This window comes from Mustelus asterias, unplaced genomic scaffold (assembly GCF_964213995.1).
Source record: "Mustelus asterias unplaced genomic scaffold, sMusAst1.hap1.1 HAP1_SCAFFOLD_134, whole genome shotgun sequence".
NCBI lineage: Eukaryota > Metazoa > Chordata > Chondrichthyes > Carcharhiniformes > Triakidae > Mustelus > Mustelus asterias.
In genome coordinates this window covers 287,968-356,775 of record NW_027590165.1, presented here as the reverse complement: position 1 = coordinate 356,775, position 68,808 = coordinate 287,968, and the positions used below count along the sequence as shown (strand labels likewise).

Sequence of the window (68,808 nt, the reverse complement as noted above, 5' to 3'; positions counted from 1 at the left end):
CACAAGATGCAATCAACAGTGTGGAGTGCGTTTTAAATGTGGTCAGTTTTTATACAGAGGTACAGAGTGAGGCAGAGTGAGGCTGGGACAGTGAAATCCCGGGACCCTCAGAATTAAATGGAGACCCTGTTCCCCCATTTAGGCCCCCCACACCTCACTCGAAGCTTTCACCGCTCCCTCTGCCTCTAACACACAACATCCAGCCGTTTCTATCTCTCTCCCTGATTCTTTTTCTTTGTCTTTCCCTCTCTCCCTTTCTCTGTTTCTGCAACATTACTGTCATGTAGAAAGCCACACACTTGTCCTCTTCACAGAACAGAATCGCAGAAACGGGAACATGCTGACAGCTAAAAACCCCCCTCGGTCCAGGAGATACCCTGAAATGAGAAATTAACAACCTCCCTTTCCGCAGTTGTCAAGTTTAGGAACTGTTTAAATCAATACATTCAGGAGAGACTTTGTACCTGATCTCTTTATTCTGGGTTAGGTCAAGTTCACCTCTTGTCCTTCGCGGCTTCTCCTCACCTTGTCTGACCTCCTTGTAGAAGTAGAGCTCTGGTTCTTCCGCTCTCTCTCTCCCTGCGCCGCGCACATCCCTCCAATGCAGTTCATTCCTGCAGACACTTTACGTCACCTCCTCCCCAGTTTCATCTTGCTCTTCTTGAGCTGGATATCTGTCATATCTCTGCTCACAGGACCACCATGTTCCTGTTCCTATGGATTTTATTTTAACTGTTGTTTCAATCAATGTACTGAGCAATCGATACAAACGGATATTTCAGCATTTTCTTTAACTCTGTTCTGAATTTGGGCTGAGCGGCCACATAAATAAAGGTGTTTGTGCAGCAGCTTAAACTCTGCAGCATATAGGCGACTGACTCAAAGATACCAAAACCACTGTAATCTAAAAAGAGTTCTGGCACATCAAGCCTATATAAAACATAGAATAACCACAGAATTATGAAGTTGCTGGATATGGCAAAGAGTAAAATAATAGACTTCTTTCTACTCTCCATCTCTGGGTCACTCTGTTTGTCTCCCTTGCTCTGACCCTTCAGTGACTTGCGAGCTCGGCTGGCCATTAAAATGCGTCGGAAAATCAGAGCGTTCAGGATCAGAATTACTGCGAATGGGATCATTGGAGTTAATGCTGTTGAAAAGTTAGTGAACCCCTGCCACCTAGGATCAGTGTAAAAGATTCTCTTATTTTTACAGTACCAAGATACATTGTTGATTATTTTCCTGGATTCATATCTAAAGTAACGAGGCACATTTTTTAGACAGAGTAGAATGGTTGTTGTTGCAAGAACCACAGCCGCAGTTTTTTCGGTGCAATATTTAACTTTCAGCTTCTGGGAACCAATGGCGATAAATCGATCAAAGGTGAACATGACGGTGAACCAGACAGAACAGTCTATTGCTGCACGGCGAAGGACACTGACTACACTGCACACGGGTGTCAAGTCCAGGAAACACCGTGGGTAATAATAGAAGGTGAACCGCCGCAGTATGATCTCAAAGATAATAACCATCAGATCCCCGGCTGCCATGGCGACCAGGTAGCGAGTGGTGCAGCTGGAGAGGTCACACTTCCCCCGGAGCAGGACCACAATCGCCACTAAATTAACTGTAGACAGAGAAGGGAACAGAACATGGAAATGACACAGCAACTCTGATTAACATATTATTTCATGGCGTAGGACCGCCTCTGAGAAGGCCAACACTTTGTGTGAAAGCCCATGTTGCCTTTGAGAAGGTGATCGGCCTTCTTGAACTGACAGTGAGGTGGGTGATGGAGGAGGGGAAGAGTTACAGATAAGAATTCAAACTGAGGATGCATGCGTCCCATAGGTGGATTGCTTGGTTGGTATTGGGTACTTGAGACTTGCAGTCTCCCCTCTTAAAAGTGAATGTTAACTCTTCATTTGATGGTAACTATGACCTCTATCGCCAATCATAAATCATCCACCGCCCCCCCCCACCCCACCATTCGTCCCAATCGTCCTCTTACTATCTGTTATTCAAACTAAAACTGTGATATTCTCTTACAGCAAGAAGCCATTATTTTATCCTGCTCTCTCTTTGCTTCTCTTATTTGAGTTGTTTGTAAGTTCTCTTCCCTTTCTACAGTTAATCTGGTCCTTCGTCATGTTAACATCCTCGATCTTTTCTTACTTTTTCTTATTGAACTTAATCCCTGTCTTTTTCGGGATACAGTGAGCTCTGTAACTGTTCTCTCTGCCTCTCCCTTTGCTGAGAATGAACGTTGACTGTGGCCGAATTATCCCTGAGATGATGATGGCCCATTCCAGAGGTGCTGCTTCTGCTGTTCACTGTTCATTGCAGTTGATCACTTGAACACTGCTGATAGTAAACATAATTATTCAATATACAATTTTCAATGTCATTATTCCTTTCTACTTTAATAAAAGCAACTGTTTCAACAAACCATATCATCATTAATAAACCACAACACTTACAAATATTGATACATTCTAAAAATATTAATCAACCTCATCAACATTGAAACATATTGCCAAATAAGTAGCCTGCCTTCTTGCATTAATAGTGTTGGAAATATGAAGAATTAACTTCCCTATTGTAATTCGTTTTAGGAGGATTAATAAAACTTTAAATAACACGAAAGTCTCACCATCTGTTCTGGCCCTATCTCTAAGTAAACTCCATCACCAACCATTTAACTTCGAACTTTCGTGCGATGACAGGAATTGTTTTAATTTCAAACTCCCCAAAATTTCTCTGGATCCCTTTTCCTGCTCTTTCCTGGTAAGCGAGTGGCCCTGAACCAGGGTCTGGATCAATATTGTCCCTGATAGATCCTCGCGTGGCTCTTGTTCCCGCTTCCATTCCTCACTCTCCACAAGTCGTGGAAAACCTCATTCTTGAATCTGCTTTTCTCTTCTCCCCGGTAGGTCTCCTGTTGTGCTGAGCAAACTCATCTCATTCCACTCCCACAAACAATGGGATAATGTGCCATCGCTGCCAGACTGGTTGAGATGTTTCCACATTTGCTGTTTCAATGCCTGTTTTTCAGCACCAGCGGTATTTTACTTTAATGTTTTTGAGATCTTGAGGGCTCTTGAAAGGATGGGTACCAAGTGGGAGTCTCCTCTTGGAAGGGAGATTACAAATGGAGGTCTCAAGTCAAAAGAAGAGTCCTCTCTTAGTTTTGGGATGTTTAGAGATTATTTCTATCAATCACAGAAAGTGAGTTGTCTGTCGACTCTGTTCCTCAGAAAGCCGTAGCTGTTGTGACATTCAATATATTCAATGCTGATTTTAGTAGATTTATTTGATAAATAAACGACTAAAGTGTTAGTGCCAGACGGGAGGAAATTCGAATTGAGAAAAAGTCATGTCATTCGTGATCTTATTGAATAGTGGGGAAGGTACTAATGCAATACTCCTGTTCCATTCTCACATGCTCTGATAGTCACAATCAGCACAATTTCCCTGTGACTCAGAGCCCAAATTTTGCATGGTCAGTGTCCCCTCGAGTTAGTGCCAATCTAACACACAATCACAGATACCTGTATTATAACTTTCCCTCAGAAACTTTCCGTGGTCTGATATCTAGTTCAACAGTCCCACTGTGGGACTCAAGAAATAATCGCTTTACAGTTGGTCGGAATTGTGGCCACAGATTGATTTTCCGTGCAGGAACCAGAATTAAATCATGCAAGCGATTGGGAAACTATCACAGATATCTGCACAATGGTCAGCATCAGATCAGCGTATAACACATTAAACAGCATATGGCACATTGAACAGATTAAAAGCAGGCACAGACTCACGCATAGATTCACACAATTTTAAAGCATTTGTGACTTACCAGGAACACCAACGACAGCAATGACCGTATAGAATATTTTCTTGACCCACTCTATTGGACGATGCATTGTATTCCGTGTAGCGGTCTATCTCTCTGTATACTGGTGGAAATCTGCCTCAGATAAACTTTGAGTTGTTTTCAGAAAGTCTTTAATTTATACTCTGCGGAATGTCCACAGGGTTTAGAAATTACATAATTATTCAGTGTTTTTTTGAAGTTTTGAACAAACAGATGACGGCACCTGTGTTAAGTCCCTGTTGTTCTGACCTATTTTTGCTCTGTTTTTAAGTTGGAAAGAAAGTTCCACGTCATTTCTCATGAGTGCTAAGTTGAAGCTGCATTCACTCAAAGATGGCCATTTTCCAATGAGCAACATGAGGCACATCTGTTGTTGTTTGGGGTGAATTCTCGCAGCCACCATATCCAATTCAGCAGACACTGGTCATCCTGCACCACATCAGAGTGTGTTTATCCCCCTTACTGATCTTTCCTCGATTAACATTTGTTATTCGTCATCATTGGTAAATTGACATTCGGACTCTATACTTTTATCCACACAGAATCTGAAGTTTTCTCATGTTATTTTGGAACGGTTTCCCGTCATTCTTGGTTGTCCCATGAATGACAATATCCGATGACATTGAAAGGGTCAGAATATGACATGTGTCTGTAAGATTCGCTCTCTTTCCTCTAAACTCCCATTGGTATGGGCGCAAATTATTCAGTTTATTCTCAGACGACAACTCCGTCATTCCTGGAAACAGCCGAGTAAATTCTATGAACTGTCTGCGATGCAAGTTTATTACTAGATAAATGTGAGAAATTGTCCGCAGCAACTCTGGATGCGGCCTCACCAATGCACTGGCCTGTTGTAGCAGGAGTTCCCGAGATGTGAGCTGCAGTCCTATTGGAGTAAAGGCCAACATTCCATTTTTTGCTGTATATGTAAGATGACATTTCCTGATCCATGAATGAAAAAAACAAGCTCTTCTCCACTGCAATCTTCTGTAGTCCCTCTGCATTTAAACAACAGCCCGTGTTTCTGTTCTTCTGACAGAGTGTATGTCCTACAATTGTCCCAGTTTGTACTCAATATGACATTTCCTGCACATTCCCTGACACTTTTAATATCCCATCTGCCCCCCTCACATTTCGCTTACTCACTTTGTGAGTGTGAGCACAACTGTGTGCAATGCACGCGGCCTCATCATCTAAAACATTGGTCATATATCGACCTTCTGAATACTTAAGGAACCTTTATTTGATCACAGCGGCAAAACAATAGTTTTATCGTCCTAATTGGAGAGCAGTTATCCGGATTTCCCGTTTCCTGGTAGATGTTTTATCCTCTCTCGCTGCTAATGTATCACCACCAGTGCTGTGAGCAAACAGCTGGCATGTTTTTTAATGGCATGGGTTTATGAACTATGTACAATAGTTGAGTGATTCTCCTTTAGTCCACGTTGATTCTTACAGCCTCTGTGAGCATCAAGACATTTCTCAATCCTATTTTCCGCATCACAAAGTGATGCTGCCTCTGTTACCTTTTTTCGTAAGTATCCTGTTCGTCCTTATATTATAATGGAAACATTCAGTTTTTCAATCGCATGATTGATTCCAGCATTCTGTCCGAGGTCTGTGCTGGCACGTTACATTTTTCCATCTTATATGGATGATTGAATTGAGGACAGTGAAGATAGGAGGTCGAGATTCGCACTTAACACAAAGGTATGGAAGATAACATATCGTGAGGGGGGCATGAGGAGATTGAATATAGATCTAGAAGAGTTGTGTGTGTGCACAATCTGGAGGTGGAGAGTGAGGTAGGAAAGTGTGAAGTTCTTCTCTCTGGAAGGAAAAATCAAAAAGGGAATATTACTTAGACCAAGAACAGCTGCAGAATCCCAAGTTGTAGAGGGATTTGGGTCTTCCAGTGCATAAGTTGCAAGACGTTAGCACACAGGCTCAGAAAGTGGGTTAAAAGGCTGATGGAGAGATATGTTTAATTATCAGAGGAACTTAACATCGAATAAGGATGTTATGCCTTAATTATACAGTGATTGGTGAGACCTCATCCCTAATATTGTCGGTCTTACAGCATCAGGGTCCCAGTTTCGAATATGGGGTTGGGTGGCTGTGGGGAATTTGTAAGTGTGGGTTTCCTGCAGCTTTCCCCCAGAGTCCAAATATGAGCAGGTTCGGTGAACTGGCCATTCTATATTGTCCCTTAGTGTCTGTTCCAAGGTGTGTGTATTACAGAGATATCGGGGTAAATACGTGAGTGTAAAGGGGATAGGGCCTCGGCGGATTCTCTGCTGGAACAGATTTATGTTTTACCTGCGCATGTGAATCACCGAGTATCACTTTGCAAAATTGCAACCTCACATTGCTCAGGATCACGGGTCAGGTCTGATTGTTGAAATAATTACCCAGAGGCCGCTGTCCCTTCACCAGATTCCCTTTATTTACAATCTTAGTTCCACTCTTAAAAGTGTTTCATGTACAAAGTCAGAATCCAGATCGTCAGTAGCCCTGACACTCCTCAACATATATACAGGCAAGGCTCCCTGATTGAGCAGACAATCATCAACTCAATCAGGGAGTTAATACACCAAGAGACAAACCTCATGTGCCTCCTTAAGGTCATTATACCCCTCCCACCTTAAGTCCAAAGAACCTCAGTGCTTCACGCCCCGCATGCCTCCCTTGTCGTGTTTCGGCACCGGTCTGGTTCCGCCGACAGAGTGTCTGACATGAGTGGCGCACATCGAACAGTCACTCCTCTCTGATGAAGCGACTGCCAGAGTGTTGGTTCACTCCATTCCTCAGGAGGCAAAGGAGCATCCGTGGCTTCATGTGTCCTGTTCATTTCCGGCTGCAAAATCCTAAATACGAATGATGGAGAGCCCGGTCCGGGGTGGTGGCCGGCTGGCCATAGCTGGCTTCGGCATGAACTGGGCTTTGGAAGCCTACACCTGGTCCAGACGATTTTTACTGGATGGCCTCACCCACGCATATTTTATTGGATGCCGGACCCCCTCAGACACAACTGTACCCTGCGGGAACCTTGGCGTAATTTTTCAGCCAGTACTTTTTCACCTGCCTCCAATTGTCTCCCATGGCTGCTGGTGCCATGGCCTCCGCTTTGAGCTTCTTGCTGCGTTTCCATTCTTCTACCACCAGTTTCAGGAAGGTCAAAGGTGGAGTCGTCTGCCCGTGAGCAATTCCGCAGGCACTATTCCCATCATGGTATGAGGGTTTTCTCCGATATCAAGTAACATTTGGGAGAGTTTGTTGTCTATTAAGGCTGCGGGAAGCTTTCTTTACAGCAACTTTTAAAGTCTGGACCGCTCTCTCCACTCGGCTGTTCGACAATGGATGGTGTGGTGCCATTCTGATATGTTGAATCTCATTCAACTTCATGAACCTGGTGAAGCCCTGGCTGGAAAAGTGATGTCCCGTTGTCAGAGATCAGCACCTCCGGGATCCTATGCTTGGAAAAGGTGTGAAGTTTCTCTCCAGTTACCGCTGTGCTCGCCGGGTGCACGCTATGGATGTCCACCCACTTGGGATCGGTCGCCAATATTAATAGAGACATCGAACCGCTGAATGGGCTGCATGATCCATGCAGAGCAGAGTCCAAAGCCAAACCATTTGCACGGGTGCAGGCGAGCTGCTGGTGGCAACACTTGCCCCAGCTGGCATTGTTGGCAACAACACACAAGCGCCACAATGTCCGTGTCCACTCCCAGCCACTCAGCATAGCTCCTGGCCAGCATCTTCATTCTGGACACTCCTGTGATTTATTTCAGCCAGTATGGAACAGCGGTCCTGACACGGAGAAACCCATCGTGCCACACAGAGCAGTATTCCATCTTCGACAGTGAGCTACTCGCTTCTGCTCCGATCAGGGTGGAATTGGTGTTGTACTGGTCTTTCCATTTCTCCCATCAGCACTAACTGTTTCACTTTTGAGAGGACCCAGGCTTTTGCATCCAAGGTTCTATGTCATGTGCAGCCACAGGACGGATATCCAGAGAATTCATGGTCATTACCGTATCTTCTACTTGTGGCACCATCAGTGGTGTGTCTGCTAAAGCAGGCTACTCATGGCCTAAGCGTTTGCTACGTGGCCTCCCAGCCGGTGTTCCAACTGATAGTTGTCGTTGGACAATAATATATCCCTCGCTGTACACGGGCTCATGCCACCGGTAGCACCGCTTTGTTCTCTCTGAATCGTCGCAATATCGGCTCGTGATTGTTGACAATCACAAATGTCCACCAATAAATGTGTTGATGGATTTTATTTTGTTCCAAATATCACCGCCAACCCTTCTTTATCAATATGGGCGTGCGTTCTTTCTGCTCTGGCGAAGGTCCTGGAGGCATTTTTAATTGGATGTTCCTTTCCACTGAGCTATCTATGTGCTATTACCACCCCAATGCCATACAGAGATGTTTCACAGGTTAGCCCAAACTCTTTTCTAGGATTGGAGTGTTGCATGACACTCGACGATGACACCTGTTGCTTTATTTTTTTAAAAGCCAGGTCCTGACGGGGTGATCATTCCCAAGCTTGACTCCTTTTTAACAGGTGATATTGTCGAGCAAAGATAGATTTTCACAGCATCTCAGTAGCCCTGACACTCCAATCTCTCTCTCACTCTCTCGATCATTACCGTTGTGATTTCCCTGGGAACAAGGCAGCAACACTTTGCCACCTGTATTGTCAACATGGAGGAATGACCAGTAATGTTGTTTGGAACAATTGCCAGTTATATTGAAGTAGTAAGTGTCGATTAGTGTCACCATGAGTAAATTTAGATTGGAAGCAAGGCCAATAATGATTTCATCATTTATACTTTTAGGGTTGGGTCTGTGATCTCTGGTCGATTATTTCCAGGTGGACTCTTCAGGTACACTGAAGATGAAAGTCCAACCGCGTCTGATAAGCAAATGTAACTCATATGGAATGCTGTGTAGGCTGATTTTCTCATCATGGCATCTCTTATCCCATATCCAGAAAGGACTTACACATCAAAGATCCGGAGCTTTATTCTGTATAACCCCGTGCTGTACCTGTCTGGGAGTGATTAATGGGACATTGTAGAGCGAGCCATACCCTCTATCTTACCCCGTGCTGTACCAGTATTGGGGATGTTTGTTAGGGACTGAGGTAACTGCAGTTCTTAAGACAAGCAGCAGATTTTCATATTCAGCGCAGCACGAAGTGGACAATTCTACTTTATTGCTGACGGATCACACAATTTTGGACCTCCTGGATGTGTAAATTCAAAGCTTCAGCTTTTCAGCCTGCTGTAAGGATTGTTTTTCTCCAGAGCGTTCTGAATGTTTCCACCTTCATAAACCTGCTCAGCAACAGCTGCGTTTTTCTTTGTCGCAACGATGAATATATTCTGCACAAAGCAAATCTCAAACTCCAAGTTTCCTCATCATCGGAAATCTGATGCAATCCCATTTAAAAACATTTACTGTCATAGAAATAGAAATAGAATTTTTTTACTGTCATGTCGTTTGGGTACATTTCACATCACCTGCATGATTTGCTCACCCCAATTCCATTTGAAATTATTTTTCAGCTTAAAAAGCAAGATCTGTTCAGACCTTTCAGTCAAAATATTTTGAAATGCCACTCCTTCCCAGCTTTGATGTGTTGAAGTTTGAGGAGCATTTTCACCATTTGCAGGTCAGGCGCTCAGTTTTCCAAACTCATGGCCGGTGTTTCAGCGCGGAATTACCCGGAGCCTGTTGAATTTTAAATGTGGGGCTATAGTTCTGGGAGTTGGAACTGCAGTGAACTGAAATATATTCCTGAATGGCCGTCAACCTAGATCTGTTTACCGGTTAGAGCAAGTCATAAATTATTGAAAGAAAGAAAACAATGACAGTCGAACTCACTTTGTGATTGATGCATTTCCCTCTGTAACAGTCATAGAGGAGCCCCATTTCACAGGCCTCGGGTTACACTCGGCTGAACTCAGTTGTATTTACCTTGCGATTCCTCTCTGCAAGCAGATTATGTGACAACATTCTCCCAACGTTTTGGAATGAGCAAAAGTTGTCGGAGAAAATTTTGACTTTGCAGCCACGGTCATTATAGAGTCATAGAGGTTTACAGCATGGAAACAGGCCCTTCGGCTCAACTTGTCCATGCCATTCTTTGTTTTAAAACCCCTAAGCAAATCCCAATTGTCCGCATTTGGCCCATATCCCTCTATACCCATCGTACCCATGTAACTATCTAAATGCTTTTTAAAAGACAAAATTGTACCCGCCTCTACTACTACATCTGGCAGCTTGTTCCAGACACTCACCACCCTCTGTGTGAAAAAATTGCCCCTCTGGACACTTTTGTATCTCTCCCCTCTCACCTTAAACCTATGCCCTCTAGTTTTAGACTCCCCTACCTTTGGGAAAAGATATTGGTTATCTCGCTGATCTGTGCCCCTCATTATTTTATAGACCTCTACAAGATCACCCCTCAGCCTCCGACGCTCCAGAGAAAAAAGTCTCAGTCTATCCAACCTCTCCTTATAAATCAATCCATCAAGTCCCGGTTGCATGCAAGTAAATATTTTCTGCACTCTTCCTAGTTTAATAATATCATTTCTATAATAGGGTGACCAGAGTTGCACACAGTATTCCAAGTGTGGCCTCACCAATGTCTTGTACAACTTCAACAAGACATTCCAACTCCTGTATTCAATGTTCTGACCAATGAAACCAAGCATGCCGAATGCCTTCTTCACCACTCTGTCCAACTGTGACTTCACGTTCAAGGAGCTATGAACATGTACCCCAAGATCTCTTTGTTCTGTAACTCTCCCCAACGCCCTACCATTAACTGAGTAAGTCCTGCCCTGGTTCAATCTATCAAAATGCATCGCCTCGCATTTATCTAAATTAAACTCTATCTGCCATCCGTCAGCCCACTGGCCCAGTTGATCAAGATCCCGTTGCAATTGGAGTTATCCTCTCAGTAGCTGCTCAATGAAGGGAAGTCCGTCCTTTAGGAATTTTGTTTTTCTTCCCAGACGAGTTTCACTGGAACCAGCAACACACCGGAGACCATCCTGCCACATTTTTAAAGGACATTTTTAGCAGCTACTATGTTTGGTCTCGCCAGCAGCTCCCTGCCACTCTGGAATTTTCCTGATGATTCCTGAAAGGTGTAGTATTTGTGTCAATTGTTTGCGAAGCCAGTTATTAATTTGTGCAGAGCGCCGTTGATGGATGGAAACCAGATGAAAGAGAGGAATGGGCACAGCTCAAATCGAGGTGACTGCTCCGCTATATAAGAACACAAGAACATAAGAACTAGGAGCAGGAGTAGGCCATCTGGCCCCTCGAGCCTGATCGTTTTGTGGACTCAGCTTCACTTACCCGCCCGCTCAACATAACCCTTAATTCCTTTAATGTTCAACAATTTATCTATCCTTGCCTAAAATACATTCAATGAGGTCGCCTCAACTGCTTCAGTGGGCATGGGCACAGATTCACGACCCTTTGTGTGAAGAAGCCCCCCCTCAACTCAGTCCTAAATTTGCTTCCCCTGATTTTGAGGCTATGCCCCCTAGTTCTAGTTTCACCTGCCAGTGGAAACAACTTCCCTGCTTCTATCTTAACTATTCCCTTCAGACTCTTACATGTTTCTACAAGATTTCCCCTCATTCTTCTGAATTCCAATGAGTGTAGCCCCAGTCTACTCACTCTCTCCTCATAAGCCAACCCTCTTAACTCTGGAATCAACCTAGTGAATCTCCTCTGCACCCTCTCCAGTGCCAGTATATCCTTTCTCAAGTAAGGAGACCAAAACTGTACACAAAACCCCATGTGTGGCCTCACCAGCACCTTCTACAGCTGCAACATAACTTCGCTGCTTTTTAAATCCATCCCTCCAGCAATGAGGACAAAAATAAATTTGCCTTCTTAATTACCTGCTGCACCTGTAAACCAACTCCTTGAGTTTCCTGCACAAGGACACTCTTCACAGCAGCATGCTGCAATTTTTTACCATTTCAATAACAGTCCATTTTGCCGTTATTCCTACCAAAATGGATGACCTGACATTCACCAACATTGTACTCCATCTGCCAGACCCTCGCCCACTCACTTATCCCTTTGCAGACTTTCAGTGTCCTCTGCGCACTTTGCTCTGCCACTCATCAGAGTATCATCTGTGAATTTTAACACACTACACTTGGTCCCCAACTCCAAAACATCAATGTAAATCGTAAACAATTGCGGTCCCAACAATGATCCCTGAGGCACACCACTAGTCACTGATTGTCAACTAGAAAAACATCAATTTACCCCCACTCTTTGCTTTCTGTTACTTAACCAATCCTCTATCCATGCTAATACATTGCCCGTAACACTGCACACCTTTATCTTATGTAGCAGTCTTTGGTGTGGCACCTTGTCAAATGCCTTCTGGAAATCCAGATACACCACATGCACAGGTTCCACATTGTCCACTGCACATGTAATGTGATCAAAGAATTCCACCAAATTAGTCAAACATATCCTTCCCTTCATGAACCCAAGGTGTGACTTACCAATGGGACAACTTATATCCAGATGTCTTGCTATTTCTTCCTTGATGATAGATTCAAACATTTTCCCTACTGCAGAAGTTAAGCTAACCAGCGTATAGTTACATGCCTTTTGTCTACCTACTTTTTAAAACAGTGGCATCAGATTTGCTGTTTTCCAATCTGCGGGAACCATACCAGAGACCAGCGAATTTTATTACATTACCACGAGTGCATTTGCTATTTCTCCCGTCATCCCTTTTAGTACCCGAGGATGCATTCCATCAGGGCCAGGAGACTTGTCTACCTTTACCCCCATTAACTTGCCCAACACTACCTCTTTCATGATAATGATAGTTTCTCGGTTCTCACCTGCCATAGCCATCCTGTCATCAATTTTTGGCATGTTACTTGTGTCTTCCACTGTGAAGACCGACACAAAATACCTGTTCAATGCCTCAGCCATTTTCTCATTTCCAGTTATAACATCCCCCCTTCTCATCCTGTAAAGGACCAATGTTTACTTTCGCCACTCTTTTTCGTTTTATACACTTGTAGAAACGTTTGCTATCTGCTTTCATATTCTGAGCTAATTTACTCTCATAATCCATCTTACTTTTCTTTACAGCTTTTTTCGTGGCTTTCTGGTCACCTTTAAAGATTCCCCAATCCTCCAGGTTCCCACTAATCTTTGCCACTTTGTATGCATTTTCTTTCAATTTGATACCCTCCTTTATATTCTTAGGTATCCATGGCTGATTATCTCTTTTTCTACAGCCCCTCCCTTATCACTGGTATATACTTTTGCTGAGCACTGTGAAAGATCGCTTTGAAAGTCCTCCACTATTCCTCAATTGTCCAACCATGAAGTTTTTGCTCCCATTCTACCTTAGCCAACTCCTCCCTCATCCCTTTGTAGTCTCCTTTGTTTAAGCACAAGACACTGGTATTGGATTTTACCTTCTCAAGCTCCATCTATAGTTTAAATTCGACCATACTGTGATCGCTTCTTCCAAGAGGATCACGAACTGCAAGATCATTAATTATTTCCATCTCATTACACAGGGCCAGATCTCGGATAGCTTGCCTCTCGTCGGTTCCATTGCATACTGTTCAAGGAAGCAATCACAGAGACATTCTATGAACTCCTCCTCAAGGCTGTCCTGACAGACCTGGTTTGACCAATTGATGTGTAGATTAAAATCCCCCAGGATAATTGCTGTACCATTTTTACATTTATTTTTTTATTTCTTGCCCCACCATGATGTCATTATTTGGTGGCCTATGGACTACACCTATCAGTGACTTTTTCTCCTTACCATTTCTAATTTCCACCCAAATGGATTCAACCTTTCTTTTGCATAGAACCGATATCATCTCTTAGTACCGCCCTGATGTCATCCTTAAATATCAGAGCTGGACGGCCTCGCTTACCGTATGTGTACCGCTGTAGAGCGGCAAAGGTTTAATCAAATGTTATTGACAGCTTTGTGGCAAGAACTGTTCAAATATGGACAACCTTTCGAAATGGGAGGCTGAAACATTCCGAAATAGAAGACTTAAAACTCCAGATCCTGCAATGCAACTGGAGTGAGATGTCTTATTCAAAACTGTCCCGCACTGTGAAGGTTTCAATGCATTTGAGTAAAAATATAAGAGTGTATGATTAAGAATTTACCTGATTCTGTTTGAACCAGCATTTCCTTAATAAATTAATTATCCTCTCTGCTTGCACTTTAAGTGTAAAACACTGATATTCACCTCACTGAAGCAGCGAGTGACCTTCTTGTATCTGTCAGTATGGAGATGATGAGGTCGGGTCACTTTGGATTACTCACCCTGCATCATGACGCCAGTAGAACATTCCCTGAGTTTTGGACCAAATTTTGTAATTGTGTGTGAGCTTCAATCGTAAGGCCGACACTTATTTTCAACCTTCCCTGTCATTGTCTTTGACCGGCACAGATGCAATGGGCCGAAGGGCCTTTTCTGTTCTCTGGACCTCCATTGCTAAAACACAACCTCACTGACCTAGCTTCTGGTCATCCATCCAAATCTCTCCCTCTGCAGCTTGGGGACAAATCCTGCCGCGCAATCTTCCTTTGAAGTGGCTTTGGACATTTCATTCTCCGTGAGGACTTGTCCGGATAGTGGCTGCTGTTGTTGTGTTTGTCTCAGTGTCAGCTCAGAAACATGGACAACATGTTAGAAATGGCCGTCTCCCAGTGAGTGTGAGGACAGGGCAGGCTTTGAGCGAGGCCTGGGCCGCTCCCTGAAGGACACAGGGCCACCATTGTGCTTTTTGCTGACAAACAGAAAGCTTTCACCCCTCTCTCTCTCTCGTGTCTCATCTCACTCACATTCTGCCCCTTCCATTCACTCTGTGCTGCTTTCTGGAGGAGGCTGCCAGCTTTATCCGCCACAGAGCATCTGCCAACAAGAACATCAGATGAAACCTTCCATTCCCCAAGTCCCTCTTTCCTCTCTGCTCCTCGCTGTCTTTCCGGAGGAAATGGGATGGGAAGCTGATGGGAAAAGATTTGCAGGGCTCCAAGGACAAGGTGGAGCAGTGGGACTGGCTCGATTGCTCTAGCAGAGAGTCGACACCAGCTGAATGGGCTGAATGGCCTCCTTCATTCTGTGGCTATTCTATGGTTGACACACAATAGATAGTCAATATCTTTTCCCAAAGGTAGGGGAGCCTAAAACTAGAGGGTTTAAGGTGAGAGGGGGGACATACAAAAGTGTCCAGAGGGGCAATCTTTTCACACAGAGAGTGATGAGCGTCTGGAACAAGCTGCCAGAGGTAGTAGTAGAGACGGACACAATTTTATCTTTAAAAAACGTTTAGACAGTTACATGGGTAAGATAGATGTAGAGGGATATGGGCCAAATGTGGGGAATTGGGACTAGCTTAGGGGTTAAAAGAAAAAGGGCAGCATGACAAGTTGGGCCAAAGGGCCTGTTTCCATGCTGTAAACATCTATGACACTATGACAACTTGTCATTTGGGTCTCAACTTCAAGTTTCTAGGTGTCCAGATCACCAACAACCTGTCCTGGTCCCCCATGCCGACAATAATTGAGAAAGCCCACCAACACGTCTACTTCTTCAGGAGGCTAAGGAAATTTGGCATGTCAGCTACGACTCTCACCAACTTCTACAGATGCACCATAGAAAGCATCCTTTCTGTGTCACGGCTTGGTCTGGTTTCTGCTCTGTCCAAGACTGCAAGAAATTACAAAAAGTCGTGAATGTCACCCCGTCCATCACGCAGACGAGCCCCCCCATTCATTGACTCTGTCTCCACTTCCTGCGGCCTTAGAAAAGCAGCCAGCATAATTAAGGACCTCATGCACACATTCTCTCTTCCACCTTCTTCCGTCAGGAAAAAGATACAAAGTCTGAGATCACGTACCAACCGTCTCAAGAACTTCCCTGCTGCCCTCAGACTTTTGAATGGACCTGCTATACATGAGATTTATCTTTCTCTACACCCTACCTATGACTGCAACACTACATTCTGCACCCTCTCTTTTACTTCTCCCCGATGTACTCTATGAACGGTATGTTTTGTCTGTACAGCATACAAGAAACAATACTTTTCACTGTATCCCAACACACGCGACAATAATAAATCAAATCAAATCAAAATCCTCTCAACTCTTTCCTCCATGATAGATCGCAGCATTTAAAGAACACGCCCAGGGCCCAGTGCTGAGTCTGAGGGTATCTGACTACAGTAAGGTGAGTGATACAGGAGGGTCTCACTGTCTGAGGGAGGTGAGTCTTAGCCGGGGGGGGGGCGTGAGTGACCCAGGTTAATCTGACACTCCAGGGACAGTTGGAATGGAGCTTTCCCCCGGGCTGTCCCCTCCCCGTGTCTGCGTGGGTTTCCTCCGGGTGCTCCGGTTTCCTCCCACAGTCTGAAAGACGTGCTGGTTAGGGTGCATTGGCCGTGCTAAATTCTCCCTCAGTGTAACCCGAACAGGCGCCGGAGTGTGGGCGACGAGGGGATTCTCACAGTAACTTCATTGCAGTGTTAATGTAAGCCTACTTCTGAGACTAATAAATAAACTGAAACTGAAGGTCAAGGTGCTGCTGTGACAATGCACTCTTGTTTAAACACTCTGCAATGCTGAGACTGGGAGAAGTGACCAACAGGGGGCAGCATTGCAGCTTCTGTCCCCCTATTGAAACTGGGATTGTTGCTCCATCTGCTGCACAATCCCAACCCCATTCACTGGGGGCAACCTGGACAATGGCTGCAGACAGACCTCACTGCGCACGCGCCGCAATGACACCCCCCACCGCCGGCGGCCATTTTGCGTTGCCAAGGGAGACGGCCAGCGGCCATATTCCCTTGCCAAGGGAGGCGGCGGCGGCGACCATCTTGCGGTTGCCAGGGGAGACGGCATCGATGCGGCGGCGTCCCGCGCGCTGACCTCTGGGAGCATTCCCGCCCCGCACATGCGCACAGGCAGCCCCCGGGAGCGTTACAGCGACGCCTGGTGGCCGGGAAGGGCAATAGCAGCAGCACAGTCTCTGCCCAAAGGCTTCCCCAGTTCAGCTGCTCAGACCTCTTTTTAGGTCAAACCAAGTAAACAAACTCAAATTAAATCAGGACAAAGTAAAAGGGGCAGCTCCCCAAAAAGGAGGGGGAACAGCCCGAACAGAAATCAAAATGCAAAGGAAACTTAAAAACATCAAATTAAAATGTGGTTATTAGGGTCAATAATGCACCCCAACCCCTGCGGTGCCCAGCGGGCGCGGAAAGCGTCAACCTCGCCCGTGGACACCGCATGCTCCCTCTCCAGGGACACCTGGCCGCGAACGTAGCCGCGGTAGAGGGGAAGACAGTCAGGATGGACGGCCCCCTCGATCGCCCGCTGCCTGGACCGGTAAATGGCGCGTTTCGCCAGGCCCAGGAGCAGGTTCACGAGGAGGTCGCCATCCCGACCCTCCCCTCTCCGCACCGGGTGTCCGTAGATCAGGAGCGTGGGACTGAAGTGCAAACAAAACATCAATAAAAGATTCTTCAGGAAAACATCAAGGGAGTGCAGCCTAAGACACTCAACATAGACATGGTCCACGGACTCCACAAGGCCACAGAAAGGGCAGTCTTCGGAGCCCGTGAACCAGTGAATCCTACGGTTGTGCGGAACTGCTGCATGCATCACCCTCCACCCCAGGTCCCCGACGTAATTGGGGGAGATCCCTCCGTAGAGGGACCTCCAGCGGGGACCTCCGCCGCCCGGCGGCAACAAGGCCCGCCAAGGTGTATCCGGGCGACAGGCGAGGAGGCGGTAGTGGAAGGTGTGCAGCAGCAGCCCGCACAGGAAACGCCTCCGCGCGGTAGAAAAAGGCACGGAGGGCATTTCCGCGAGGCGGCTCAGGCTGTGGGGCACCTCACCCAGGGGAGGGGGCTGAGGCTTTGGGCCAATGTGGAATTCCGCCCGAACAGGGGAACGCTCGGGCGGGATCCCACCGCACGCCTGTGCCGTCTCAAGTTTGCGTGCAGTTTCGGGGCCGAGCACGACCGTCCTAAGGTCTAGGATGGCTTTGGCCGCGCGCCGGACGGACGTCCCCGCGCGCTCAGCCAGCACGCGGGGACTCATCCAGCCCGCTCCTCCGCCATCGAGCACGTCCCCGATTCTGGTCACCCCGGCGTCCACAGCCCCCCTCTCCGCCAGCCACCTGAAGTTATACGGCTGGAGGAGCGGATTCCTGAGCAGTGGCTCTCGCACAAGAGCCGCTACTCCTGACGGGGGAGAGCTGCGTCGCGAGGCGACCTTGTTCCAGACAGTGAGGAGGTCCTGGTAAAAGACGGGCAACTCCTGCAGGGCGGTCGAAGCACGCCCCAGTTCGATATGCAGGAGCTGCACGTCATAATTGAGGCCGTGCCACTGGCGGAAGAAATACGTCGCCATGGCACACCACTGTGGAGGGGGCTCAACGTAAAGGTACCTCTGCAGGGCCTGGAGGCGGAAGGTCGCTATCTGAGTGCGGAGGCACACCAGACCTTGTCCGCCCTCCTCAAGCGGGAGATACAGGACCGCAGCAGGGACCCAGTGCAGTCGATTGCCCCAGAAGAACCGCACGAGGGTTCTCTGGATATCGGTGACAAAGCCAGGGGGAGGGGTCAAAGGGACCAGCCGGTACCACAGCATGGAGGCGACCAGCTGGTTTATGACGCGAGCTCGCGCCCCGTAGGACAGCACTCGGAGCAGTCCTGTCCAGCGACTCAGGCGGGCGGAGACTTTGGCCTCCAGCTCCCGCCAGTTCGCCGGCCAGGATTCCTCGGCTGGGCAGAGATGGGCCCCCAAGTAGAGGAAGTTGGTCCTGCTCCAGGTGAAAGGCCTGAGCTCCTCCGGAAGGGGGTCCGTCTCCCAAGGACCGACAAGGAGTCCGGAGCACTTGGCCCAGTTGATCCTGGCGGAGGACGCGGCGGAGTACACCGCCTGGCATTCTCGCATCCTCCGCAGGTCAGCCGGGTCCGTGAACATGAGGAGCACGTCGTCGGCGTAAGCTGACAGGACCACCCCTACGTCCGGTCCGCGCAGGACCAAACCTGACAACCTCCTCCGCAAGAGGCGCAGGAATGGCTCCACGCATACGGAATACAGTTGGCCGGACAAGGGACAGCCCTGCCGTACTCCTCTCCCGAAGCGAAGGGGCGCCGTCAGGGACCCTTAACCTTAACCAGACACTCTGCGGCAGAGTACAGTAATCGGATCCGGGCGACAAAATGCGTCCCGAACCCGAATGCCCGCAGAGTCCCGCCAGCCCGTCTGAGAAAGGAAGGTGAGAGACCTGCAATCTCCTCCTCTGGTCCAGTGGTTACCGGCTGCTCCAACCTTCTTGTGTAGAGCCAGGTTCAGTTATTTTCTCACTCAACGGGCCGATGAACAGATATTGGAAAGAAAAAGATTGGCACAACATTAAACATGAGTTCAAAAATAAAGCTCAGATATAAAAAGAAACATCTTGCTGAGCAATGAACACAATTTTGAAGCAATAAATTGATAATGTTAAAACATGAGTAATAAATAATGATGACCATTCGGGGGAGAGTGTGTGTCTGTCCGTCTCATCCCAATATCAGCGGGTGTGAGTGTGTGTTGGTGTGTGGCAATGAGGGTGGATGTGAACCCTCAGAGTGAGAGTTATCCAAAACATTATCACTCACTCACAAACACCTCCAACTTCCTCACATGTAAACACACATAAACACACTCTTACATTTCCACATACAAAGAGATACACACGCAAACATACTTCTCTCTCTTACACACACACTCCTATTTCTTGCACACACACGGTCTCCCACACACACTCTCTCTCACACACACACACAGCCACACACACTCTTTCACACACATTCTCTCTGACACTCTCTCACACTCTCTCTCACGCACACATCTCTCCTACACACACTCTCTCGCACACACGCTCTCTCGCACACACGCTCTCTCGCACACACACATGCTCTCTCGCACACACACACGCTCTCTCGCACACACACACGCTCTCTCGCACACACACACTCTCACACTCACATACTCTCACACTCACATACTCTCTCACACACACGATCTCTGGCACACTCTCTCGCATAGTCTTGCACACACCCTCTGTCGCACACACTCTCTCTCTCTCTCACTCTCACACACATTCTCACTCACACACTCTCGCACACACTCTCTCTCACACAGTCTTGCACACACCCTCTGTCGCACACACTCTCTCTCACACTCTCACACACACTCTCACTCACACACTCTCTCACACACACTCTCTCTTGCACACACTCTCTCTTGCACACACTCTCTCTTGCACACACTCTCTCTCACACACTCTCTCACACACACTCTCTCGCACACACTCTCTCTCGCACACACTCTCTCTCACACATGGACACACTGTCAGACATGCACACACTCTGTCACATGCACACACATCACTCTCACACACACATGCTCACCCTCACATACGCTCATCGTCACACACACTTGCCCTCACACACGCTCTCCCTCACACACGCACTCCCTCTCACACGCACTCCCTCTCACACGCACTCCCTCTCACACGCCCTCCCTCTCACACGCACTCCCTCTCACACGCACATGCACACTCACACACACACAATCAAGCACACTCTCAGGCACACACTCTCTTACGCCCACACTGTCACACACACACACTCTCTCCCACACACTTTTTCAGACAAACTCACACTCACTCTCACACGCACACACACTCTCTCACACGCACACACACTCTCAGACACTCTCTCGCGCACACACTCTCTCGCGCACACTCTCTCTCGCGCACACTCTCTCTCGCGCACACTCTCTCTCGTGCACACGCACACACTCTCTGTCATACGCACACACACTCTCTCACACACACATACACTCTCTCACACGCTCTACCTCACACGCACACTCTTTCTCAGACACACTCTCTCTCACACACACACTCTCTCTCACACTGACTCCGGTCCCTCAACTCTCTCCCAGACGCAAACATACCAGCTCTCTCACACACACCCTCCTCTTTCTCTCTCACACAAATATGCACGCATGCGCAGACACAGACACACACACTTCCCTCCCTATCTTACATTTACACACACATGCCAAAAATTGACACAGTACTCTCTCTCTCACATACATACACTCCACACTATCTCTCTCTCTCTCTCTCTCACACACACTCCTCTTTCATTCTTTCACACACACACACACACATCTTGTTTCGCTCACACATACAGGCTCACACACAGACTCCTCTCTCACACACACAAACACACCGCTCCATACTGTCTCTCACACACCACACTCTCCTCTTACACACACAAACTGTGAATGTGTGTGTGAGAGAGACAAGAGTTGCAATGTGTGTGAGCGAGAGTGTGAAAGGAGAGTGTGTGTGTGAGAGACAGAGTAGAGCTGATATCTCTGTGTGTGAGAGAGGAGAGAGAGATTGGAATCAGTGTGTGAGCGTACATGTGTGAGAGAAACAAAGTGTGTGTGTGTGTGATAGAGAGTTGAGTGCTTCCATGTGTGAGTCAGAATGATGGGTGTGAGTGAGAGAGGGGGAGAGATTCTGTGTATAGGGGTGTGTGTGTGATATAAAGAAAGACTCTCCTCCTTGCTCACACACAAACAGACACACACTAACAAGCTGATCCCCAGTGTCCCTACCCAACCCGGCGCGCAGCACGGACTGGCCCCCCCACACTCACTCTGTCATCTCTCTCTCACACAGACACACCTCTTTCTTTATTCCACACACACAGCCATACACACTGAATCCCTCTCACTCACATCCCTCATTCTGACACATACATGCGCTCACCTCTCTATCACACACACACACACAGTGTTTCTCTCACACATGTCTGCTCACAAACTGATCCCAATCTCACTCCTCTCTCACACACACACACACACAAAGATACCAGCTCTCCTCTATCTCACACACATTCACACTCTCACTCACACACACATTGCAACTCTTGTCTCTCTCTCACACACAGACATTCACACTGACTCCACTCTATCTCACAGACACCCACACTCTGACAATTTCTCTATTTCACACACACAGACTCCAGTCCCTCACCTCCCTCTCTCACACACGCAAACATACCAGCTCTCTCACACACACACACACAGCCTCCTCTTTCTCTCTCACACACACACACACAGCCTCCTCTTTCTCTCTCTCACACACACACAGCCTCCTCTTTCTCTCTCACACACACAGCCTCCTCTTTCTCTCTCTCACACACAGCCTCCTCTTTCTCTCTCTCACACACACACACACAGCCTCCTCTTTCTCTCTCACACACACACACAGCCTCCTCTTTCTCTCTCTCTCTCACACACACACAGCCTCCTCTTTCTCTCTCACACACACACAGCCTCCTCTTTCTCTCTCTCACACACACACACACAGCCTCCTCTTTCTCTCTCTCACACACACACAGCCTCCTCTTTCTCTCACACACACACACACAGCCTCCTCTTTCTCTCTCTCACACACACACAGCCTCCTCTTTCTCTCTCTCACACACACACAGCCTCCTCTTTCTCTCTCTCACACACAGCCTCCTCTTTCTCTCTCTCACACACAGCCTCCTCTTTCTCTCTCTCACACACACACAGCCTCCTCTTTCTCTCTCACACACACACACAGCCTCCTCTTTCTCTCTCACACACACAGATTGAGCTGGCCGATCGCTAAAGGACACAGAGTGTCTGTGGCAAGTGAAGGAAACAACAAGAGGGAAAACATACAAGACCCCTTCCTCACCAACCTGCCTGCCACAAATACATCTCTCCATGACAGCAGTGGTCGGAGTGACCATTGCACACTCCTTGTGTAGATAAAGTCCCACCTTCACAATGAGTGCTGTGTGGCACTATCACCGTGATGTATTGGATAGATTTGGGGTTTCGGATTGAAGTAAAAGTTCCGAATCTTGTTGTAAACTAATTTCTGATGAGAGTTACAGAATGATGGGGAAAGATCACAGACAGTGCTTCTTAAAGGGACTCTGTACTAGTTGGAGTCATACCTGACACATGGGAAGATGGTTGTGGTTATGGGGCTCAGTCATCTCAGCTCCAAGACATCACTGCAGGAGTTCCTCAGGGTAGTGTCCCACGCCCAACTATTATGTTTGCATCTAATTATAAACAATAAAAAGACAACCATTTAGGTCAGTATAATTAAAACAAGGAACAGTTTACTTAACATCTTAATAGTTGCATAGTCATTCTAATACTGCTTCCCCAGCTTGTTCCCTGGGTCACCTATCCCGGTCTCTTAAAGGGGCAGAACACCCCAAACTACATATATAACACTCCTCCCCTTTAATTTCAAAAACTCTCAGTAACAACATATGTACACAATTTTAAACATTATGCAGGCATTGGAACAAACATATAAACATGGTAAGAACTGCATGGAAAACATGGAAACACATGGAAAACAACCACCCTCCACCTTAAGCATCATATCCAATCATTGGAGGACTTTGACATAACTAAAACAAGGTCTCTCAGCATCATAGGGCAGGGTGGGTGTTACTTGTTTCTTCGATTGTAAAGACCAATTCAAAGTATCTGTTCAATTCGCATGTCATATCCTTATTTCCCATTATTAATTCTACAGGCTCACTTTCTGTGGACAAACACTCACTTTCAGTCATTTCTGTTTAAAATTATCTGTGGAAACTCTCAACATCTGTCTTCAGATTTGTGGCGAGCTTTCTACTGAACTCTAAACTTCCCCTCCTTGTTCATCTTTCAGTCATTCTTTACTATTTTTGATAATCTGCCAAATCTTCTGATCTGTCACTCAAATATGTTTTATCTTTAACTTTGATACTGTCTTTATCTGTTCTAACTAACCACAGAGGGTGGGCCCTCCCCCTGGGAATTTATCATTCTTGTTTGAATAGATCGAGTCTGTGGATTGTGAAATATTAAACTTATTTCAGTTGAGAATATTAGACTCAGATCCTCCCTCAAAATGAATGCTAAATTCCATCACATTCTGATGGCTGTTATCTCAGGGTGCCTCCACTATCAGGTCATTAATTAATCCTTATTTGTGTACTTTCCCAGGTCTAGTATAGGCTGCTCTCTCGTAGGTGGCAAAACATGTTGTTCTAATAAACTATCCTGAAAATAGTTATCAATTCCTCACCCAGGCTACCTTTTTCCGTCTGATTTTTGTCTTTATCTATTCCCTTCTCTTTGTGAGGCAGTGAGTCAGTTCCCTGACTGGGTTCTGGGATCCACACAGCAGTGTCACCTGATGGTCAGAGGCAGCTTTGTGAACGCAGTGACCTCCTTTCTAACCTAACATTTTGACAGTTTCTCTGTGCAATGTCCACACTGAATAAGATCCATATTCTAACTGATGTGTGCCATGCCTTACATGGCAGCATCCTCTGTAGCTGGCATCAGACCAGCCCTGAAACCCAACCTCCCAGAGTGACCCCCAAACTGATTGGCCGTAACCAGGGGTGATGACCTGTCTCCAGGTGACATCACAAAGCAGCCAGCAGCCAATCACACGGCGGCCTGCAATGATGTCCCCAAGCGGCTGCAGTGGCCAGTTTGAATGGACGGGGAGTTTGTGACCGCTCCCAGCTCCAGGCACTGGACCCTTCAACAATCTCAACACCATCAACAACTCAATGCAGCAAGAGGTCCCTCACCCCTGACATTACTGGGGCTGAGTGATGGTGTGTTTCAGAGGTTGCATCATCTGATTCGCTGTTCCAAAAGGAAGAAAAATAACTTAAAATGGATTGAATTAAATTGAAAATTGAGTACAGCCACACAAAAAGCAGCACTCGTCAGCTTTTGATGGCCTCCCTCACAACGGCGCGTAGAGCTCTTGATAGCTTGCTTTCAGAACAACTCAAAGGCCATAGTGAGGGAGTCCATCAAAAGCTGCTGAGTGCTGCTTTTTGTGTCGCTGTACTCAATTTTCAATATCTAATATCTGTACTATGTTATCGATATAGATAATAATATCTATATTATCCATAGGATAAAAACTGAGATCATAAACCCAGACCAAACTAGTAGAACAGGGCATTACTCTGGGGACAATCTCCACAGGCTCCTTTACATCATGACTCATGCCCAAGGTCGTGGAGTTGAGGCCATGGTCTTATCTTTCGATGCTGGAAAGGCCTTTGACCAGGAATCATGGGTGTTCCTATTTCAGACTTCAGACGGCCTGGGGTTTGGGCCCAACTTTGTAAGATGGGTCCAGATCCTTTATTCAATTCCACAGGCCTCTGTCAGAGCGAATGGTCAAATTTCTGAAGTCTTTGGACTCAAGAGGAGGACAAGACAGGATTGTCCTCTGTCCCCCCTTCTGTTCACTATCTGCATAGAATCCTGAGCACAAATGGTGAGAGACAGTCAGGACATAAAAGGTGTTCTAGCTGGAGAAGAAGAGCACAAATTGACATATTCTGATGACATCCTGCTATATTTATCAGATCCTACAACATCCATATTCTTTCTGAAAAGAGAATATTATAAAGTTTGGCGATTACTCAGGTTACAAAGTTAATGTTGATAAAACTGAAGAAATGGAAATAACTTCCCTGAAATGAGTTCCCTGCTTTTGGAATCTGTGCCACAATTGATAACTTCCTCTGTAAATTTAGAAACCCGACAGTGCTGAAGGAGGCCATTCGGCCCATTGTGCCGGCACCGACAACAATCCCACCCAGGCCCTATTGCTGTAACCCCACATATTTACCCTGCTAATCCCCCTGACACTAAGGGGCAATTTACCATGGCGAGTCAACCTAAACTGCACATCTTTGGACTGTGGGAGGAAACTGGAGCACCCGGAGGAAACCCACACAGACACGGGGATAATTCTCTCTGGACACTCAGTCCAGGTCTAAATAGTGTTTGATATAGCTCAAGCAGAACCTGCCCTGCTCTGGTAGTCTATACATCAGCCAGTAAAGGAAAGTATTCCGTCTGCCGGTCGAAACCACCTTATCGAGCTGTCCTGTTACCCTCAGGAATCACTGGACACTCACTCTGAGATCCCTCTATTCACACACACAGGGAGATCGTATTAGAGAGAGGGGGGGATTGTTATGGGAGATGTAAAGGCCCAATGTGTCATATGGTCTCAATCTGATGTCTCTCTGCCTCAGAATTATTCAACACCGGCTCGGAGTGTGAGCATCACCAGAATCAAACACACGCCGCTGTTCTTTACATCCAACTCTGTAGCTCGGCCTGGTGTCCCCTTTGCCACATCAGGGTGTGGTGTGAGTTTGGATCTCTCCATCAAACCCATGTTCCTGGTGCTGTGAGGCAGCAGTGATAACCACTGTGCGACCGTGCCGCCCCCGTCTCGAGTTCAGATCCCAGTACTCTTTAGTTGGAGCATTGAGGAGTCAAAACAACGGAATGAATGTGTGTGAGCGTCGGTGCGCTTATGTTTCTGTATTTCTGTGTGTCTGTGTGAGAGAGTTTCCAACTGTGTGCATGTGTTTGTGTGTGTGTGAGCGTGTGTGTGTATTTCAATGTGTTTCTGTGTGTGTCTGTATCTGTGTGTGTATTTCTGTGTGCACGTGTGTGTGAATGTGTGTCTGCGCGTGAGTGAATGTATATCACTGTGAGTGTGTGTGTGTGTGTTTATTACTGTGGGTGTCTCTGTGAATGAGTGTGTGTGTGTCCGTGAGTGTGCATCTGTGAATGTGTGTCTGTGAGTGTGTGTCTGTGTGTATGCGTGTCTGTGAATGTGTGTCTGTGTCTCTCTGTTGTGTGTGTGTCTCCGTGTGTTTGCGTCTGAGTGTGTGTGTCTGTGAATGTGTGTCTGAGTGTGTGTGTGTGTGTGAGTGTCTGTCTCTGTGTGTTTATGTCTGTGTGTGTGTGAGTGGTGGAGCAGGCTCGATGGGTTAAATGGCCTACACATATTTGAGATTTAAATATATTGATACAGATGCATGCTGTCACCCCCCCCTCCCTCCCCACCCAGCCACAGAAAGATATCTGCAGTTTTGTCATATTTTTTGAACCATTTAATGTGACAGAATACGAAACATCCTGGCCAATGACACAAACAATGATCCAGCATTGTCAGCAGCATCGCTGGAAACATCAAATTGCAAAGTTATTCATATTTTGTAAATTGACAAAACTGATGGAGAGGTTTGAGTTCAGGGAAATGTAAACCGACACAACTTAGATTGAAAAGGGCTGGAACAATGTACTTTAATAAATGATGAAAAGTGGAAGCTCAAAATGTTCCGATATTTCACAGCTGGACTCACACAATACACAGAGCAATGTCTCTGATACTCTGGAATTGCTGCAAATGTGGTTAATCTCAGTACGGAGGCTGCTTTCATGGTTCAATGTTAATCTGATCACTCTCATCAAAACAGGGTCAACATTTCTGTACAATGTGAGGGATTCGTAAGTTAATATAGTTCAGTTTCAATGTTTAAAATAACCAGTCACTTTTCTGTGGCTGCTTTGGGAGTGTCAGTGGAATGTAGTTCACAGTAAAGTGTGAACAATTGTATTGGGAAATAATTGGATTCAGTTTCCATTGAGAGCTTCCTGCATTCTGGAAATGTGTGTGATCTATTCAGAGATTGGAAATGACGGATGAATAAAGATACAGTTTGTTGTTAGTTTCATGACATTGTCTCCCTTGAAGGTTCACCAGTTCCATGTGCTGAGAGAAAGGAATGATTAAACAATGTCTATAATTCAAATCCTTCAGACAAGTGAAAAAGCAGGAGAACAACTGAATCCACAAACGCTGCCACAGACAGTATTCGAAGCTTCAACTTCATGTTTGAATGTGAAGGGCTGATTGAAATAAACAGGAGGCCACACTGGGATGCTGAGCAATTTGATTCCTGTTTTTCCTAAACTAATAAAAACCTGTGATGAAACATTCCTTGGACAGAGCAGAGGGAATTTTACTCTGTATTTAGCCCATTACAGTATTTGTGTTGGGAACATTTGATGAACAGTGCAGATTAAACATTATTCTTAACCGCTGGAATTTAAATTAGAGCCTGATTTAATCAAACATTGAAAATAATGAGGTAAAGGGAGAGGCTGGTAAAGAACAAGTTTTTCTGCTGGCTGGGAACTCCAGGATTTGGGGACATTTGGATGTAGCCTCAGTTTAGGATTTTAGAAATGTGGGAATGAAATCATTGCCAGATGTGGTGTGGAGTTAGTTTGAAACAATCTTCTGCAAATGGCTATTGATGCTCAGTCACTTGTTATTATTTTTAATCTGGGGTTGATAGATTTCCCTTAGTCCAAGGGGTAAAGAGGTAGAGAGTTAGATCACAGATCAGCCATCATCTTATTGAATACTGGAACAGGCTTTCAGGAAGATTATTCCAGATTCCCAGCAGCCTCTCGGTGAAGTGATTTTACTCACTTCACTTCTGATCCATTTCCCCATCATTAATAATCTGTACCCTCTTGATCCTGACCATCTCTTGAGAGGGAAGATTTTCTCACTCTTTAACCAGTCCATACCTCTGAGGATCTTGAATCTCTCTATCAAGTCTCCTCTCAGCCTTGTTTTCTCTGGGGTGCGGGGAGAAAACATTCATTTCCACATCCTTCCCATTATTAAACTCTGACCAAAGGGGAACAGATTTCAAAATGAAATGAAGGTGGTAATGCCTGGTGACTGTCCAGCATTAAATTAATTAAACACATCAAAGCATTTTGGTGGGGGGAGTGGGTGGGGGTGGGTTTACACCAGAGACTGGCAGTAAAGAAACAGGGGAGGCTCCCCACTCCCCCATCCCTTCCCTGATCTGTGTCTCTCCCTCTGCATTTAACCCCCACCTCCAGCTGTGTTTCTGACTCATTTTACAAACCGCACCAACACTGAGAATCTCCCTCATTCGATATCAATACATTCAATCTCAGCAATGAAGCTTCTATCACCCCCGCCCCCCTCTCTGTCTCTTTCACTCTCCCCGCAGATCTAGACCTAATCGAAACACAATCTCTGCACCCCTCCCTCTCCTGCTCTGGATAATCTGTCCTGATCTCTGCTCTGTTTCTCTATCTCAGTGTGAATCTGGATGAAGTGCTCTCTCTGATAAGTTGCTGTCTGACCGTTTAAAATAATGATGTACGCTGTGCATCATGTTTTAAAGCTCAGAATGAGAAGAGAACAGTGGGAGGGGGAGCAGGAAAATCCACAATCCCACCCTGAAGTGGCTGCTGCACATTTTATTGAACCATTGAATTCAGCCACTTCAACCCTGTTCGGGAATTAAGGAAATACGAAGGTGCCCCTGAGATTAGGCCTTGAATTGAGACCCAGTCACACAGGCCTTGAATTGAGGCCCAGTCACACAGGCCTTGAATTGAGGCTCAGTCACACAGGCCTTGAATTGAGGCCCAGTCACACAGGCCTTGAATTGAGGCTCAGTCACACAGGCCTCGAATTGAGGCCTACTCACACAGCCCTTGAATTGAGACCCAGTCACACAGGCCTTGAATTGAGGCCCAGTCACGCAGGCCTTGAATTGAGGCTCAGTCACACAGGCCTCGAATTGAGGCCTACTCACACAGGCCTTGAATTGAGGCCTAGTCACACAGGCCTTGAATTGAGGCCTAGTCACACAGGCCTTGAATTGAGGCCTAGTCACACAGGCCTTGAATTGAGGCCTACTCACACAGCCCTTGAATTGAGGCCTAGTAACACAGGCCTTGAATTGAGGCCGAGTCACACAGGCCTTGAATTGAGGCCGAGTCACACAGGCCTTGAATTGAGGCCCAGTGAAACAGAACAATCCTTTCCATCCACAAATCCCAGTGCCCTGTTTAAAAACACAAGGAGGACTCTGGGATTGAGAACAAGCCTTTCCTCAGGCTCAGGAATGTGAATTTCAGCCCCCTCTCCCTCCCGAGTGCTTCACAGTGAGAGAGGCAGACGGAGAATGTTGCAAAGAGAAACTCAGTAAAAGTAGATTGAAGCGCTGCCCTGGGCTCTCACACAGCACCGTGACATTACTGAGAGTAAAACACAGGCACTGTCCAATTGGCCAATTAAACCGGGTCCCAATCGCAGCCTTTTTCATTCCAAGCCCCTGTGAGAACTCGATCGAAACGCCCTCTCTGCAGCTCTGCCTTACCCTGTTCCTCTCCATATCCCACCCTCCTTTCCCTCAATCTTTTATGTTTAAAATGTGGACACTGATAGAGTGTTAGGAATATGGGGCAGGGAGGAGGCACAGAATATGAGTGCACAGCAAGATCCCACACAGTTTGAACATGGCCAGATACAATGTGATATTTAAGTGAGGATTGAGGTGAAGTCAGTGGGAATGAGGGACCACACCTCTCCCTCTCTCCGCCCCTCTTCCTTCCACCCCTCCCCAGTTAAAATAAGGGGACATCACTCCTGGTTTGGTGCTGTTTGTACATTTGACATGAACAGGGAACCTTCCACTTCTAGCACAGTCACTCCTCTCTGATTCCCTCTCTCTATTACCTCCACCATCTCTGCCCCTATCCACCCCCCTCTTCTCTCTCCTGCACTTGATGATCTATCTCTGTTCTCTCTCTCTCTCTCTGCCTGTTTATCTCCCCCTATCTCTGTACGTATCCATCGCCCTCCTCTCTCTCGCCTGCTCTGGATAATCTCCCTGTCTCTCTGACGATGAATCTGGATTGAAATGCTCTCTGAAAGGTTTCTGTCCGACCATTTTAAATCATGTCACCCTGTGACCACTGTTTGTGTTGATCACTGATTCACATTGAGAAATGAGGCTGGGGGCAGTGGTGGGAGATGGAAGCAATCACAGTCAGTTGTCAGTACACTGAACTTGGGGAGCGGAACCACGGTCTCCCAGCAGGATAGGCTGCAGGGAAAATACACACAGCAAGATCCCACAAGAAAACTGCTCTGTTACCCTCCCGTTCCCCCCGCCCCTCACTGTTCCCCTCCATTTCCCATTTCTCTCACTGATAACTCGCAATCAAAGGAGAACGATGGGAGAGAGAGAGAGAGAGAGAGAGCAGGAAAACCCACAATCACATCCTGAATTAAATGGATTATTTTGTTTTTAACCATCGAGTTCTCCCACTTCAGCACTGACACTGTTCGGGGATGAAGCAAATACAAAAGGACATTCTGAGGGCCCTCTGAGATTAGGCCTTGAATTGAGGCCTAGTCACAGAGGCTGCATTAAACCTCGGGGACAGAGGACAGTTTTCTTCCCCCTCCCCCAGTGAATGAGGACAATCCTCCCCAGCCCCGAAACTGCCCCAGACACGACTGGAAGGAGTGAGAGGGAAAAGGGAGAGTGGGGATGAGGGTGGAGCCAGTGATCTCCAGACCCTGCCCCTTCCACCCCCCCCACATTAAAACAACACATCACGTTGGGATTTTCCTCGACTTTATTACAAGATGCAACACAGAAGCAAATAGGTGGAGCAACGGGGAAGGATTGCAGGAAAGTGAGTGAAAAAACACCCTCGCCCTCTCTCTCCCCCTACTCTTGCCCTCCCTCTCGCGACCCACATTCTAGAACCTTTGATCTCTCCCCCTTGCACACTCTGCCTCCCTCACACTTTCCCCTCTTGTCCACTCCCTCTCCCACTGATTCTCTTCCCCTCACCCTCTCTTCTCCTCACTCCCTTCCTCCCCACTTAATTTCTCCCTCCCCCTCACTCCCTCCCTCAATTCCTTCCCTTTCACTCTCTTCCCCCTCAGTCTCTGCCCTCACACTCTCCCCTTTACTTTCCATCCCTTAGTTTCTCTCCCTTCACACTTCCCCACTCGCTCTCCCCTCTCTCTCCTCCTCACTCTGTCTTCACTCTCTCCCTTCCCCTTCAGTGTCTTCCCCCTCAGTCTTTTCCATCACACTATCCCGCCTCAGACCTTCCACTCCCTTCCCCCTCAGTCTTTTCCGTCACACTATCCCGCCTCAGACCTTCCACTCTCTTCCCCCTCAGTCTTTTCCATCACACTATCCCGCCTCAGACACTCCCCTTCACTATCCGTCCCATCAACCTCTCTCCCGCTTATGCTCTCTCCCCTCAGTTGCTCTTCACTTACTCTCTCCTCTGACTCTCTCCCCATCAGTTCCTCTCCCCGTTCTCTCCCTCCTCTCTCCCTCATTCTTCACCTTTCTCCCCCTCTCACCGTCCCTTCACTCCATCTCCGCTCACTTTCTCCCCTTCACTCTACCTCATTCTCTTCTCTCTCCTCCTCACTTTCATCCCCCACTCTCTCCCCCTCACTCCGTCCCCTCTATCTCTCCGCTTCACCCTTCCCCTCCCCCTGCGTCCCTCGCACTCCCCTCTCATTCTCTTACCCCTCATGCACTATCTTCCCATCAGTCTCCCTCCCCTCCTCACAATCTCCCTCCCCTCCTCACAATCTCCCTCCCCCTCACTCTCCCTCCCCCATTCTCTCCCTCACTTTTCACCTATTCTCCTCCTCATTCGATCTCCCATCGCGCTCTCCCCTCACACCATCTGCCCTCAACCTCACCCCCCCTCACTCGCTCTTCACCTACTCTCCCCCTCACTCTCTCTGCTCACTCTCTCTCATTGATTGTATTTAAGACAGAGATAGACATGTTCTTGATTGGTCAGGGGATCAAATGTTATGGGGGAAAGGTGGGAGAATGGGGTTGGAAACTTATCAGCCGTGATTAAATGGTGGAGGAGACTCGATGAGCAGAATAGCTGAATTCTGCTCCTGTATCTTATGGTCTTTTCAGTTTCACGCTCACTGTTAGCTACAGTATTTACACTAGTTCCCCCGCTCTTTATTAGCTTGTGTACGTATTAGTTTCAGCATTCCAATGATTCACAATTAGCATTTAACTAATTAACCAATAAGCATTTAATTGTAAATAACTACAGTTATACATATTATAAAATTAGGAATATCCATTACAATTACAGAGCAGCAACATTAACCCTTTCTCTTCCAAGACTCAATAACACAGATCATGTCACATACTGAGCAGTATTCAGTTAAAACTAGCCCAGACCAGACAACACAATAAAGTTAGTTTAAATTGACATAATAGATGATATGAATAGTTTGTTCTGAAGAAATGATATTAATTTGAAAGTGATTAATTCATAGTCTTTGAAGAATTTCCCCGATTCAATGTGAAGCTTTTAATGGTGTAGAATATCTACCCACTTTTCAGCACCGGCATCTGCAACTGTAGATGGATGAAAAGCAACAATCCGACAAACACCAGGTAATATCTGTCATGGTAAAATAAACAGTTTGATAAATAATGGGAATATCTGACATAATGCATCTGTCCTGAGATCTTTGGGATAATCCAAAATAAATCATACATTCAGAAATTAAATAAAGCTGAGGTGAGTGTGCAGGAACAGAGTGAAATTGTGAATTCTACCTTTCTATGCTCTCGCTCTGTATCTGCTCAGTGAGATATAAGGAACAAGGAAAGAGGAAACTGCATTTCCGAGGCTCTGATCCTGTGCAATGCTGCGCCAGTGTTCCTGTGTTGCTTTCGTTCGAGGGATGTCAGTTTCAGAGGAAATGTTATCACTGTTGTCCAACTTAAATCATTTGGTTGTGGGGTGCTGAGAATTCATTCACCGCTGTACTGCATGGGTTTGTGATGTGTGTTTCTGTGGGTGTATGGCTGCGTGTTATGTGTATTTCAGAGAGATTCTGTGTTTCGCTCTGTAAGTCTCTCTGTGTCTCAGTACGTGGGTAAGAGTGTGGAAGTGTCTGGGTTTGTATGTGTGTGTTTGTGAGAGTATGTATCTCTGTGCCCGTGAGCATGTGTGAGAGTTTGTCAGTGTGTGAATGAGTGTGTGGGTGCCAGTTTGTGTCTGTGTGTGTGTGTCTGGAGGGATGTGTGTCGGATGCACAGATGTGTGTATGTGTATGATTATGTGTCTGTGTGTCTGTGTGTCGGTTTCCATGATTGTGCCTCTCTGTGTGTTGCTCTATGTGTCTCTCTGTGAGCGTGTGTGTGAGATTGTGATTGTGTGTTTTTGTGTGGGGATGTCAGTGTGTCTGTGTGATTGAGATTATAAATCAGAAACACATTCCACCTTTGGATTGGAATCATTTAATCAACCTGTGCATTCGGGATTTTAGCAGTTCCAGAAATAATTGCAGTAACATTTACCGTGTGTCTTGTAGGTTAAGGAATGGAAACCCTGCTTCACCAGAGTCAACACTGAAACTGTCCCAGATAAATATGTGGGAACTTTTGTTGAGGTTGATAATTGGCAGGGTAAACGGGGGGCGAGAGTGGAATGAGAGAATTTGGATTCCAACTGAGCTGCTCTCTGTATCACCGAAACCTGTGGAATTGGAAAACAAGAGCTGCAAAAGGGGAATAGTTTGTTTGGAAATTATTTTCTGTTCGAACACGGACAAAATGTGATTGAAGGTTGTAATTGCGTCTCAATATGTTTGTGTTTCCAATTTTCAGAGAATCAGTCTGTGAGATTGAGACAATTATCTTGGAAACGTTAAAAGAACCGTTAGCAAGATCCACTGTGTAAGATTAAACACTGACAATGTCTGACACAGGAATTACAGAGTGCAGCAGAGTTTACCCACTCCCATTCTGAATGGGATTAGTGTCTGATAACTGCACCAAATGTACACATTACAGTCTGAGATCATCCCCAACTACAACCTCCAGACAATATCTCCCATAGGGAATGGGGGAACAGAGTTCATGTACAGTGTCTGGTGATAAAAGGGTGAATTCACCAGCCGGGGTTCCTGCTGCAAACTCCAATCCCTGTCAATATTGTTCAATATTCACGCTGCAGTAACCGGTTCCCAGATGCAGACATGGGACTTACTGAACTTGTCTGAGGCTCACAGAGAGCAGCGCCTGCAGTAGCTGGGAGCCACCAGCAGATGGTGGCATTGTGTCACTTTAATCACCAGATAGCGAAAGAGGTTTTGAGGAGAGGCTGGTGGAGCCTTTAATTCATTCACAGAGACAGAGAGGAAACTCTGACAAGATTGACCAATCTGCCCTCTGCTGGACACTGTCAGAATCACACACACACTGTTCTCTCTCTGGAGAATGATCTCTGCTGCTCCATTTTGAAAGGAGGTTGAAGACTCTGTTGCTGAGAACACTGACAACACATTGCTGCTTAAACAATGGTTTGCAGCAATCTTTCCTTCAATGTGGAGACTAAAACTACAACAGTTTTCCAGCTGGGAAACCAGGTAAGCAGGGAAATCAGTGCCAGGCTGGAGGGGCTGATGGAATAGGGAGGGAGAGGGGCAGGAATGAAGGGTTTGGAAGGAGCTGTCGAAGATCTTCACAATTCAGGATTTCACTGTAACCGGTGGAGCAGCAATGTTTATAGATTGAAATGTTCACACTTTCACTGTCAGTCCCCGTCTGGATCCCCGCAGCGACTCCAGCTGTCTCTCTCCATTTAGACTGAACTGATTTTCCCGCAGCCTGAAACAGATTAAAGATGAAACAGGAAATAAACAGATTGAACAACAGAGTAAATAACAGGAGACTGGAGTTAATGGGACAAATCTTCTGGTCTCTGGATCGCCAGAGGCCAGACACACATCCGAAGATGAGCATCGGGACCCTGTGGATGTCCTGACGCACTGATCTACCTGGGAATTGTCCCAGAGGTATTAACTACTATTGGGGAACCCCCCTGCTGCAGTTAGAGTCAGATACTTGGGACAGATCCACAAAGTTTACCTGGATAGTTACTCAGGTAATGTTAGACAGCTCACCACCTAGGCTAATACCTGAATAGCACACCCGAGTCCCCCAATCACTTCCCACTGATCCCCATACTCCACCTCCCACAGTCTGACTAGACCCACTCATAGAGTCACAGAGGTTTACAGCATGGAAACAGGCCCTTTGGCCCAACTTGTCCAGGCCACCCTTTTGTTTTTAAAACCCCTAAGCTAATCCCAATTGCCCGCATTTGGCCCATCTCCCGCGATACCCATGTAACTATCTAAATACTTTTTAAAAGATAAAATTGTACCCGCCTCTACTACGACCTCTGGCAGCTTGTTCCAGACACTGTGAAAAAAATGCCCCTCTGGATACTTTTGTATCTCTCCCCTCTCACCTGAAACCTATGCCCTCTAGTTTTAGACTCCCCTACCTTTGGGAAAAGATATTGACTATCTTGCTGATCTAAGCCCCTCATTATTTTATAGACCTCTATAAGATCACCCCTCAAACTCCTTCGCTCCAAGGAAAAAAGTCCCAGTCTATTCAGCCTCTCCTTATAACTCAATCTATCAAGTCCCAGTAGCATCCTAGTAAATCTTTTCTGCACTCTTTCTAGTTTAATAATATCCTTTCTAAAATAGGGTTACCAGAATTGCGCATAGTATTCCAAATGTGGCCTCACCAATGTCTTGTACGACTTTAACAAGATGTCCCAACTCCTGTATCCTGACTGATGAAACCAAGCATGCTGAATGCCTTCTTCACCACTCTGTCCACCTGTGACTCCACTTTCAAGGAGCTATGAACATGCACCCCGAGATATTTTAATTCTGTAACACTCCCCAACGCCCTACCATTAACTGAGTAAGTCCTGCCCTGGTTCAATCTACCAAAATGCATTACCTCTCATTTGTCTAAATTAAACTCCATTTGCCATTCGTCAGCCCACTGACCCAATTGATCAAGATCCCGTTGCAATTGGAGATAACCTTCCTCACTGTCACTATGCCACCAATCTTGGTGTCATCTGCAAACTTACTAACCATGCCCCTATATTCTCATCCATATCATTAATATAAATGACAAATAACAGTGGGCCCAGCACTGATCCCTGAGGCACACCGCTGGTCACAGGCCGCCAGTTTGAAACACAATCCTCTACAACCACCCTCTGGCTTCTGTCAAGGAACCAATTTTGTATCCATGTAGAAACCTCACCCTGGATGCCGTGAGAATTAACTTTATGCAACAACCTACCATGCAGTACCTTGTTAAAGGCCTTGCTAAAGTCCATGTAGACAACATCAACTGCACTGCCCTCATCTACCTTCTTGGTTACCCCTTCAAAAACCTCAATGAAATTTGTGAGACATGATTTTCCACTCACAAAGCCATGCTGACTGTCCCTAATCAGTCCTTGCATCTCTAATGCCTGTAGATCCTGTCCCTCAAAATACCTTCCAACAATTTACCCACCACAGATGTGAGGCTCACTGGCCTGTAGTTCCCAGGCTTTTCCCTGCAGCCCTTTTTAAACAAAGGCACAACATTTGCCACCGTCCAATCTTCAGGCACCTCACCCGTGACTATCGATGATTCAAATTTCCTCCCTAGCCTCCCACAACGTCCTGGGATATACCTCATCAGGTTCCACAGATTTATCTACCTTGATGCGCTTTAAGACTTCCAGCACCTCCTTCTCTGTAATATGTACACTCCTCAAGACATCAATATTTATTTCCCCAAGTTCCTGTAACATCCATGCTTTTCTCAACAGTAAATACTGATGAGAAATATTCATTTAGGATCTCACCCATCTCTTGTGGATCCACACATAGATTGCCTTGTTGATCCTAAAGAGGCCCTACCCTCTCCCTTGTTACTCTTTTGTCCTTTATGTATTTGTAGAAGCTCTTTGGATTCTCCTTTGCCTTATCTGCCAAAACAATCTCATGTCCCCTTTTTGCCCTCCTGATTTCTCTCTGAACTCTACTCCTACACCCCCTATACTCTTCAAGAGATTCACTTGATCCCAGCTGCCTATGCACATCATGTGCCTCTTTCTTCTTCTTGACCAGGGCCTATCCCGAGTCATCCAGGGTTCCCGGCTTCTGCCAGCCTTGCCCTTCACTCTGAGAGGAATGTGTTTACCCTGAACCCTGGTTAACACACTTTTGAAAGCATGCCACTTACCAGATGCCCCCTTGCCTTCCCACAGACTCCCCCAATTAACTTTTGTAAGTTCCTGCCTGATACCATCAAAATTGGCCTTGTCCCAGTTTAGAATATTAACTTTTGGAACAGACCTATAATTCCCCATAGCTATCTTAAAACTAATAGAATTATGATTACTGGTCCCAAAGTGATCCCTCACTCACACTTCTGTCACCTGCCCTTGCTTATTTCCCAAGAGGAGGTCAAGTTTTGCCCCCTCTCTAGTCGGGCCATCCACATACTGAATGAGAAATTCCTCCTGAATACATTCAACAAATTTCTCTCCATCCAACCCTCTAATACTATGGCTGTCCCAGTCAATGTTGGGAAAATTAAAATCTCCGACTATTACAACCCTATTTTTCTTGGAGCTATCTGTAAACTCCTTACATATTTGCTCATCAATTTCCCGCTGACTATTTGGGGGCCTATAGTACAACCCTATCAAAGTGATTTTCCCCTTCTTATTTCTCAGTTCTACCCATATAGACTCAGTGGCCGAACCCTCGGATATATCCCCTCTCAGTACGGCCGTGATGCTTTCCCTAATCAAAAGTGCAACTCCCTCTCCTCTTACCTCCTGTTCTTTCTTTCCTATAGCATTTGTACCCTGGAACATTGAGCTGCCAGTCCTGTCCCTCCCTTAGCCATGTTTCAGTAATTGCTATAATATCCCAGTCCCATGTACCCATCAATGCCCTGAGTTCACCTGCCTTGCCCGTCAGGCCTCTTGCATTGAAATAAATGCAGTTTAACCTGGACTTCCCTTACTCTCTGTCTTGCTTCTGTCTGATCTGTCTGGTACTAGGATTACTGACACTGCCTTTACTAATTAATGTGCTCTCTTTAACTTCCGTGCTGTCCTCAAACTTCTCTTCTGTCTCCCTACTGCTTTGGATCCCACCCCCCTGCCAACCTCGTTTAAACACTCCCGAGCTGCTCGAGCAAATCTCCCCGCCAGGATGTTAGTCCCCCTCCAGTTCAAATGTAACCCATCCCTCTTGAACAGATCAGCCCTTCCCCAGAAAAGATCCCAATGATCCAAAAATCTATATCCCTGCCCCCTGCACCAGCTCTCAAGCCAGCCATTCATCTGCCTAATCCTCCTATTCCTACTCTCACTAGCACGTGGTACCGATAGTAGTCCTGAAATTACTACCTTCGAGGTCCTACACGTTAGCCTTCTGCCTAACTCTCTGTATTCACATTTCAGGATCTCATCCCTTTTCCTACCTATGTCGTTGGTACCAATATGTACAACGACCTCTGGCTGCTCACCCTCCCCCTTAAGAATGTCCTGCAACCACTCAGAGACGTCCTTGACCCTGGCACCAGGGAGACAACACACCATCCTGGAGTCTCGATTGCAGCCACAGAAACGCCTGTCTGTGCCTCTAACTAACGAGTCCCCTATTACTACTGCTCGCTTGCTCTTTGCCCGACCCTGTCCCACAGCAGAACCAGCTGTGGTGTCACAGGCCTGGCTACTGCTGGTACCTCCCCCTGACAGGCTATCACTCCCGTAAATCATCTCTACCTCCCCTCCAGCCCGACTACCTCCCACTAGCCCTTGAACAAATCTGACTAAACCTCCCAACTTGGCCTCATCCGTCCCAACTTCTCCTGACCTGACATAGAAACATGGAAGATAGGAGCAGGAGGCAGCCATTTGGCCCTTTAAGCCGACTCCAACATCCATCACAATCATGGCTGATCGTCCAACTCAAAAGCCTAATCCTGCTTTCTCCCCATAACCTTTGATCCTGTTCGCCCCAAGTGCTATATGCAGCCGGCTCTTGAATACATTCTTGACTATCTCTCTGACTTAAACTGATTACTCAAGAAGCAACCCCAACCCACTACTCTCCAAAGCTAGAAACCAATCCCAACCCCCGACCACGCAACCAAAACTAACTAGACACCCAACAACATTACCAACTCCCAGCCACCATCCAAACTGCTGATTAACCCTCCAACCCAACACAATACAACTCGACCACCCTCCCGACACCCAGAACTAATCCTTGAACCTCTCCTCAGCTCCCTGACTAACCATTCATCCAGCGACACACCAACCCATTCACTCCCACAATCAACTAACACTTATGGAGCTCCCTGGGGTCACTGCGCTGTAAATAAGGTGTGCTCACTCTACCGCGACTCCACTTTGCTCTGATGGAGATCGCCTGGGTCACTGTGCTGTAAATAGGGTGTGTGCTCTCTCTTCCCCAACTCTGCTCTGCTCTGATGGAGCTCCCCGGGGTCACTGTGCTGTAAATAGGGTGTGTGCTCTCTCTTCCCCGACTCTGCTCTGCTCTGATGGTGTTCCCCGGGGTCACTGTTCTGTAAATAGGGTGTGTGCTGTCTCTTCCCCGACTCTACTCTGCTCTGATGGTGTTCCCCGGGGTCACTGTGCTGTAAATAGGGTGTGTGCTGTCTCTTCCCCGACTCTTGTCTGCTCTGATGGAGCTCCCCGGGGTCACTGTGCTGTAAATAGGGTGTGTGCTCTCTCTTCCCCGACTCTGCTCTGGTGGAGCTCCCCGGGGTCACTGTGCTGTAAATAGGGTGTGTGCTCTCTCTTCCCCGACTCTTGTCTGCTCTGATGGAGCTCCCCGGGGTCACTGTGCTGTAAATAGGGTGTGTGCTCTCTCTTCCCCGACTCTGCTCTGGTGGAGCTCCCCGGGGTTACTGTGCTGTAAATAGGGTGTGTGCTCTCTCTTCCCCGACTCTGCTCTGATGGAGCTCCCCGGGGTCGCTGTGCTGTAAATAGGGTGTGTGCTCTCTCTTCCCCGACTCTTGTCTGCTCTGATGGAGCTCCCCGGGGTCACTGTGCTGTAAATAGGGTGTGTGTTCTCTCTTCCCCGACTCTTGTCTGCTCTGATGGAGCTCCCAGGGTCGCAGTGCTGAAGATCCTGGGAGAAATATGCAGCAGTTTCAGGTTGGGAGAATTTTTAAACATACCGGCAATCTGCTTAACATTGCTGCTGCTTGGAAGATTCAGGCCCACTTATATTTTAAATCCATTTAAATTTTAATTGCTACACTAAAAATTAACACAAACACTCACGAGATCCACTCCAGACTGCTGCAGGTCAGTATGAGGCGGCGGAGAGCAGGGACAGATTGATCTGTGAAGGAGTTTGATCCCAGGTACAGAATCCTCAGTGTCTGTTTTGTACAGAGAGCGGAGGCGAGATCCTCAGCACAAGAATCTGTGAGAACGTTATTATCCAGACTGGAGACCAGAGAGAGGAATAACAGGAATCAGGCTCAATCCCCAGTGTTTTAAATAATATTGTTAATAACAATAATAATGTATTGTATCAGACATTCCAAAAACACAACCTGCATTTCTGTAGAATGAGGAAATACTCAATGCTGAAAATGAAATATAAATATACTGGAAATGCTCAGCAGGTTAGCTAAATACATGTGAAGAGAGAAACAGGGGTAAAGTTTGAGCTTCCATTGGAACTGGGAACGGGCAGTGAATTGAGAGGTTTGAAGTGACAGCGGTGGGTGGCTGGGGAAGAAACAAAGAAAGGACAAACTGGAATTACAGGAGTGATTAAATGATAAAAGGGATGATGGGACAGGACCACAATCACAGGATCCCCATCTCCTTACTCGGAGTGGCTCGGGAGGGACATGGGATGGTCAGTGGTTTGGGAATGCAGTTTGTGGTGAGGTTGAAGATAATGGCTGTGATTTTACCAGAAGCTCTGAAGTGCCAGCATGGGGATTGGAAATGGGTGGTGTGTCCGTGTGGGCAGGATAGGCAGAGTTATGACGGTGATATTGTCAGAGGGGGACAATTAACGGCTGGCAGGCAGGAGGAGCTGCCCACTGAGGCAGCCCGGGCACGGGGCAGTCCCGGTTCACGCAATGCTGGCACCATCTCCAAAGGCAGCAGGACTTTCAAACACAGCAGCTCTGGAGGGAGCAGCGAGGGAGCTCTGCTTATTGAATGAGGGGTTGAAATGTCAGAAAGCAGAGCAAGGGTTTCCCCCCAATCACGAATTCATCCCAGGAGGGGCTCCTCGCGGCTGCTCAGGCTCAGAGGGAGGTCCTGTTCCCTCAGGATGGGAGGAGATTATCCCATCGGTACAAGCCAGTCTGGATGGAGATTGCTGGGAGGTGAGCAGGTTTCAGACACGTGGTTACAGAGTGGAAAAGGATCAATGTCCTGATGTGTTCTGCCACGGTGAGTGCAGCACAGCCTGATATGTGAATAAGGATGAGGGGGAAATTGTGGAAAGAACATCTCCACCCACACACTGGCAATGCAAAGGACTTGCAGAATCTCACTGGCTGTCCTGTCTGGAGACAATACACATCTCTGTAACCTGTGCTTAATGCTGTTTTCTCTCACATTATCTGTCTCTTTAAGACCTGGTTGGCTGTAGGGATTCACATTCTAATCAGTATTCTGTAACTTGATTTTGTGTCTCTGTGTCCTGTTTGAGAGCAGATTTCCACTCCATCTGACGAAGGAGCAGCGCTCCGAAAGCTAATGGTATTTGCCACCAAATAAACCTGTTGGACTTTAACCTGGTGTTAAAACTCTTACAATGCAAAGGCAGCAGCATTGACTGTCAGAGACATGTCCGTTAGGCTGCCACCAGCATAGGCTCGAGCAGGGCTGACCAACATATTCACTGGGCAAACACACGTCAATGTTTTTCTCACTCAAGGGGCCGATGAGTAAATTTCAGAATGATAAAGTTTGGCACAGCAGAAATTTCAATTAAAAACTAAACTGAGATATGAAAAGAAACAACTTGCTGAGCACAATAATGAGTAATAAATAAAGATGATTATTAGAGTTTAATCCTCATCAATCACAAATTGTTTCTCTCCCACATTTGCTGCAGATTGGCTCAAAAACCTATCAGCAGCAAACATGGGAAAGAAACGGGATGTGATTGGAGGAGCAGCTCCATGCAGGTTCTTCCATTCAAACTGAACTGTGTGACTGAGATTCTGGAAACTCGCTCCGGGGGCCGCATTGAGGGGCTTCGAGGGTCACATTCCCCCCTTGGTCCACACGTTGGACAACCCTGGGCTACTGCATGTGTTTGATGAGTGAGTAATAATTTATGTGTTTGGAAAGAGAGCAAACATCATCAGGGAATGAGTGAAGAAGAGTGGAGACATCCAGGTCTTGCCATCCTTACGCCAATGGAAGATGAAGTGCTGGATCAGGAAGGCCTGGGGGCAGAGTGGGTAATTACTGCTGGTGAGATGGGTTGAGTGGGTGGCCTAATGAATGGGCACAGGAGAGCGTCTGGTGAGGACAAAACATAGAGCTTGTTTATCCATCACTGGTCACAGAGAGCAGTCTGAAGGACGTATTGGGATAAGAACAAAATACCTCGGAACAGCAGAAGGCCATTCAGCCCCTCGAGCATACTCCATCCCGGCTGATCTAATTATAGTCTCAACTCTTTTCCCCGTAACCCTTGATTCGCTTCTCAATCCAAAATCATTCTGAACTCAGCCTTGAATATATTCAATGACTCTGCCGCCACGAGTCTCCAGGGAAGAGAATTCCACTGACCAGCCACCATCGAAAAAATAAATTTCTCCTCATCTCAGTCTTAAGGGACTGACAATTACATTTTAAAATCTGTCCCCTTGTTCTGGTCTCTCTTACAAGAAGAAACAGCCTCTCAGCAACCACCCTGTCTCATCCCCTCAATGTGATCACCTTTTAACCTTCTGAACTTTCATAGATATTGCTCCAATCTGCCCAAATTTTCCTTGTAAAATAAACCTCTCCATCCCAGGAATCAGCCGAGTGAACTTTCTCTGAACTGGTTCTAATACAATTCTATCCTTTTTTAAGTAAAGAGCTCAACACTGTACACATTACTCCAGTTGTGGAGCCTCCCTGAGCCTCTCCACATCCCCTTGAAACATCTTTGCATCCTCCTCACAATTCAGATTTTCACCTAGTTTTCTATTATTTGCAATTTTGGAAATATTATATTTGATCCCCACATCCATATCATTCATGTAGATTCTGAATAACTGAGACCCAAACACTGATCCCTGCCGTACTCCACTAGTTCGAGGCTGAAAACCCAAAAGTAACCCATTTATTCCAACTCCTTGTTTCTGTCCATTGATCAGTTCTCAATCCATGCTGGTATATTCCTCCCAATCCCACGTGCTCCAATTTTATTTAATAACCTCTTGTGTGTGAATCATGCAACTATAGAATCCCTAGTGTAGGAATCGTCATTCGGCCCATCGAGACACACTGACAGAGGAACTTACCAAGGTCCGCTCCCCATAAACTCACAAATTTACTGGGGCTAATCCACCTAACCTACATATCTTGGGACACTAAGGGCAATTTTACCATGGCCAATCCATCGACCATGCATATCTTTGGAGTGTGGGAGGAAACCGGAGCACCCAGAGGAAACACACACGCAGACACGGGGAGAATGTGGGAACTCCACACAGTCACCCAAGGCTGGAATTGAACCCGGGCCCCTGGCTGTGATGCAACAATGTTAACCACTGTGTCACCGTGCCAGCCTTTCGTAAATCCATGTTGGCCCTGTCTAATCCTGCCATTAATTTCAAAGTGTTCTGTTATCACTTCCTTTATTATAGATTATTATAGGATTTCCATACCATCAATGTCAGACTAATAGATCTGCAGTTGCCCGGGTTCCCGTAACCCCACATATTTACGCCGCTAATCCACCTAAACTACACATCTTGGACACTAACGGACAATTTAGCACGGCCAATCCACCCAACCTACACAGTTTATTTGGACTATGGGAGGAAACAGGAGCAGCCGGAGGAAACCCACACAGACACGGGGAGAACGTGAAAACTCCACAGACAGTCGTCCAAAGCTGGAATGAATCCGGGTCCCTGACGCTGTGAGGCAGCAGTGCCAACCCCGGTGCCACATCTTCACTTAATCTAATACACTCCTTGAATTAGCAACGGCTGGAACACTTCTGCTGCGGTTTTTCAAATGAAAGGAATGTATTTTTGTTGGAAACGCCACACATTTGCACATCACCATGTCTAAAACAGCTTGTTTTGTGTTTGTCACTGGAACGTGCTTCTCCAAGAATTTGCTTGAATACATTCTGTGAACTAATCTTCTATTCAACTTTTGACAATTTGATTCTTGCAAAAGACCTAATTCAGAAGCGAATTATACAGGAAATGGAAGAACATCAGAACATTGACCTACAGAGGGATCTGTGTGTACAAGTGCACAGATCCCTGAAAGTGACAACACAGGTGGATGAGGTGGTCAAGAAGGCAGACAGCACGCTCGTCTTCATCGACCGCAGCATCAAGTATAAAAGTTACAAAGAACAAAACAGCACAGGAACAGGCCCTTCGGCCCTCCAAGCCCGCGCCGCTCCCTGGTCCAAACTAGACCATTCTTTTGTATCCCTCCATTCCCACTCCGTTTATGTGGCGATCTAGATAAGTCTTAAACGTTCCCAGTGTGTCCGCCTCCACCACCTTGCCCGGCAGCGCATTCCAGGCCCCCACCACCCTCTGTGTAAAATATGTCCTTCTGATATCTGTGTTAAACCTCCCCCCCTTCACCTTGAACCTATGACCCCTCGTGAACGTCACCACCGACCTGGGAAAAGCTTCCCACCGTTCACCCTATCAATGCCTTTCATAATTTTATACACCTCTATTGGGTCATCCCTCATCCTCCGTCTTTCCAGTGAGGACAACCCCAGTCGACCCAATCTCTCCTCATAACTAAGCCCTTCCATACCAGGCAGCATCCTGGTAAACCTCCTCTGCACTATCTCTAAAGCCTCCACGTCCTTCTGGTAGTGTGGCGACCAGAACTGGGCGCAGTGTTCCAAATGTGGCTGAACCAACGTTCTATACATCTGCAACATCAGACCCCCAACTTTTATACTCTATGCCCCGTCCTATAAAGGCAAGCATGCCATATGCCTTCTTCACTACCTTCTCCACCTGAGACGTCACCTTGAAGGATCTGTGGACTTGCACACCCAGGTCCCTCTGCGTATCTACACCCTTTATGGTTCTGCCATTTATCGTATAGCTCCCTCCTACGTTAGTTCTACCAAAATGCATCACTTCGCATTTATCAGGATTGAACTCCATCTGCCATTTCTTTGCCCAAAGTTCCAGCCTATCTATATCCTTCTGTAGCCTCTGACAATGTTCCTCACTATCTGCAAGTCCAGCCATTTTTGTGTCGTCCGCAAACTTACTGATCACCCCAGTTACACCTTCTTCCAGATCGTTTATACAAATCACAAACAGCAGAGGTCCCAATACAGAGCCCTGCAGAACACCACTAGTCACAGGCCTCCAGCCGGAAAAAGACCCCTCCACTACCACCCTCTGTCTTCTGTGACCAAGCCAGTTCTCCACCCATCGAGCCACCTCCCCCTTTATCCCATGAGATCCAAGTTGGCAAGTGATGTAACGGCCGTATGAAACTTTAATAAGGCCACATTTGTAATATTGCTTGCAGTTCTGTTCGCCACACTATCAGATGGATGTGGATGCTTTGGAGAGAGTGCAAAGAAGGTTTACCAGAATGTTGCCTGATCAAGGAGGGTTAAGGTATGAGGAGAGGTTGGATAATCACGGATTGTTTTCACGACAAGAAGGGAGATTGAGAGGTGACCTGACAGAGGATACACAATTATGAGAGGCATCGACATGGTGGATAGTCAGAGACTTTTTCCTCGTCTGGAATGGTCAACTACAAGAGGGCACAGGATGAAGGTGAGAAGGGAAAAGTTTGGGGAGATGTGTGGGATAAGTTTTCTCACAGAGGGTGGTGGGTGCCTGGAATGCACTGCCAATGGAGGTGGTGGAAGCAGCACGTTCCCAATGTTCAAGGTGTATCTTAATAGACACATGAACAAGAGAGGAACAGAGGAACAGATAACAATAGTAATGGGTTTTTTATACAAATACCAGTGGTGAAATTATATTGTTGAATATTCAGTTTTTATAAACACAATCTCACACAGTCTGCTACTTACTGCAGTTTCTGTATTATACAGTCCGGATTCCTCAGAGCCACAGACAGCAGTTTCACTCCGGAATCTCCCAGTTTATTGTCACCCAGATACAGATCTATCAGTGAGCGGTTTGTACTGAGAGCAGAGGCCAGGTCCTCGGCACAAGAATCTGTGAGATCATTACCATAGAGACTGGAGATCAGAGAGAGAAAAATAACAGGAATCAGGGTAAATCCACAGTGTTTTTAAGAATAAGATCATTAACAATAATAATGTACAGCGCGGGACACTCAAGAAACACAACTTCAGTTGATACAGAAGGCAAAATTATATTGATGCTGTAAATCTGAAATATGAATATGTTGGGAGACTCTCATCAGGTCAGGCAATATCTGTGAAGATAGAAACAGATTTAGTTTCAGTTCAATTCGCGAAACTTAGAAATTGGAAATAGCGGTGAATTAAATTGTTTTAAGTGACAGGGAGCTGGGGATGGGCGGGTGACAAGGAAAGAACAAAATGGAAGTGCCAGACTGATTAAATGACAAAAAGGATGATGGTGAAAGGGAAGAGCACAGGATTCCCATGTCCTTACCCTGAGTCACAGGGAGGGACATGGGATGGCCAGTGGCTCAGGAATGGAGTGTGTGGTGGGGTTGAAGAGGATGCGACAGAAACCTTTCTCACACTGCCAGTGGTTCGGGTCTGGAATTCACAGCCGGGAAGTGTGGTGGAGGTCGGCTGCATCGAAGCAGTCAAAAAGGAATTAGATGATTTTTTGAATATAAAGAATGAGCGGGGATACGAGAAAAACGCTGGAGAATGACTCAAATTCCTAATGCTAATTTGGTGAGCAGGTGCAGACACGATGGGCCAAATGGCCTCATTGTGCACCGTAAGAATTCTGTGAAGATAGTGGTTGGAAATGTATCGATATTTCAACTGGAAGTTGGTGATGTTGCCGTGTGGACAGTGTTAGTCGCCACAGTCCTCAATTAAATGTTAATACTGATAGGCAAAGGGATCTGGGTGTACAGGTCCACAGATCACTGAAAGTGGCAATGCAGGTGGAGAAGGTAGTCAAGAAGGCATACGGCATGCTTGCCTTCATCGGCCGGGGCATTGAGTTTAAAAATTGGCAAGTCATGTTGCAGCTTTATCGAACCTTCATTCGGCCGCACTTAGAATATAGTGTTCAATTCTGGTCGCCACACTACCAGAAGGATGTGGAGGCTTTGGAGAGGGTACAGAAAAGATTGACCAGGATGTTGCCTGGTATGGAGGGCATTAGCTATGAGGAGAGGTTGGAGAAACTTGGTTTGTTCTCACTGGAGCGACGGAGGTTGAGGGGAGACCTGATATAGGTCGACAAGATTATGAGAGGCATGGACAGAGTGGATAGTCGGAAGCTTTTTCACAGGGTAGAAGAGTCAATTGCTAGGGGGGCACAGGTTTAAGGTGCGAGGGGCAAGGTTTAAAGGAGATGTACGAGGCAGATTTTTTACACAGAGTAGTGGGCACCTGGAACTCGTTGCTGGGGGAGGTAGTAGAAGCAGATATGGTGGTGACGTTTAAGGGGCATCTTGACAAGTACATGAATAGGATGGGAATAGAGGGATATGGTCCCCGGAAGGGTAGGGGGTATTAGTTAAGTCAGGCAGCATGGTGGGTGCAGTCTTGGAGGGCCGAAGGGCCTGTTCCTGTGCTGTAATTTTCTTTGTTCTTTGTGTTTCTCTCCAATAGAGAGAGAGACAATTTGTTACATGTAGCTTCAGGGATACAATTCAATAAACGTGCGGCAATGGGAGGAGATGGGATTCCATGAACCCCACAGCCGGTAAGAGGACCAAACCCTCAGATTTAGCATCATTCTACATCACACTCTAAACACCAAACCAAATGAACTAACCAACTCCACATATAACCAAACAGTCACATTAATATCTGACAGGTTCGGGAAATCCGTCCACTCAGGCAGCACAGGCAGAATCACAGAATTGTTACAGAGCAGGAGGAGGCCATTCGGCCCATTGTGTCTGCACTGACTCTCCGAATGAGCAACTCACTGAGTGTCATCCCCCCACCTTCCCCCCAAAACCCTGTGCATTCCAGAGCTTAACCACTGGCTGCAGGGGAAGGCCGCATTCAGGCAATGCTGGCACCAGATTTAAAGGCAGCCAGCAGCACTTTTAAAGGCTCTGAAGGGAGCAGTGAGGGAGCCCTGGTTAATGAACAAAGGGCTGAAATGGCAGAAGGCAGATTAAACCCAATTCGCTGACACTTCCCTGGAAATTCTCAAGGATATATCGCTTTGGAGGGAGGTTCTGTTCCCTCAGGAGTGGAGGAGGAGACCTGTCACATCAACCCAAGCAAGTCTGGATAGACACTGCCGAGGGCCTGAGCAGGCAGCACGTGGCTGCAGTGAGGCAAAGGATCAATAACCTGATATGTTCTGACAAGGTGAGCGTTAAACTTACAGGCTGATATGTGAATAAGGATGAAAGAGAAATTGTGGAAAGAACATTTCCACCCAGACACTGGCAATGTCCAGACAGCAGCATCAATCTTCAGGAACATGTCAGCCTCTCTGTGAAGGGTTCTGGTCAGTCAGAGATGACTGCTGCACTGCCGACACTGAGTGACCATCCTGGTGGTCCCATGATGGGCAGCCTGGCAGCATCATAGGCTTGTGTGTGTCTTTGATGGGCGAGTAACAATGGAAATTTATGTTCTTGTAGAAGAGGGCACTCAGCGTCAGAGAATGAGCCAAGAGTGACAGTGTCTGGATTGTGTCATCCTTATGCCAATGGAAGATGCAGTGCTGGAGCTGGGAGACCTGGAGGCTGGGTGGGCAATCGCTGATGGTGAGATGGGTTGTGGATCCAGAGAGAGTGAGTGAGTGAGTGGATGGGCACAGGAGAGACTCTGCTGCTGAGTCCATAACTTGGAGCTTGTGTGTTCATCATTGGTCACATGGAGCTCTGGGTTAGGAACAGTCAGAAGTTTAACAGCACCAGGTTAAAGTCCAACAGGTTTATTTGGTAGCAAATGCCACTCACTTTCGGAGCGCTGCCCCTTCGTCAGGTGGAGTGTAGAAATGCTCACAAACAGGGCATACAGAGACACAAACTCAATTTACAGAATAATGATTGGAATGCAGTCTTTACAGATAATCAAGTCTTAAAGGTACAAACAGTCTGAGTGGAGGGAGCATTAAGCACAGGTTAAAGAGATGTGTATTGTCTCCAGACAGGACAGCCAGTGAGATTCTGCAAGTCCAGACAAGCTGTGGGCCATTCGGCCCATCAATCCTTCACTAACAACAATCCCGCCCAGGCCCTATAACAGTAACCCTACATATTAACTCTGCAAATCCCCCTGACATTAAGTGTCAATTTACCATCGCCGCTCAAACTAGCGTGCACATCTTTGGCATGTGGGAGGAAACTGGAGTAACTGAAGGAAACCTGCGCAGACACAGAGAGTACATGCAAACTCCACACAATCTGTCACCCAAGGCCGGAATTGACACGGGTCTCTGGCGCTCTGAGTCAGCAGTGCTAACAGCTCTACCACCCTGCCGACCATGATCAGCCGTGGTTCGTCCCAATTGAAGTGAGTATAGGACGAATAATTTCTATATTTTTTCATAAGATAAGCCTGGCATGCCATGAAAGACTCAAGCCAACATTTTCTCAAATGTTTATAAAATACGTTCATAAGGTGACCAAAACTATATACGTTACTTCAGCTGTGCTGTGACCACAAACCTATCAGATTTGTGACTGGCGACCTTTGCTCCCAGGCGAATTGTCCCTCATTGCCTTTTCTGTTGATTTGTCAAAGCTGTCGGCTCTTATAATATGAAGTCAGGTGATTGGATCAGGTTGGGGATTCTGAGAGTCAGCACACCCGAAGGTAGAAATTCAATACAGTTTGCAGTTGCCAATGACTGGACCTCAGAGGGTGAACCATAACATTATTCCCCCACTCCCTCAACATAAGGATCTGTGGGACTGACATCCCATTGCTCAGGGATCAGAGAGAGAAGCAACAGGAGTCAGAGGAAAAGCAGTTTTCCTTATTCATAACTGACGGTAATGGGCAGTGTTTTTTATACAAATACCAGCGGTGAAATTATATTGTTGAACATTCAGTTATTATAAACACAATCTCACACAGTCTGCTACTTACTGCAGTTTCTGTATTTTACAGTCCGGATTCCTCAGAGCCACAGACAGCAGTTTCACTCCGGAATCTCCCAGTTTATTGTCACTCAGATTCAGATCTATCAGTGAGCGGTTTGTACTGAGAGCAGAGGCCAGGTCCTCGGCACAAGAATCTGTGAGATCGTTACCATAGAGACTGGAGATCAGAGAGAGAAAAATAACAGGAATCAGGGTAAATCCACAGTGTTTTTAAGAATAAGATCATTAACAATAATAATGTACAGCCCGGGACATTCAATGAGTATTCTAACTGGGTGCAGTTAGACAGAGACACCAGGAGATGGAGACAGTGAGTATTCTAACTGAGTGCAGTTAGACAGAGACACCAGGGGATGGAGACAGTGAGGGGGGTAACTGAGTGCAGTTAGACAGGGACACCAGGAGATGGAGACAGTGAGTATTCTAACTGAGTGCAGTTAGACAGAGACACCAGGGGATGGAGACAGTGAGTATTCTAACTGAGTGCAGTTAGACAGGGACACCAGGAGATGGAGACAGTGAGGGGGGTAACTGAGTGCAGTTAGACAGGGACACCAGGAGATGGAGACAGTGAGGGGGGTAACTGAGTGCAGTTAGACAGGGACACCAGGAGATGGAGACAGTGAGGGGGGTAACTGAGTGCAGTTAGACAGGGACACCAGGAGATGGAGACAGTGAGTATTCTAACTGGGGCTCAGGAATGGAGTGTGTGGTGGGGTTGAAGATGATGCGACAGAAACCTTTCTCACACTGCCAGTGGTTCGGGTCTGGAATTCACAGCCGGGAAGTGTGGTGGAGGTCGGCTGCATCGAAGCAGTCAAAAAGGAATTAGATGATTTTTTGAAGATAGGCAATGAGCTACGAAAATGGATACGACAAAAAGGCTGGAGAATGACACGAATTTCGAATGTCAATTTGGTGAGCTAGTGCAGACACGATGGGCCAAATGGCCTCATTGTGCTCCGTAAGAATTCTGTGGAGACAGTGGTTGAAAATGTTATCGATATTTCAACTGGAAGTTGGTGATGTTGCCGTGTGGACAGTGTTAGTAGCCACAGTCCCCAATGAAATCTCTCCAATAGAAAGAGACACAATTTGGTACATGTCACTTCAGGGATACAACTTAGTAAACGTGGGGATATGGGAAGAGTTGGGACTCCTTTAACCCCACAGCCAGTACGAGGACCAAACCCTCAACAACAGCGTCATTCTACATCACGCTGGAGACACCGAACCAACTGAACTAACCAACTCCACACAGAGCCAGAACGGGCACAGTAAATGTCTGACAGGTTCGGGAAATCCGTCCACTCAGGCAGCACAGGCAGAATCACAGTATTGTTAGAGAGCAGAAGGAGGCCACTCGGCCCACCGTGTCTGCACTGACTCTCCGAATGAGCAATTCACTAAGTGGCCTTCCCCCAAATCCCTGTGCATTCCAGAGCTTAACCACTGGCTGCAGGGGACAGCACAATTCTGGCAATGCTGGCACCAGATTTAAAGGCAGCCAGCAGCACTTTTAAAGGCTCTGTAGGGAGCAGTGAGGGAGCCCTGGTTAATGAACAAAGGGCTGAAATGGCAGAAGGCAGATTAAACCCAATTCGCTGACCCTACCCTGGAGATTCTCAAGGCTATTTCGGTTTGGAGGAAGGTTCTGTTCCCTCAGGACTGGAGAAGGATACGTGTCACATCAACCCAAGCAAGTCTGAATAGAAACTGCCGAGGGCCAGAGCAGTGGCTGCAATGAGGCAAAAGGATCAATAACCTGATATGTTCTGACAAGGTGAACGTTAAACTTACAGGCTGATATGTGAATAAGGATGAAAGAGAAATTGTGGAAAGACCATCTCCACCCAGACACTGGCAATGTCCAGACAGCAGCATCAATCTTCAGAAACATGTCAGCCTCTCTGTGAAGGGTTACATGGAACATAGGACATAGAACAGTACAGCACAGTACAGACCCTTCGGCCCACGATGTTGTGCCGAGCTTTGTCCAAAACCAAGATCAAGCTATCCCACTCCCTTTCATTCTAGTGTGCTCCATCTGCCTATCCAATAACCGCTTGAAAGTTCCTAAAGTGTCCGACTTCACTATGACAGCAGGCAGTCCATTCCACACCCCAACCGCTCTCTGAGTAAAGAGTCAGTCAGAGATGGCTGCTGCACTGCCGACACTGAGTGACCATCCTGGTGGTCCCATGATGGGCAGTCTAAATTAGCGTCAGGCTTGTGTGTGTCTTTGATGGGTGAGTAACAATGGAAATTTATGTTCTTGTAGAAGAGGGCACTCAGCGTCAGAGAAGGAGCCAAGAGTGACAGTGTCTGGATTGTGTCATCCTTATGCCAATGGAAGATGCAGTGCTGGAGCTGGGAGACCTGGAGGCTGGGTGGGCAATCGCTGATGGTGAGATGGGTTGTGGATCCAGAGGGAGTGAGTGAGTGAATGGATGGGCACAGGAGAGACTCTGCTGCTGAGTCCAAAACCTGGTGCTTGTGTGTCTTCTATTGGTCACATGGAGCTCTGGATTAGGAACAGTCTGCAGGACATGTTGGAATGTGCATTACCCTCTAACATTCTTCACTCTCTCACAAATCAACAGCTGCGGTGAGAGGGAGACGGGCGTGCAGCTCTGAAGATGGGGAGGGGTCAGAGGATGGATTGTCACATTATACTCTATAACATCCGCCAGAGCAGATAATGTCTCTCACGATTAGCAAAGGGGTTACAATCTGGCAGCACAGGGCAGCACAGACAAACCCGAGCAGCTGATGGAGGCAGGAATAGCTGAGTTCACTCACACTCTCGAGAGGACAGGTCATTGTCAGCTTCAGGAAGATGAAATGTGACTGGAGTCTTTAACAATGCAGCAGATACTGGAGCTGCAGCGTAGGATACTTTAACATCTGGTGGAGTTTCCAAAGGCTGTGTGTATCCATACACAAAGGATGGAGGAGTCAATCCAGGCCAGTGTTACCATGTCTCAGGTATGAGCACAAATAGCATCCTCCACAGAGAGATTGGTGACCTTCATGGAGAGTCACATCCAGCCTATCACCCACAGGAAATACACATGAACCTGCATGTTCTCACCACCTCCATGAGCTCTGTGGAACACTGGCTGTGGGAGGGGTGGGAAAATGTGGCTGGAGTCACTGTCAGGACCTCCCTAGCTGAGCAGGGAGGGTCCCGTTTGCCCTGAATGGATAGAGGAGCGGCTGCCTGCAGTATTCGGGAGCTCCTCTCAGGATGCCCCTGGTGTGGGCAGTGGGTCCCCTTCTGCTCCGACTGTGACACAAGCACCTCACGAAGCTATGATGACAGAGACAACTCCAGCATCTGTGCAGAGGACCGCGTGTTGGCCGGATCCTTCCAGGAATCAGGAAATCCGAGGACAAAGGCCACGGTCATCGAAATTCTCAGTCGAGAGAGGTAAGATGCTGCCTGCAGCTCAGCGGAAAGTGTGGGGATGCCGGTGGTTGTCATGGTGGGGTTGCTTCCTTGGGTTTCACAGGATTATACTTTGTTATTACTGGTCACTTTGTTATGTCTGTATTTTGAGTAAATTCAGAGATGGAGCACCAGTAAAAAACGCCTTCACTATATTACTGGGTCTTTAACAGTTCACTGGGAATGTGAGATGGGAAATACAGCACTGAATCAGGTCAATACAATTCCAATACCTTTGTTTCATGTCGTGACGGCTCCAGGGAAATTATAAAACATTCACAGAAACAGCAACAGTGCTGGAGATGGTGAAGATTTATTACACTGAATGGCTGTGTGAGTTAAGGTTCTTGGAAAACATGTCTGCATGACTGAATCTCCATCCTCCCTGACACATATCCCATGTCCCTGGCCTGTGGTCCATGGGGTTCCTCATCATGAAGCATCTGGTCAACATTGTATTGCATCACACTTTCTTCAAAGCTTCTCCACTCTAGATCCAGGTTGTATGAAACACAGCACAACACCTGGACATTTGAGACCCTCGCTGAGTATATTAAATAGTTCCACCAGATCTATCTTTAGAATTCCTCTGGCCTGTGCAATGGTCACACTATTTGTCCTGTCGCAGCTGTTTTTTCTCTCTTCCGTGACTGAGTTTGGGTTACACACAGGCACAATTACCCACCTCTACAGTGGGTAGCGCTTGTCTTTATTGATCCAGCAAGATGAGCGGATTCCATCACACTGCTGACTTGTGCCTTGGAGATGGTGGGCAAAAATTTGGGAGACAGGAGGCGAGTTCCTCATCTCCGAATTCCCAGACTGTGATCTACCCTTGGAGCCATAGTGTTTACAGTTCAGTGTCTGTTCAATGGTCCCAGTGCGCCCCCACCACTCAGGATGTTGATGGTCGAGGATTCAGCAATGGTGTTCCCATTCAATGTAAAGGGAATTATGGTTAGATTCCCATCTGTTAGAGATGGTTCTTGCCTGGCATTTGTGCAGTGAAACATTACTTGCCATTTATCAGGTTAAGCCTGAACGTTCTTCAGAGCTTAAGACGCTAGCTCTGTCGAAGAGTCATCCAGATTCGAAGGGTTAGCTGTTCTCTCTCCACAGAAGCTGTCAGACATGCTGAGCCTTTCCAGCATTTTCTGTTTTGTTCAGGTCTTGCTGTTTATGGGCATGGACTGCTTCAGTCTCTGAGGAATTGTGAACAGTACTGAGCATTGTGCAATCATTAGTGAGCATCCTCACTACTGACATTATAATGGAAGGCAGGACATTGATAAAGCAATTGAAGGTGGTTGGGATTTGGACATCACCCTCAGGAACTCCTGCAGTGATGTTCATGAGGCACTGGAAGGATGACACTTTTCTGACGCTCAAGAGCAGACTGATGGAGCAGCAATTCATCAGATTGGATTTGCCCTGTTTTTTTTCCACATTGTCCGGTAGATCCAGTGTTGTAGCTGTACTGGAACAGCTTGGCTAGGGGAATGGCTAGTTCTGGAGCACAATTCTTCAGTACCATTGCTGGGGTACAGCCAGGCTGACAGAGTTTGCAGTATGCAGTGCCTTCAGTCATTTCTTTACCTCACATGCAGTGAATCAAATGGTCATCTGTAATGTTGGGGACCTCAGGAGGAGGCCGAGATTAATCATTCTACTCAGCACTTCTGGCTGAAGATGGCACTGATGCTCTGGGTTCCCTCATCAGTAATGATGGAATTCTTGTGGCATGTTTATAGAATCATAGAATTCCCACAGTGTAGAAGGAGGCCCTTTGGCCCATCGAGTCTTCACCAATTCTTTGAAAGAATATCATATCCAGGCCCTATCTCTGTAACTCCACATATATGGCCCACTAATCCCCGTAACCTACACACCCTGAGACACCAAGGGACAACTTAGTATAGCCAATCAACCGAACCTGCACATCTTTGAACTGTGGGAGAAAATTGGAGCACCCAGAGGAAACCCACACAGACACTGGGAGAATGTGCAAACTCTACACATAAAGTCACCCAAGGCCGGAATTGAACCCTGGTCCCTGGCGCTGTGAGGCAGCAGTGCTAACCACTGTGCCACCGTGTCACCTAATGTAACCGGCATGTCCAACATTTTGTGGCATGTCTAACACTATTTATGACTGGATATGGCAAGACAGCAGATCTCTGATCTGATCCATTGGTTTTGGTGTGATTGAGCTCCGTCTATCATATGCTGCGTCCGCTCTGTGGTCTGGTGGCCGTGTGCTGGAGCTTCACATCTCATCTTTAGATAAACCCAAGTCTCATTTGGTAGTACATGTAAAGAAAATTAGTCGTAGTAACACAGCACTGGTTGCTGGAGAAAGCCACTGTCAGCTTCCCATAAATGAAAAGGTACAGTTCACCTCTCCTGCCTGTTTCCTGTCACTCAGATAACTTCATATCCAGGCTGCCTTTGCCTCTTTTATTTCATGGTCTCCAACTTTGCTCCCAAGCTTATTTTGTGTCTACTAATAGCGGGTAGTGTTTTTGATAACACGAATACTGATAGCAATGGTATATTTAGCATCATTATTTGTGTTCTTAAAAACAATGTCCATTATTGATAGGGACATCATTCAGACTATTCTGCACTGTGATCATTGCCATTGCCAGCTGAGCTGTGCCTTGAACTGCTGGGCTGTGAGCTCTGGAATTCTCTTCATAACCCTCCCCATCTCGATCTCTGCATTCTCTTTTCAGATGCTCCTTAAGCTCCGTTTAACGTAAATTTGAGAGTGGATCCCTCGGGATAAAACTCATCAGAATTCAATGTAGTTTGTAATCTGCCTTACCGATATACAGCAGTTTTCTACATTTAATCAAACTGAGAAGCCGACAGACATAAACATCTATAATCTGAATGACAAATTAAACTAAATTGAACATGCGACCAGCCATATCTGGGAATTCTATAAACATTTAATTGTTTTGTTCATCTTTTTTATTCTCATGAATGGATTTGAGAATAATTATAAATGATTAGTTAATACTTTCACTCCTGAATCTCGCAGTTTATTGTAACTCAGGTTCAGACACATCACTGACTGGTTTGTACTGAGAGCAGAGGTGAGAATATCTGAGGCTGTTACTCTCCAAACTGGAGATCAGAGAGAGAAAGATTTCAGGAATCAGAGCGAATCCGTGGTGTTTAACACGAATACTGACAGGAATGATGTGGAATGGTTATTAATGACACGATTACTGACACTGATAATAATTTACAGTGTCAGACCATCCACTGATTATTAACACAATCTCACACAGTCTGATACTTACTGCAGTTTCCGTATTTTACATTCTGGATTCCTCAGAGCCGCAGACAGTAGTTTCACTCCTGAATCTCCCACTTTATTGCCACCCAGACTAAATGGAGAAAGTGAGAAACACATTAAATTCAGATGAATGTTCAGCAGGAAAAATAGCTGGATCTATTTTTGTGTCAGAAACTTAGCAAGTTAAGATTCAAGTTACGATACGATACCTCACCCAAGTTGATCTTTCTCTGCACCCCAGCTATGACTGTAACACTACATTAGAACATAGAAGAACATAGAAAAGCTACAGCACAAACAGGCCCTTCGGCCCGCAAGTTGCACCGAACAATTTCCTTACATTCTAGGCTCATCGATAACCCTCTATCTTACTAACCTCCATGAACCTACCCAAAAGACTCAATCGAATCCACTTCCACCACCACTACCGGCAGCCGATTCCACGCACGCACCATCCTGTGAGTGAAAAACTTACCCCGTGATGTAATGATGACAATGATATAATGGTCAGCATAGTTGCTTTCTAAGCAGTTGATACGGGTTTAATTCCCAGCTATCTCAGTTTGTTGCAGTGGTTGACGAGAGGGCCAGGAGCCTGTAACCACAACCTTAAATAGTGAGTCAATCCAATTGAGTCAAGTCTGTGGCTCCAGACGGGAGCACTGGTGTTAAGCTCAGCTGAGGGTTGGAGGGTCAGTTGATCATTTAACTACACTGAGTCGACCCACACTGAGTTCAAAAGGGAAATGGTAAGTCTAACAATGACACACAGGAAACTTAATTCATTGGTTGGTAAAAAAAATGCCATTTGCGACTGGCTTTATATTGCTGTGAATTGGAGGAAGCAACAGAAATGGTCAATGATGGTTCTGCTGTTGATGTGGTGTACATGGAGATTCAAAAATCATCTGATGCAGTGACACAACAGACTTGTGGCATAAGCTCATAAAATAAATGGGAAAGTCGCAATGTGGATACAAAATTGGATGAGCAATGAATAATGGATATTTTTCAGGCTGGAGGATGTCGGTAGTGGAGAACCCGAGAGGTCAGTATTGGGATCCTTGCTTTTCCCTGATATATATGAATGATCTAGGTATTTGCAGTATAGAGGAAAATTTCAAAGTTTGTTGATCACAGAAACCTTTGAGGCGTTGTAAACTGTGAGGAGAAGAGCTTGGGACTGAAAAACGGACAATATTGGAGTGTACAGATAGGTGGCAGATTAAGTTCAATGCAGAGACGGGTGAGGTGATACTTTCTGGTAACATGCACATGAGGAAGGAATATAAAATAATCGGTGGAATTGTTAATGGATTGCAGGAGCAGAGGGACTGGATGTATATGCACATTGATCATTGCCGTTAGCAGAGCAAGTGTAGGTAGCAGTTAATAAAGAATACAGCATCTTGGGCTTTACTGCTGTGAAATAGTTTATGTTTGTCGGCATCAGATAATAATTCATGAGTTTAAGTTTAATTTGTGTTTCTGTGCTTGTGTGTTAAGAAAGAGCCAAAACTTTAATTTCACTTCGTGTTAAACAAAGCTGCCTGCCTGCGGGTTTTTTGTGTCCCTGCATTTTAATTTAAGGTTTACGACATTGTCAGAGTTATAGAGGTTAAAAAAATGGTTGCTTATATTCAGAAGTCCACAATGAATGATAGAAACACTGAGTTTCAGTTTGCAACCAGTTAACCCAAGAAGCGAGATGGAGTTCACAGAGGCTGCCAGGAGAGGCAGGGCAATGCAGGGACTCAGAAAGCAGGACCCACAAGATAAATCACCGTCAGAAACCAAGGAGGAAAAGAGGAGTGCCAGGAAGACAGAAGACAAAGCGAAAAAAAAACCTGAATCTGAACTAGCGACTGCTCCCTGAAGTTAAAGAGAGGAGCAGAGAGAGGTTCCCAGTTGAAGACAGAGCTGCGAGATGCAGACATTGTAAAGTTTGCTCACGAGAATCCAGATATCTGATATATTCCTAAAGTTGGTGACACCTTCATACAGACTATGAGGCGCTGGTGTCTGTTGGCATGGCTGAGTATGGAGGAATAATGAAAGGAAACATTGAAATATTGGACAGGGATCCTTGGTGAAGGCACCTGACAGAAAGCATTGAAAAGATTCCAAAAGCTGCTTTTTGCTTCTCGAGTGGAGCTTCTGGAGTGGAAGCATCAGTCCCAGTGAGACGGGTTTTCTCACATTGTTACAAACATTTGGGGGGATTTGAAGAAGAATCCACTGAAGTTACTTTGGGTGGCATCTGTCACTGAGTTTCAGAGAGTGCTATATCTGAACCACAGGTGGATTGTTGGTTTACATTAACTGTGTACTGACTGGGAACATTAAAGCATAAGATCTATTTTGTAACTCGTGTCATCCTTACAGATCTGCAGACATCTGTGAAGTTAGATGGGGTGGGGCATTGCAGTTATTTTTTTAACAAAGGTTTTATTCTGTTGTTAAAAGTTAATCGCCTACCTTGTTATTCTGTTCATCTACATTTCTAAATAATAAAACAATAAATAAAAGTTATGATTTACTGAGCCGGGTTTCTACTCTTCGACCTGACTGTCCAGAAATCAGCTGGGATCATAACATTGTCAATAGGGGCATAGAGTACAAGAGCAAGGAGGCTGTGCTGAACCTGCAAAAGACATCAGTTAGATCTCAGTTCAGTGCGTCATACTTTAGGAAGGCTTAGAACACATTGGAGAGAGCGCTGAACATGTTTAAAAGATTGGCTACAAGGATGTGAAACTTCAGACACGAGGATCGATAGGAGAGGTTGTTCACCTTGGAAGGAAGAAAGCTGAGAGGACATTTGATAGAAATGTTCAAAATAGTGATGGTGCTGTAGAGAACAGGTAGCAAATCGAAATGTTGCTGCTCGGACAAGGATCAACAACAAGATTTAAAGTGATTGAAAAAGATGCAAATACAGTGTGAATAAAGCTATTTTTTTTTAAACACAGCGAGTGATTCAGGTTTTATGAGGCTGCAGTCAGAACCATGGAACAGAAACAGCGTGGGCTGCTGTAACCTAAGGGAGGTTTCTTTTCACAACTGCACACTGAGGTTTAATACAAGACTGAACCTCCACTGCGACCCTGACTGATGTTACCAGTTATCACATGACTTATAAAAGGACACTGTCCCGATAAAACACATACCAATTATAATACATAACAGAGGCAGCGTGCAGGAAAATAATCCTGACAATAATTAGCCACAAACTGTAAGCTGTACCGAACACAAGAGAAACAAATTTCCTTCTCGCATCATACATAATCAGATGGTTTCTGTTGGGAGAGTGAAATATCCTTTTTTTAAATTTTGTAAAGAGGCCTTTACACCTCTAATTATTTAAAATTTATCCCAATAATGCTTTTATTCACTCAAGGAACGTGATCATCGCTGGTTTTGCCAACATTTATTGCCGATGCCTATTTGCCCACGAGAATCTGCCTTCTTGAACCGCTGTAGTTTTATCAGAGAATTCAAAATTTATTACAGGTTCAGAAGGAGGCCAATCGGCCCATCATGTCTGCATCTGCTCTCAAATGAGCTTTATGACTTTGTGCCATTCTCCCGCGCTTTCTCTGTGACCATTGGACATTGTTTCCCTCTTGACTTCCTCAACTGAACATGTCTCTGTTTTATTAGAACAAAGGAAATGGCTTCTCAGCAATGAAAATACCCGCTCTGAGACCAAACAGTTACCTCAATTCCTGACATTTGTGCAGAACGGGTCCCAGCCGCTGGAGCCCTTCACACTGAATGTAGCATTGCCCTAGATCGAGGTGTTTTATTGTATCACAGAGTCCAATGACATGAGACAGGACCGCACAGTCAATCGGGGTCAGTCGCAATTCCCTAAATGAAAGTTTTTCCACAGATCCCACTGTGTTCCGAGCCAGTGCTTTATTCTGAGACTCAAACAGGTAGTGGAATGTGTTCAGGAGCTTCCTCTTCCCAGTTTCAGTCTGTGAGTCTCCAATCTGCCCTTCAACCTTCTCCTTCACCCAGTCAATCACTCGGCAGGTTGTTTGATGAAGAAATGGACCCAGATACTCCACCAGGGGTCGAGCTGACTGTGGGGAGGAGAGACCAGCAACAAAACGGAGAAATATCTCAAATCGCCCATCTTCCTTGCTGTGGGCTTCACTGAGGAGTTTCCCGATCTCCCCAGCATTTGGAGTCAGGAATTGTGAGAGTGCAGCCACAAACTCTTGGATGGTGAGGTGTGGGAATGTGTAAACCACACTCTGGGCAGATTCATCTTTCTCCAAAAGTTCCACCAGGAATCCAGACAGGAACTGGGAAGGTTCCAGCTTGTACTTGGTCAAATCTCCATCTCTAAACACAATCTTCTTCTCAGACACTCCTGTGAAGGCCATCTCACCAAGCTTCAGTAACACATCACGGAGGTTTACAATCTCTCGGCCATGGTTTTTCAGAATGTTGTAAATATAGTAGGAATATAGTTGGGTGATGGTCTTGGGAACTTGCTGCTGTTTCCTGTCTCTTTGTGTAAAGAAGGGACCCAGTGACAGACCGAGGATCCAGCAGTAGGAAGGGTTGTAACACATGGTGTACAGGATCTCGTTCTCCTCCACGTGTTTGAAAACGGCTGCTGCCACCGTCTGATCTTCAAAAAACTTGTTGAAATATCCCTTCCGTTCATCACCAACAAATCCCAGGATTTCAGCCCAGACACTGATGTCAGCCTTTTCCAATAAATGTAATGCAGTGGGGCGGCTGGTCACTAACACTGAACATCCTGGGAGCAGCTTGTGCTGTATTAAACTGTACACAATGTCAGACACGTCACACCAGCATTCGGGATCTGTGCACATGGACTGAGGTTCTGTATTTCTCCGATTGTCGGCAAAATCAATACTGTCCTTGAATTCATCCAAACCATCGAATATAAACAGCAATCCCTCTGGGTTCTTCCAGAGCTCTCCCAGAATATTCCCAAAGTAAGGATAGAAAAACAGTATCAGATTCCTCAGGTTTATTCTACAGTTAATCGTGTTCAAATCCCGGAATTTAAAACTGAAAACAAATTGAAAGTGTGGGTATATTTTCCCAGTGGCCCAGTCATAAACAATCTTTTGTACCATTGTTGTTTTTCCAATTCCCGGCACTCCGCTCACTGCTGCTGAATTCCCAGATTTGGATTTTCTCTGGGAAAAGCTGCTCTGGAACAATTGATCAGTTCGGATTTTTTCCAGTTCTCTCCGGAGATGTTTCTCTCTCCATTCTTCATGGTCTCGGCCTCTTGCCAGCAGTTCATGTTCGACAAGTGTCCGATCTCGAACAGTAGAAATAACCGTGAGCTCAGCGTATCGACCAACCAGCTGGAAAATCTTAACCTTCTCCTTTATGAGGATAGTGTTCACTCTCAGTGTTTCAGTTTGTACCCGGAGTGTCTCCTTGTGTTTCTGTTGGAGATCTTCAATCAGAACAGAGAGAAAATGTTTATTCATGTTATTGGCTTTAATAAGTAAATTCTCAAGACCACTTTGCTGAAAAGATAGATTTAATTCATTAAGAGTTAATGGAAATCTCATTTGAAAGTGAACAAAAGCCGAGAAAATTTTCATATCCTCACTTGATTCTACATTTACTGAATGCAGATTTCTTTGCAGGTAATATTCTCTCTCTCATGGTGAATACTATCCAAGCTGCCGTGTATTGTAGACAGTACAACCCCCACGTGATCCTGATTGTACAACAATGGAGATTCCAGTCGTTCAACGTTTGAATCCTTCAGTGATGTTTGTGAAGCAGAGTTCTGGATATTGTGAGGAGTTGGGGCACAGATTGCTCAGCGGCTGAAGGCTATCATAGCAGATTTTTACTGTTTTTACCTGTGGTTCTGTGCACACTCGGAGGGAGAAAACTGTATACCACATGCGACCGTATGGAAATACCCCTCCATCTCGGCACCCAGCCAGGTGGGCACAGCGCCTCAGCACCCAGCCAGGTGGGCACAGCGCCTCAGCACCCAGCCAGGTGGGCACAGCGCCTCAGCACCCAGCCAGGTGGGCACAGTGCCTCAGCACCCAGCCAGGTGGGCACAGCGCCTCAGCACCCAGCCAGGTGGGCACAGCGCCTCAGCACCCAGCCAGGTGGGCACAGCGCCTCAGGACCCAGCCAGGTGGGCACAGCGCCTCAGGACCCAGCCAGGTGGGCACAGCGCCTCAGGACCCAGCCAGGTGGGCACAGCGCCTCAGGACCCTGCCAGGTGGGCACAGCGCCTCAGCACCCAGCCAGGTGGGCACAGCACCACAGGACCCAGCCAGGTGGGCACAGCGCCTCAGGGCCCAGCCAGGTGGGCACAGCGCCTCAGGACCCAGCCAGGTGGGCACAGCGCCTCAGCACCCAGCCAGGTGGGCACAGCGCCTCAGGACCCAGCCAGGTGGGCACAGCGCCTCAGGACCCAGCCAGGTGGGCAGAGTGCTTCACAGCACGTCAGGACCCTGCCAGGTGCATGCAGCGTGTGCAGATCCTGCCAAGTGTGTACAACGTATCGGGATCCTGCCGGGTGTGTACAGCATTTCAGTGTATCAGGCTCTGGCCAGGTATGTGCAGGGGTTTAAATGCACCAGGATCCTGCCAGGTGAGTACAGGGTTTCTCAGTGAATCAGGATCCTGCCGGGTGAGTACAGTGTTTATAACTGGATCAGGATCCTGCCAGGTGAGTACAGTGTTTATAACTGGATCAGGATCCTGCCAGGTGAGTACGGGGTTTCTCAGTGAATCAGGATCCTGCCAGGTGAGTACAGGGTTTCTCAGTGAATCAGGATCCTGCCAGGTGAGTACGGGGTTTTGTGAATTTAAGGAAGTGAAACAATATCCCTATAATTACAAGAAATGTCAGACGTCACATGGATTGAATCTTACATCGATGCTGAATTCACAAGAATTGATGATTTCCAAACAAGTTTTAGTCCTGCTCCGAGACTCTATGAATTTCTGTATCTCTAATTCTGATAACCTCGAGGCAAAGATGTACTTCCAAATACCCAGATTCTCACAAGTAAAATGAATTGTCTGAAATCCTCCCTTACCTTTCAGGTGGCTGGGTATTTCTGATAATTCTTCTCCAACTTTCATATAATTAATTGGATCAGAACCTGTTGAAAAGAATTAACTTCCATGAAATCAGGTCTGTGTAATATTGTAGTAAAGTTTGCAGTGTTTGGGTGTGAAACTGAATTCAGTGTGATTTTACCGTACCAAGTTCCTGTATTTCTCTCAGTATTGTGCCCAATTTCCGTAAACTGCGGTGCATTTTCACAAAGGATTCCCACATCATCCTTCGAGCCCGAGATCCTTTCCCCATAACCAGATTGAGGAGAAGTTTGGAACTTCCCGCCCTGTTTCCGTTCTGCACGAGCTCACTGACTTTCTGTGAAGAATAATAATGAATATATCGATGAGAGGTGTGAACGATAAACACTGGGAAAGGGAAGGAAAGGACTTGCTCAGGGATGGGATTTCCCAGTTGTTTGGAGGACAGGAAGCAGCGACTTCTTTCGGTGAAATGTCATTCTGAAAAGTGATGAATATTCTCCACACATCTTGATTCCATCATTCCTTCAAATGAATGTGAATAAACTAAATTTAATGGCTGGAATACCGCTCTCAGTTTGGCACACAAGTGATCCCGTGCTGCAGCTGTCTCAGGAATGACCACAGATGAATGGAAACATTGTTGATTTATCAATCAGGAGAATCAACCAACGATAACAATTCAATCATTTTCACATCATTAACTGAAATATCTGAAGCCATTATTTTGCATGTTTGCAGTTAGTGTGAAATGTCACTAACCATGTTCACAAAGTTTTAACATTCATCACCAGTTTACATTCAGAGTTTACAACCCACAAAAAGAGGAGAAATCGGACCATGAACCCAATACAAAGCAGGGTGCACAGAAATGTCTTCAGGAGGTGAGGAAAGTCGAGAGGCAGAAGGGACAGTAAGACATCGGAAGTCTCAGCCTCGAGTAGTGGTCTGAATGAGGTAGTGCACATAGAAGGGTGCACGAACCGCAAAGGGAAGCTTGAAACAGCTGTCAAAATGTTTTTTTTAAATTTTTCTATTCTGCACAGGTTTTCTGAAAAAGTAGCTCAGGCCAATTGTGATGGTATTGCATTGAGGTTAACAAATGATTCAAATAAGGGAAAGAATACACTTAATAGAACTGTTAAACATCCCCTGAAGATTTTTGCTTGAATAAGCTCAGAGCAAAATCCTCTTTTGGTGACAACAGTCCTTATAGATGTGATCCATAACATTCCAGTAACTTTATCACACAACGCCCTGTGGCTTTAGGGTGTTCTTCAGCAGTTTAAAGATACACTACAGAGTAGATGTGCTCAAGATGCTGATGTTTCCCTGGGGAGGAGTGCCATCCAAACCCAGAGCACATGGTCAGAGTTTCACTCAGTTACGGATTATTTCGGACCCTCCATTATAGGAAAATAAAAGCAATTAGAAAACTGTCCTGAGAATATATCCAAATGTTACTGGAGGTGAATGGTTTGATGTTATAACAGAGATCTGAGAATTTAGGACTTGTTACAATAGAGTTGTGAAGATTAAAGGGCAAATCAATTGTGGCCTTACGCTGAAGTACATGTTCACGGATTGTTTCCAACATTCAGTCAGAGGTCACACATTTACAGTCTTATGGGTCAGACTGGATTTTTTTTAGTGTAAAATGGTTAAAATATGTTATTGTGATGAAGAAGTTAATTTTATTTTGTTGATATATTGGATAATAAATTAATAGCAAAAGAGAGCAAGAAGCAGGACTGGTCCAACTGGATGGGATATTAACTAACAGATAGTAAGCATCAGGTTCAGGTTAGAATAAGTGATTGCTGGAGAGGAAAGTAAACGCAGGATCCACCTTGGAATGGTTGTTTATTTCTGTACTCATTATTTCTCTCATTTTCACAATTTGAGAACCATGTGACAGGATTATGGGACCTTAGAAGAGGTCGGAATCTCTGTGGTGGGGCCCCCAGATGGGCGTCCTATTACACCAATGAAATACCCATGTGAAGCTTCCTTCCTGCCCCACTGGAACTTTACGATAGTTGGACAATGCCTGTGTGCGGCAACTTTCAGCTAAACTTTGGCTGCTAGGAGAGGGCATCCTTTATAAATGCTCCTTGATTCATGGATGGACCCTGGCAGCAATGACTAGCGCTTCCAGCTATGATCAGCGATGGAAGGTGAACCCACTAATTGCTGGGACCTGCCTGTCACGCCCTGGCATGGCTGAACAAAAGGCAATCTTGCCTTGAAGGGAAGCTCAGCATGAAGGTGCCATCTCCTTTTTCCTGCAGTCACAGCAGAGATCAATTCCAACACTGACATTACTGAGCCTGTCGTGCAAACGATCCATTGATTAAGCTATTAGCTCTGGGAAGCGAATCTCAGTTGGATACAAGTCCCAGCAGTGACTTCTTAATTGACTGCTGTTAATAAAATGATGCCCAGGGCCATATGGTCTCCCCAATCAGGGTTGGCTCATGTTTTGACCCCGAGCAGCGAGACATTATACGCTTTTGGAAATTTAATTCCAACATCTCATAAGCAAGTGGCCAATTGTGCAAGAAGATCCTTCGTGAGACTGAATGATAGTCAGTTTTGATCATGCCAAAGTAAGTTATCTAGATTTATTTCAGATAATAACATATCAGAGATTTGACCAGCGAATTTTCAGGATGTTTGGGGGAAGGAAGTTTCTATGGCTGGGATTTTACAGGCTATTTGGAGATGGGCTGCCAGGCGGGAAGGTGGCAAAATGGCAGACGAAGGCATTTGATGGCATTCCAGATGGTGGCCTCAAAATCTATTCTCGGAGAAGGCCTCTTTTTTGGACACCATTTGGTGCACAGATGGGCCTATCCTTTGGGGCAATAGATACGCCAAGGCATCGGTGCTGCCTGCCCTCAAAGAACCCCAGTCTTTCTGGGGTCTGGTCTCTCTCTGGCCCCCAGACCTAACTTGTCTGAATTTCAGGGCTCATGGCCATTGACCTGCACTCACCCTCCAGATGCAGCTTATGGCGTTGCTGCTGAGATACCGGCTGTCTGACTGGGCTGACAGGTTTGGGTAGAAGCTGCCACCTTTAATAAGGACAGCAGCTTCCTGGATCCCCACCACCTGCTGAAGCAAGGTTCCTGTCAGTGAGATCATGTCACTTACAAAATAATTCTGGCCTTTTTATGGCTCCAAAGGTTCTAAAACACTGGGGTTTGTCTCATTCCAAACATGGGACTGCTGTAGACCTACCGATTGGTATGATTAGTCAACAATTCAATTTTCAGTACATCATGCAAACGACAACATGTAGGAAGATGCAGTAGACAGACTGAGGTATTTTTTCCACATTATTTCTTTGTTTCTATTCTGTAGGTTCTGTGATGTGTGAAGAGATGGAATTCAATCTACATCTTACCTGATATTCTTGTCCACTGAAATGGTGCTCGCCGATTAACATGAGAGCCAAACCTTCCACCCCTTCTTCAATCGCCTGTTCCAGTCTATCCCGGTAAAATTTGGTTAATCGGAACAACAGGTCATCGTTGCAATTTGTGAAGAACTCAGTGAGTGTAGAGTCTGGATCTGTGAAAGCAAAGAAATACCAACACATTATCAATTTTTTACCCAGACGGTCACATTCCTCTCATTCTGAACAACCGAATCCTCCTGTGAACCAGCTTATTAAAGCTGTGTTTATTTGCTTTGCTACAGCACCTGGGGGAACACGTCCTGCACATGCTCAGATGTCCTATCAGAGTCTGTGACATCATAGTGAGTGACATCCCTGGGAGATCCTGTATCAAACACTTTAATTCCAAGTTAATCTGGAGAATCCCAATGCAGGCGCTGTCCCAGCTCAATGC

At 46.3% G+C, this 68,808-nt stretch overlaps 1 protein-coding gene across 1 annotated transcript; it reads right to left on the bottom strand.

Annotated features, from left to right (window-relative positions):
• Positions 1-34,131: 34,131 nt before the first annotated feature.
• LOC144484920 (uncharacterized) lies at positions 34,132-68,368 on the bottom strand. Its single transcript, XM_078203280.1, has 10 exons — positions 67,949-68,368; positions 65,117-65,288; positions 64,948-65,013; positions 62,769-63,326; positions 61,589-61,955; positions 57,873-57,959; positions 51,097-51,267; positions 46,924-47,094; positions 40,956-41,123; positions 34,132-35,422 (listed from the first exon to the last, which is right to left on the bottom strand). Exons 1-10 carry the CDS (start codon positions 68,096-68,098, stop codon positions 35,335-35,337), a joined length of 1,998 nt encoding a protein of 665 aa, XP_078059406.1. The 5' UTR covers positions 68,099-68,368; the 3' UTR covers positions 34,132-35,334.
• Positions 68,369-68,808: the final 440 nt, after the last annotated feature.

Bases quoted from the DNA above. Each gene is read 5' to 3' on its own strand.
- LOC144484920 (XM_078203280.1), bottom strand. From the start codon at position 68,098: ATGATCTCACTGACAGGAACCTTGCTTCAGCAGGTGGTGGGGATCCAG. The intron at 65,289-67,948 runs GTGAGTGCAGGT...TATTCTTCACAG, and splicing joins CCATAAGCTGCATCTGGAGG to AAAGTCAGTGAGCTCGTGCA. The intron at 63,327-64,947 runs GTAAGGGAGGAT...TTCTGATTGAAG, and splicing joins AATACCCAGCCACCTGAAAG to ATCTCCAACAGAAACACAAG.